Source organism: Heterocephalus glaber, unplaced genomic scaffold (assembly GCF_053883595.1).
Source record: "Heterocephalus glaber isolate CG9 unplaced genomic scaffold, H.glaber_assembly_v1.0 deba00000071, whole genome shotgun sequence".
Classification (NCBI taxonomy): domain Eukaryota; kingdom Metazoa; phylum Chordata; class Mammalia; order Rodentia; family Bathyergidae; genus Heterocephalus; species Heterocephalus glaber.
The window spans coordinates 9,620,760-9,692,848 of NW_028258137.1; the positions used below are offsets into that span (position 1 = coordinate 9,620,760).

Genomic DNA, 72,089 nt, shown 5'->3' on the forward strand with positions numbered 1-72,089 from the left:
CAAGTCTAGGTCCCAGCACAAGGCCAGCCAGGTGGGTCGGCTACAGTGTGGGCCTCAGGACCCAGGCTCAGCTACATTTCTTCAGAATACTTTCCGATACTTTGGCCTCAGCTTTCATGACAACAGATTTCAAAATCTTTAGTATTCTAGCACTTCTCCGCATTCGATGGGCTTCACTTTGGTAACAGTCAACTCGAACTACATTTACCAATTTCAGAAAATGCCCTGATCAAGACTACACCAGGAGGACCTCAGTCTTTGTCCTTTAAACACTAGTATTCTATCAGTGTTTAAAAAAATGTGCATTGGCTTCTACCTAAAATGTTCCCCCCAAAATTCATGTGTTCAGAGCGAATCTTATACAAAATGACTGGATTGGGAGGGATGTATCATGGGTTAATCGAATGATGGAGATTATAATTCGGTGGCATTACTAGAAAGTGATAGAAATAAGCACGACCTTGAGGATATAACTAGCCCCAAACCCTTCCTCTCTGATTCATCCCCCTTTCTCTGTTTCCTGGTTGCCATGACAGGAACAGATTTCCTTTCCTTTGCCACACCCTTCTTCCATGATGCTTCTGCCTCACCACAGGCTTCCAGGCAATGGAGTTGGACCATGGACTGAAACCTCTGAAACCATAAGCCAAATTAAACCTCTCCTCCTCAAAGCTATTTTTCATACTTGATCACAGTGGTGAAAAGCTGACTAATATAAAGCGGTAATAAACATTCTTATGCAACATCATCTAAACACTCCGCATCCCTTTCACAAAAACATCTGCTAAATTTTTGCACATTGACACTGGTCTTTTAGCACAATGTAAATTATTCATATTTATCTGTGACTGTTTGTTCTGCCCTGTCTTCGGAGTTCAGACACATTAGTCTTCCTCTCTCCAACAGCTGAAGGCTGTGGTTTCTGTTGAAGATCCTTGAGTGCAGAGAAATGGTGGCTTTGGTGCATGCCCTCCTTGGTCACAACTATGTTGAGGGCACTAATCTATTTTAAATATTCCTTTCCAAAAACTTACAATTACCTTTAGAAAGAAATGCAAAATAAATAGGGATATAAGACAAATATACTTTCTAGAAAAAAATATAGTTGTTTGCCCAAGGCTTTATTTAAAGGGGGATATTCAAAGCTTAGAGATGTGTTTCAGGCATTTCAAACTAAAGTAAGGGTTTTATTTCAGTATGTTAAAAATCTTGAAAGGGGCATAACACTCTCCCTGCGTGATTCATTGGTATTAAATTAGCCACCTGGGCTGCATAGTCGCAAGAGACACTCAAGAAACACTGATCTAAGCCACTGATAAGAAAATTCCATTTTGACAGATATGTTTAGGATTCATAGGTAGAGTCCAGGCTGAACGCACAGAAGTTATCATTCCTAACAAATCAGACTTCAGAATTCCCTCAGTGAGGAAGGGAAGGAAACAGATACTTTATTTCGCCCAACAACTTTACTGGCATGATTATCTTAATTTCTGACTTACAGTTGAGATCACTGGAGATTGGACAGGAAAATAATTTGTCCTGGGATGCAGTTTTGAATGTGAGGACCCCAGACTTGGACCTGAAAATTCTGTCTCCAAAGCCTCTTTTAATTTTTAATTCACCCACAAGAATAGCTGTGAAAATGTGGAAACATCTAGATGCTCTTCTGTGATAGTTCAGGGCTGCTCAAGCCTAAACATCAGAATCACCTGTTGGGTCTGTTAAACTCAGATCTCTGGGCTCCACCCACAGAACATCTCCAGCAGTAGGGCTGAGGTAGGACCCAGCTATTTGCATTTCTGATAATTTCCCAGGTGAGACTGATCTTGCTAGCCCAGAGAGCCCAAACTTAGCCAACAGAACTGTACTTATTATTTCTGGATAAGTGGTTGCATGCCAAGTGCTCATCACTGGCCAGTAAATTTTAAAATAAATGTCCTCAGACCTGGGCCCTGTCCTTGACTGATTGAATCATGCTTTCTGAAGACAACTCTGAGCATCCTGAGTTACTTTCTCATGCCTGGGACAAAATACTGGCATTCACAAGTTAAAAGAGGACAGGTTTACTTTACCTCAACTTGCAGAGGTTTTAGCCCATAGTTGGCTGGCTCCAAGGCAGAACAGCAGCAACAGTCCACAGCAGAGCAGGCAAGAAGGCAGCAAAGCAGCAGGGGGAGCTGCCCTTGGCCTTTTATCTTATTCAGGCCACAAGCCTATTGGTTGGTACCACCCACAGCCAGGGCGGGCCTTCTATTATCCACACCAGAACCATGCTAAATCAATTAGTGGACTGACTTAGTTACTACACACTCTCAATCCATATCCCCACACCTGAGATTCAGCCAACTTTGAAAAGCCCCACCCATGAGCACATGAGGCTTTGGGGGGACATCTATGTTAGACCCAGTGAGAAAGAACCAACCAGAGACTGATATGAAATCCACACAGGAGTTTATTACCGACCGGGGACCTGAGCCGAGCACTGGACTCGAGCCCCAACTGGGCGGAGACAAACATGTTTTATACACCGTTGAGGCCAGCAGTTTCTAGGCCCCCCTATGGGATAGAACTAGCAAAGCAAGCGAAAGGTACAGAAGCGGAAAGTCCTGCCAGGAGAACATCTGTAAAACAATAGTTGATTAATTGTTGTTTCTAAAGAGACTTTCTAAGGGGAGGAGGTTTCTAAGCTTCCTCCTTCTAAGTTCATCTAAAGAGCAGGCAGGTGGGTCGTTCAGCAGCAATATGGAGTCTGTCTTGCTAACTAGGGTCCTTCAATCTAGACACAAGTCATAACAGCAACACTGTTTTCATTGAGCTGTGGTTGATTCTGGTGCACAGGCTGCCCTAAGATCTGTGGCTTGTGGCAAATATACAGGTGTTGCAATGCTTGCAGTCAGGAACACAATTGTGTTTTGGATGGTTGCGACCCTTTCTGCAGGCAAATGACTCCACTCTGATGTTTCTCTACTTTGGTCTTGGGGTTTCCGTGTAGGGTAGCTATTAATTCTCCCCACCCAATAGGACAGGAGGTCATGGATGTTTACAGCATGCCTGATGTGTGTGGCCTAACATCTATGTATCTGACCCATAACCAGCCTTTGGCTGTCTGACTTGTGTCCAGTTTATTCCTACCAAGGAGTTAGCCACTCTTTAGGAGAAGCCTGACTGGAAAAGAGGTTCCAGTGTGTCTGTCACAGGAGACAGGAGGTGAGGCCAAACTAAGTGAAGTTGGGGTGCTGACAAGAAGTCCATTCAGGAGGCAGCAGGAAGCTCAACCAGCAAGTGGGGAACACAGGAAAGAGGGCTTGTGATACTATGCCTGGATGGAGGGTCAGGGGCCTATTCCCTTGGCTTTCTCAGAGGGCTGTGAACTGGCAAAAGAAATCACATGCAAAGGGGGGAACTTACACATGTGGCTGTGGTGTTTACTATCAGGTTAATTAACGTACAGTCAGCCGCTGGGTTTTTGGATCAGTGGGATGAAGAACAACTGGGCTATATTGCAAGCAATCATGCAGGGAGGGAAAGTTTTAACTAGGCCAAAGGTGACAGGGTACCACTGGTTTCAATTTACTTGGGGCCTAAAAATGGGTGCCTAGAAATCGTGAACACTGATATGTCACTTGCCTCTTCCCATATGGGAGAAAATAAAAAGAGGCATAGAAACATGTAGTGACTTACCTAAGGTTGTAAGGGCAAAGCGCATACAAATTAGAAGTATAAGGCTTCATTTCCCCTGTTGAAAATAAACTACCCCAACTCCTGACATTTTTTTTAAGGAGCCATGAGAAGGATTTACTAGAGGTAGACACAGGATGCACTCCAGTGGAGTGAGGGTGTTCAGAAAAAGAGGAACCACCTGACTTATTCTTAGGACATCTACCTTCTGTCAATTGGAAATGACAGCAATTAGCTTATTAAAAACCTGATACGACTCTTGCCACCTTCACCACACAGGATTGTCTTTCTCAATGACCCAGGAGCCACCTCTTTGAAATGCAACCTCCAGGAAGATTACACTATATCCCAGTGTGTGATCTGTGTGTGCGCGCGCATGCACGCGTCCCACCTCCAGCAGGTGCCTTGCACCAAACTGCCAACTGCCACGTGACTTTGCTTTGGATAAGGCAAATTAACGCAAACGGTCACGCAGATTTAGGAGGAACTGTGTGTTTGACCAATGGGTGCCAGGCCCACTTACTTGAGGGCTGGTTATTAATAGAGACTGGACGACATCACATCGGTTTGACCATGAGAGGGCGCTATTTCTTCCCGACTTTGCAATCTTTACAGTTTGCCTGTGATAAGCATTCCATTCTGGTTTAATGTTTATTCAACAATAAAACTGCCTGCTTTATGTTTCACTTTTTGTGGAGATGTTTTATGAGTGATATTTTCTTTCAGTTTATTTCTCCATCAAGGTCACACAGGGAGGCAGGACTAAGTCACAAGAAAGAACCATTGGATTCTAGGCCTGGTCCTTCCTACTAGCATACTGCTCTGTCTGCTGTCATTCACTGAGAATGTCTCTTCTCCCTCCAGTGAGTCTACAAGCTCCGTGATGGCAGGACTGCGACCCATACATTTCCTGTCACTTTTTCAATGACCACCAAAGTGCCAAGAGCATGGCCAATACTTCACAAATGCATGTGGAACTGCTGAACTTGGAAAACAGCCAAGTGGATTTCGACCTGAATTCATGCTGTGGTTTGGACATGGTCTGAGTGACTCCCAAGGTTTCACATGTTGATGTTTAATCCCCACTCAAGGCAGTGAGAAGATGGAAACTTAATCCAAGGATAGCTGGGTGGGGCCTTTGGGAAGTGATTAGGACTAAAATTACAAGGATGAAGTCTCCACGACTGAATCCTGGCGACCTCATAAGAAGGGACGGGACACAGAGATGTGCTGTGTCTCTGGCCATGTGATGTCCTGTGTCACTTCAGGACTCTGACCACAAGGTTATTGTGGGATGTGGCCCCTCAACTTTGAACTTCCAGAAACCTTCTTTTCTTCATAAAGTTACTCAAGCTTGGGTAACACAAACTACCAGATTCACTAACAAGCTGGCAGTGTGGGTGGGGAAGGAGGCCTGTATGCAATGGGGAAGAAGGTGGCACATCTGGAAGGACTCTGGAAACTCATTAGTTCTTCCGTGGTTTTTGTTTCTCAACGTGTTAGGACGGAGACAGGGACGGACGAACACCACACACACACACACACACCACCATCACCACCACCACCAGCAGCAGCAAAACCTATCCGCTGTTTACTGTGTCAATTTCCTGGGATGATGACATATGAAAATTCTACGTAATGACCGTACTTACGGTGTGCCCGAAAGTATACAGAACTTTCCACCTGTGGTCAATTAATCCCCACAATGACCTTCATTTCACAGATGAAGGAACTGAGGCACAGAGAAGCAATTTGCCCGATGCTGCACAGCTGGCAGGCAGAGCTGGGACTGCGTTTGACAGCGTCCTGGTGACGGGTGCCAAGGCCTGCCTGGACGCCTTATCCTCCAGCTGCAGGACCTCAGGGCGTCCCGCTGGCTCTCTCTGCTCTACCCTGTCCAGGAACTGCCCCTCCGCAGGCTCCTCTCGGTTTTCATAGCTGCTTTCCTTGTAGCTCAATTCTGAGATGTTTAACAGACCAGCGGTGAGTGCAGAAGCCCCCAGGAGACCCAGGCGGTGGGCGCCCGGCGGAGGACTAGCAGGGCAAAGGCCCTGAGGGGTCACTGGGCGCGGAGTGCTTGAGGCCTGTGGACGGGCAGCTTGGCAGCTGGGAGCCCACAGGAGGGCGAGTGCAGGCGGGCGACGCCCCGCCAAAGGGCCTAGCATCGCGCAGGTTAGGCGGGTTCAGCTGAGCCCCGCCCGCCCCGAGAGTCGCGGCACACACGCAGCCGAGCCCGAGGACAGTCTGAGACCTCGGCCTTTATCTCTGCAAGGGTCGGGGCCGCCTCAGCCTGCGGCTCCAGGTCTCCCCCCGCGTCCTGGGCCTGCGGGAAGCGGGAGTGTGGCTGCGGGCCGCGGCGCTCCCCCGGACCCCTCCGCTTCTGCCCTGGGTCTGTCCTCGCCCCTCGCCTCCGTCCCCCGACTCCCACCTCTCTGCGGACCCCGAGCTCTGAGGCGCTCGGGCCGGGTCCCTCCGAGCTCTGGAGCTCCGCCTTCAGTCTGCGGAGGAGAGGGGAGGGGAAGCCACCGAGGCAGACCCAGGCCGGGCACCCCAAGAGGCGGCAGCAGGGCCAGGGGAGCGGGTAGCCTCACCCACCAGTCACCACTGGGTCGCCCCCAACCTCCGCCGCCAGGCGCAGCCGCCGCTCCACCTCCTGCAGCCGCGCGCGCACCAGGGTCCCTGCAGGCGGTCGGGCAGTCAGGGCGCCGGCATCGGAGGCCCCGCCCCGCGCCGCCCCGCCCCGCGCGGCTGCTCACCCTCCGCCCGCAGCTGCTCCTGGCTGCGCTGCAGGGCGCGGATCTCGCGGGTCAGTCGCAGCTCCAGCACCTGCGAGAACAGAGGAGGCTTGCTGCCCGCCTGACAATCCTTACCTTCTTTAGGTCACTCATTCACTCAACTGTCAGCTCGGTGCGCCGGCTCTGCTGTGGCTGGAGACCCTTTAACCAGTCGCTCCTCCGAACTTCGCTTCTGCGCACGCTCCGCTTCCCACCTTCCGCTCCCCTGCTGGCTGCTCCGCGCGGGTGCCGAGCCCTTTGGCTGGGGCCCTGGCGTGCACCTTCACTTCTGCCTGGAGCACCTGCACCCGCCCCCACCTGTCCTCGGCGGTCACCTGCGCCGCCGCCCTCCCCGAGAGGACACGCCCTGCCTTGTTTCCTGGCGAGTCTGGCAGCCTCCCCTGCCAGCTCGGGGTAGAAGACCGGCCTGGGGTTCTGGGCCGCCTCGCCCTGCCCGGGGGAACGGAGGCTCTCGGAGTTTCCACTAGCCGCTGCCAGACGACTTCTCCAGGCCGGCAGGAGGAAGCAGGCTCTGCCCTGCTACTGCCACATGGGCCAGCAACGCGGGGCAGCAGCGGGGAGAGGGCAGACGGAAGGTGCGAGGAAAACAGGAGTAAAGACTGCGGGCGGGGCGCTGGGGGTCAGCGGAGACAGAGCCAGGAGAGCAGGGACTTGGTTGAGGGCGATGGCAGGGGCTCACATGGAACTCCCAGACGTCCTTGTGCTGGGCCACCAGGTCCTCCAGCTGCTCGTCCTCGTCCAACCTGGGTGCCGACAGCAGGAATGACAGCTCACAGGCCACAGGGACGCCCACCCGCGCCACACCAGCTCTGGGGGCCTCAGGCACAGCTCGGGCCTTCAGTTCCGGCCGCCAGGGAGATGATGCCTGGATAGAGAAATGCTGAGCTGGGGGATAATGGAAGAAATGGAGAGATCATGAGAGGGTTACTGGACGGACAGGCAGCTGTGTGGAGGGATGGGCGGTGAAGAAATGAATGGCTAGATTCATAAATGAAAGGGAGGATGGAGAAAGGATGGGTGCATGGTCGGGTGCTGGAGATGTGGCGACTTGACTGGGGGCCTGGTTGGGGATGCACGGACAGGTGAGGTAACGGAGAGGTGAGCGGGTGTGTACCTAAAGTGAGCACACAGAAACGAACGAATGGATGGCAGAGGCTGGGCGGCCAACAGGGAAAGACTTAGAGTAACACCAGTGGGTGGAATTTATTTCATAAACAAGTCATCTACAAGTGACTCACCGCTGAGTTCATCTTAACACCACCACCTAAAAACACGACGGGGGAGTCTGGCCTGGATGCTGCTCTATGGACAGGCAAATGAGTGTGTGTCTGAGATCCGGGGCACTAGCTCTCCTTCCTCCCCGGAGCCTGGAGGAGGAGTGCGGACTTGGGCAGGACTCTCACCTCGCAGCCTCACTCTCTGCGCCTTGGCTGTGCTGCCGGAGGATCATCAGCGCCTGCCTCTGTGGAGAGAGGAATCCACTGGCCCTGCTGGGTGTGAGCGCCTGGAGAGAGGGGCTCCGGCCCTGTGGGGCTTCCGTGTGCACTGAAGCGAGGGGGCCACAGGGAGCAGCAGGGAGCAGCCCAGCCGGTTCCAGAGGGCCTCCCCTGGCTTCTCTGCAGAGCAGAGCGGGCGCTGGAGGGGCAGGGGTGGAATAAGGGAGACACAGCCAGCCGTGGGTGGATACCTTGCTTTTTGCTCAAGACCTCTAGGTGCACTTCCTCTCCATGCACTGGAAAACACAATGACACCTTTAGCCTTGGGTCACATCCACGTTCTCACTGCAACTTCCTGCAAAAGGCAAACTCTCGGGGGCCCAGAGGAGGCACCACCCCGTACCATCCCTTTGAGGGATCATCCTGACTTAGCTTCTCCCCTTCTGTGCCCACTGTCCCCGTAAGGGACCCAAAAGAATGTATGAGTTTACACTCAGGGAAGAAAAGACAACAGAAATATCAAGTTAGGCAGGAATAAAGGCTCTGAAAGTGACATCAAGCAGTAGAATGATAGTACAGAGACATGGAACCCTCAGGGCAGGCCTTCCAGGGCTGTGTGAACTGAGAGCTGAAGGATGATACAATGTAGCAAGTGGTCCTCTAGATTATGTGGGCTCAGAGCATTGCAGAAAGGAAACAGTCCGTGCAAAGGCCCTGAGGCAGGTGCAAAACTATCAGTAGGGATCAAGGGATCTGGGTGTGTCTTCCAGCCCCACTTACAGGAGTCTAGTTCCCTATTCAGGGCCTCCCAGAGAGCCTGGGCATCTCCCAGTTCCTGGCCAGATTTCTTCTTTGCTGAGCCAAGGAAGGAAAGAAGACACTCTGTGAGCGCAACTTCGCTCTTCTCCCACAAACTGTAACGCACACATCCTCAAACAGCCTCCCGGGGGACTGGATTTTATAAAGGAGAGGCATTCAAAGTGTAGGCCCTTCCTGCTGGCCCCAGCTGACCCCAGCTGGCCCAAGTTTACCTTGCTGCAGCTCGTTTACCCGGTGAATCAGGTCCCCGATCTGTGGCTCCAGAGTTCCCTCTGAAGAAAGAAGAGAGAGATAGAGAGAGAGAAAGAAAGTAAAGAGGAAGGAAGGCAGGCAGGCAGGCCGGCCGGCCGGGCACTGGGGGGCGCTCTGCGGCTGTGGATCCCTGGCCTTTACCCCGCGCCCGCGGGGCGTCCAGATCCAGCAGGGGCCTTCGCAGGGCTGGTAGGGGCGATGTGTATGGAACAGGGAGACGAGAAGCCAGCTGAGTGGCCCTAGCTGCTGTGAAGGGAAATACTGTGAAGCGAGGTGTGGGAGGCTAACAGGCGAGAGAAGCTTTGCTTCCTGAGATAAGGAAGGATTCCGAACCAAGCCAGGGGAGCAGGTCCGGCAGCCTGGGGTGGAGGGAGGAGTGGGACCCGCACAGGCAGAGGGAGCTGAGGCGCGTGTCCGGGAAGCGGGGAGGGCTGGTGTGGCAGGAGTCCGGTGCGGGCGCAGAGGATTCGGGAAGCAGAAAAGGAGGCGACTCTGAGCCTCAGGGCCCCGCAGAGGCCCACAGAGAGAAGTGCGCGGTGGAGGCCAGGGCGGGCCTCCCACCAACCCGACCCTGCTGAAGGCGACGCGGTGCCGCCTCCCACCTCTGTCAGCACAGACCGGCCTTGGTCTCCAGTGAGGAACGGGGGAAACGCTGCTTCCCTGGTGTAGGTGGCCGCTTGCAAGTTCGCCGTTGAGGAAGCAAGTCTTCCAGTTTCTTCAAAAATCTGCCCTGACGTGTGGAGATGAAAACCAGAATTAAGAGGATCAGATAAGAGTGAGGAAAGGCCTAGGGCCATTGGGGCAGGGAGAAGGGAAGTCTCTGTGGGCTCTGCAGTCAGCCCTGGGCAGGAACGGAAGCTGAGCTGAGGGCCAAATTTCCAGCCAGAGCAGGATCCAGCTCCTCTTTCCTCGAGGTTCCGGGTGTGTGAATCAGGACCTCTAAGGGTCAGCTGCTCAGTGAGGAGTCAAAAGAAACCTCAGATCTCACCTGGATAAAACGTGGTGAGGAACAGATACACTTTGGCAACTGCCTCTGTTCAAGATCATTATGAAATTCCCACAAAATGCAGTAGGGTAGACAGGTTTCATTAAAATCATTACTGCCCATGATGTCCAAATTCTGATGGATTAGTGGATCTAGGAAAGGGTGATTCCTGGCTGCAAACATTAAAAAAAAAATGACAACTGGATGTTACTAGGCTTCAGATAGAAGAACATAACCCTGTTATGCAGGGTTTTCCAAAAAGGTACACAAAAAACAGATTAAAAAAAAAACAAAACCCGCCTTCCCTATCAATGGGAATGAATACTCCTTATCTGATCCTGATTCAAACAGATGGACTTTTTATCCTATACACTTCAATAATTTTTAACATGAGCCTTTGCTATTTTTAAAATTCAAACAACAGAAACACAGGAAAATATTTGCATGTTAAATACATCTTAAATTCTTTAAAGCAAGGATAACAAGTCAAATTCCAGTGGCCTGTGCCTCTCCAAGGAAAATTAGGCAGTGAGGAATGACACCTCAAAAGCTGAAAGAGCAGGGAGGGATGGAAGGGTACGGACAGAAAGATGAGTGAAGATGTGTTATGTGTGTGTACCAACTCCCAGTGGTAAATGTAGTCGTGCACTGCAAACGTGCACTAATAAAAAGTAAACAAACATACAGCAGCTACAGAGTGGCTGCAGAAATGCTTATCCATCATGGGTACACTGAAAAGTCTGTCACCCTCAGACTGGAAGCTCCCTCCCCCACTTCCCTCCTCGGAGATCACTGTTACAAGCTATCTAATTCATATACAAGCGTATGTTCCATTTTCTATGTAAATGGTGCCATGCCACAGATGATGTCTCACATCTTGAGCTCTTCATTTGCAGTGTGTACTGCCGCGTGGTGTTTTCCTGCAGGGGTACACCATTACTCAAGAGCAGTCTCCTACTTTTGAAAACTTAGGTTCTTTCCCTCCTTTTGCTGTCACAAACAATCCCACTATGATCATCTGTATTCATTTTCTCCTTTGCTATACCAAAGTACCACAGATGGAGTCCTCTGTGAGTGTGTCACCACACGCCTTTCTCTTGAGAAGGTCCATCTTTCTTTCTCCTTATTGAAGGACACCAATCTGAATTATGGCCCACCATAACCCAGAATCATTTCAAGTTCCTGTATCTGCAAAGACCTTATTTTCAAATAAGGTTACTTTGAGGTCCTAGTGGACAGATATTTGGGAGCATGATTTTACCTAGTTCACCATCCTTGTACATTCTTCTTTGTGCTTAGGTCAGTCTACCTACCCACACTCACCTGGGATGCCGCCTAGGCTACCTGCTGCATCAGTGTGTCTATTATCAAACTTGGTTGATATCATGAAACTGTCTTCTGCCCTTTTCAGGCCCACACAGGAACATTCTCATATCTTATTAGCCAAGTTATATCTTTAATCCTTTTCATTTTCTGCCAATCTGATAGGCAGAAAATACTGTCTGATTCCAAACTTTCCGTTAGTAAATACCAAATTATCCTCATGTCTTCTGGATCAGAAATTCCAATCCCAGGAAAGCACCTTAAAGGAGTTGTTATGGATGGTGAGCTGCTCGTTGTTTCATGATTTGCAATCTTAAAATATGGAAGCAACCTGAAGATATCTCAGGGGATTATTTACAGCACATTTGGAGGATGAAATTCTTTACAGCCACTTAAAGTATATAGTGCATTATTCTCAACCCGAGCTTATTAAATTTTGTTGAAATGTCCAGTGACATCTTCTTTACATTTTTTGCCTGGCCTAAAGTCTTTCATAAATTAGTATTCATTAGTTAAAATTTGCATTTTAATTTTCTACTGACCTAAATTATAAACAAATATAGAAGATGGAACTGAAAATAGAAATCTGTCACCAACAGCCCCTTCTCCAAGTCAGTCCCCTTCCAGAACCACTGCCAGTTTGCTGACAACATTCAAATCTTGCCATATCATCACCTGCCTTTTAATTCTTACTTTCTTACCTAAGTCACATTCAAGAATTTTACATACTACCAAAATATGTGAATTTAAAAATAAAAATTTCTCTTCTCTCCTTGGTCCTCAATCTTGCTGCTCAGATATAATCACCAATAACAGGTCAGGGTGTTTCCTCTTGAGACACTTCAATTATGAAGATATTTTTAGTGTTTGGAAGTGCAATGAAAAGCACTTTAGTAAGTACATGGAAAGGTGTTGGTGATTTAATATTTTATGAAATTTTTTAAAGGCATATAAAGGACATAGGAAGGGACACCATGCTGAACTCCAAAGTGCTCATGACTCAGATCTGACAATTGTTAATATTCATTCATATTTATTTCAGTTATTTTTATTATTGTGTTGAAGCATCTTAAAGCAGGACTCAGGCTTCTTGACATTTCATTTCTAGTTACTTCATCGAGTCTCAGTTCCTTAAGGAGATTTTCTACAATGACCCCAACCCTACCCAATAAGATTAATAATCAGCATGTAATGTTACCCAACACTTAGAATGTATGTAATTTCCCCCATCTTTTACAGCTGGCTTTCGCAATGGTTTCTGCAAAACTCCACCTGTATTTTTCCTCTACTTCTTTGCTAGAATTAGTCTACAATAAAGCCAAGAGCTAGAGATAAGTACATCTTTCAAATAATCTAACATCTTGATAAAAAATTTAGTTTCCATGTTCCAATAGAAAACAGTCTCCAGAGTCCCCCTTTAAACATTTTATTCTGAAATAATTTCAAATGTACACATAAGTTGTATAAATAGGTCATAGCACTTCCTCTTGACCTTATATCAGATTCCCCTCCATTGCTCCTTAATATTCTAATGTATATTTCTTATGTACAGAGGGAATCTGCAAAGTAACTGCAGTATAACCACGAAACTCTGAATATTAATACTGATCTAATATTAATACATGATCCTCAGATCCTAAATTTCCCCCTTCACCCTTATACTTTAAAATTATAGTACTAATTTTTTTCTAAAAAATTTTTGCATTCTTTCTACATTTTAAAAAAATTACATACTATCTAAATATTTTCAAAAGAAAAATACATCACACGAATGGCTCCACCTGGGTATCACCTCTAAAATTTGAGTCCCTTGTCTAATAGGCTGTTAATGTCCAGATATTTTTGTTTAACACACAAAAGGCTAGGCATACTTCACAATCTCTCTTTTTAATTCTAGTCTCAACTGGCTCTCATGATTTTTTTTTTTTCTTGGAGCTCTTTCGGTGTCAATAAATAATCTTTTTTTTTTTTTTTTTGGTACTGGGGATTGAACTCAGGACCTTGCAATTGTGACGTAGGCGACAGCACCACTAAGATAAATTCCCCAGCCCTCCTTTTTTTTTTTCTTTTTTTTGAGACAGTTTCTAGCTATGTAGTTCAGGCTGACCTTGAACTCACTATGTATCCCAGGCTGGCCTTGAACTCATGGGGATCCTCCTGCCTCAACCTCCTAAGTGCTGGGATCATAGGTGTGTGATCTTAAATGATCTTAATGATCTTAAATAAAAATCACTTGTATCTGCCTCTCAAAAAGAAACTCCACCCCACAGGCACTCCAGTGTGCATGGACATACACAGATTTAGCCAGTACTATGATTACTGCTTGTACGTGGCCTTCATTAACACGCTAATTACCACTCCCAGTCCACGCAACTATGTACTTCCCTACAATTACTCAGCATGGTGCCTGCAGATATGGAAAGCATTTTAGATGCTACAAATATTCTTCCACATTGCCCCCAGCAAAGCCTTTACTGGTAAGTTCTGGTGAGGCCCGAGAAGGTAAGCATTGCCACAGTCTCAGGGCTAGATGTCATCTCTTTGTTATAAAGCAAATGTGATGGGTTAGAAATGCTAATTCGATGTTTTCCAATATTCTCCATGGCTGAAGATAATCATAAATTCAATTTTGAGGAATTTGAAAGGTGGTGATAATTTTTCTTTTAAATCACAGTGGCAGGTATATTATATACTTAATGGGATAAATTTGTATCCGTCTTATTTCTATCCTTTTTTTTAAAAGTTGGCATTCAACATGCGGCTCTTAGATAATACTGTTTGTTATTTCATTATGCACACATCAGAAATTACTGACCACCATCTGTGTGCCAAGTAGGCATTGCTTTAGGTGCTGGGGAGACAGCAGTAAAGTCTTTGTTCTCATGGAGTTCACACCCTAGGACAGGTAATGGATGAATAATTATTTTGATGTCTGCACAGGGTTTGACAAGATGTAATCTAAGGTGTTTATTATTATACTGATTCAAAGAGTGTGCAGGCAAGGGAGACATAAATGGAGGGCAGGAATTTAAGCATCTGTTGAATCGAGTGGCAGGTACATGAGTATTCCTCATGCTATTTTCACTACTTGGCTGTATGTTGAAAATCTCTAAAAAATACAAATTGCTAGAGGCATACTAGTGGATATTACCTTGGGGGATCCCTCCCATTTAGTGGGTCTACAATTTCCAAGTTTCTAGGTTGAATTACCACCATCACCATCCCAGCCCCAGTGCACTAGGGAGCTGTCATCATCAAACAAGTCAAATTTGAGAACAGTTGCCTGAAAGGAAAGCCATGCTCGATGAAGAATCCATGTAGTGTGATCTAGGCCAGGTGTGAAACAGATATTGGGAAATTAGCTAATTTTCTTAGGTCTGCCAGCCGCAAGGGGATTTTTTTTTTTTTTTTAAAAACACCTTGGTCTGTTTCATTTGAAGAGATGCATATGAACTATTTATTGTTTACTTAAAAGTAGTTGAACAGTATAGTCAATAAAATTGACAAAAGTTAACCTAGGTGATGAGAATGTGCATGTTATTTATTTCCACTTTGTGGAACAGTTAAAAGTTTCTTTCAATAATAAAAGGCTTAAAATTTTACTTCTTTTTCAAAAAGCTACTACTATCATCATTTAGTTATTGCAGTGGTCGAATCCTCCCTCCCTTCTGTCCCTAGAGGGTAAGAGGCTGCCCACTGGCCCTCACTACCTTCACCCTTCTCCATGGCTTCTGATGGCTCCTCCGTCAAACGCTCCAGGTTCCCCGCCATTTTCCAAGGCGAATCTTGCTCTTCTGCCGTGGACGCCGATGATGGGTTAAAACAAAAAAAAAACCCATGCGCATGCGTGCTGAACAGTTTCACGGCATTAGCTCACCAGGCACGGGAACTGGGTATCTACTGAGCACGCGCAGAACGTTCGCGCACTCTCCCCACCCTAATGGGCAGCACGCATGCGTATAACCACGAGGCTATAACTGGTTTTAGACAAACAAGGGCAGTACTGGGGTACTGGGCAGTTGGGTGTGAGGTTGTGCACACATTTTGTTGCAGGTTGCCAGAGTCTGAGACAAATGTGCATATGATGTGTAGTTGTACATGAATTTGAATCCCTTTCCGTTTGCAAATCTTCATTAGAGAGCCCATGCGCGAGTTACCTTTGTTTCCTGGATAAGTAAGATAAGCTTTAGAAGCTAATTACACCTCCTTTCTTAGCCACTGTGTGAGACCTTAGGTACTGTGTATCTTGTGTTACACAGGTGGATACTGAAGCCACCTCCTCATTAATACTAGAAACAGCCAACATGAACAGGGCTCATTTTTTTTGGGCAGCGCTCAGATAAAGGGCAAAGGAATATTTTTGTGGGGCTTAGTTTTAGAGCTTTTATGTACAGGATTTTTTGTTTGCCAAATACCCTAGGGTGGTTATGGGCACGGGCTGACCCTGCATCCCCAATTCTAGAGCAGCTGTGGGTCACTCCTGAGACCTGCCAGCCCTGCACATACAGGGCTCAGTCCAGTGAGAAAGAGACTTCTGAAGCAGTTTAGAGGGTAAAGCCCGATGAAGGACCATCATCCATGGTAAGGAGGTGAGACAGAGGGAGAAGAGAAGGACACAAGGGGACTAGAGGGGCACATTGCGTCCCTGGCTGCTACCACCCACCTCCCATTTGTGGGCAGCTCTCGTTTCTTGCCTAGGTGCTCAGGGAGACAGGTGCCAGCCACAGACAGATTCCCACCACATTTCCAGGGTGGAGACAGAAGGCAAAAGTCAAGGTGGTCACTCCCAGCAGTCTGAGCTCTACCATTTAGAGGCCAGTGAACAAGCCATTGTGGGGAGCCTGGTCTGCAGAGGTGGCTGGGGGTGTAGAGTACTTGGGTGGGCAACGGATGAAGAGTCGGTCCTCCTCTTTCTTCACCCAGCGCAGGAGTTTGGTCACTACCAAGATGGCTCCTGCTTTGGTCACCAGAGGGCTGAGGCAGGTATAGAGCTCGAATTTGGAGGTCACCTAGGTGTTAAGGAAAAGACAGAGTCAGGACAGAGCTGACCACGGACCATCCTGTCCACCCCAACCCAACCCTAAGTTTGCCTCCTACAGCTTGGAAGATGTACCTGGCTGCAGTGCCCACCTGGTGCTGCTTCAACACTAGGCAAGACGATATTTTTGGGTCACTGATGGGCCAAGGGTTCTCCATTGGGCCTAGAGGATGGCTGAACCCACTGGCTTTAACTGGTGAGATAGGCTGTGGCTTCTCTTGGGCGCTCAGTTTATCTGAGGACTGGCGATAATAATAATAACACTAATACTTAATGTTCAGTAAGTGATCACAGTGGTGTCTCAGTTCACAAACTTAATTCTTTCCATGATTCTAGATGGAAACTCAATTGGATGAGAACCGAGTCAAATTTCTCCATAAGGTCAACAATGAACGTAACCACTGAATTTGATTCGGTTCTCATCCAATTGAGTTTGCGACCAGAATTGTGGCAAGAATTGAAGTTCATGAACTGAGGCACCGCTGTATTGTATAAAAGGCCCTGTTCTGAGTTCCACACGACTACTTTCAGCATTCATAGTGTGGGCATAATATAAAAAAGAACTCAATTTAATCCTTGCTCCAACCTGAGGGACGTGACTCCACCCTGTTCACAAGTCATTTTCTGTCCTACTTTCCATTGCTCTCTCTTTGGCTCCCTCTGTCCTTTCCTTGCTGTTCCTTAAGCACAGCCTGGCTTGGCTCCACCTCCCTACATCTGCAGAGTCCTTTTCTCCTGCGAGGTGTACTCTTCTTCTTCCAGACACCCACAGGGCTCACTACCTCTCTCCATTTAGAGGCTATCTCAGGAAGGCCTCCACTGACCACTTGGTTCCCAATCCTGGGCCAACTGCATTTTGGTTATTAAACGCCAGTCTCCACAAAAAAGCACAAAGACTCCTTGGAAAAATGGCTGAATACAGCACAACATGGAGAAAGTCAAGTAAGTAGCATTTACAAAATGACGGGACATGGCAGGTACACAGTGACCAGCCTGGCTAAAAGGCTCCTGCTGGCTCCATCGGAGACAACTGCAGAACCAAAATAAACACTAGAAAAACACTTTAGCCCACTGAACTAAAGAAAATCCTACAATACCATTACTTGCATAAAATTAAAACTTCAACAAGTAAGAGGAAGGAAGAGATCTTCCTTATGCTAGAGTCTTAAACAATAAATGCAGGAAGAATGGAGATGGAGATGGAGACAGAAAACATACCATCGGGCAAACACCAGACTAGTAACTACTCTAAGTTAAAATCAATGGATATTAAAATCAGTGGGTGAAAGCAGGATGATGAACAGGACACTGATTGATGTCATAACTACAGGTACTTTAAGTGAGCAAGGTTGACACCGTCAACAATGGGACAGACTAACATCATGTGCCTTGATACGGGCAGAGAAAGGCTCACGTCACTTCTGTGAGATTCTTGCCCCAAACGCGTGACGGCAATTTAATCATGATAGAACATCAAAAAGACAAAAACAAGGGGCATTCTACAAGCTAATCCACTTTCTTCAAAAGTGCCAAAGCCATGAGACAAAAAAAAAAAAACAACCCAACAACCCCCCCCCAACAAAACAACAGAAACTGGTGAACTATTCCAGAATAAGAGCAGAAAAACAATATATCAATTTATCATGTGATCTAGGACTGGTTTCTGGACTAGTCAAGGGACATATGTGGGATAACTGGTAAAACCCGAATGAAGGTTATGAGCTAAATGTTACTGAACCAGTTTATAACTTCCTGATTTTGGTAAGTTAATGTGGTTTTGTAAGATGTTAACTTTTGGAGAAACTAGGTGAAGGGATTCTTTAAGGGAAGTCTGTGTACTGTTTTTGCAAGTTTTAGGTCTAAAATTACTTTAAAATTAAAATTTAAAATGATGTAAAAAAATCCTCAGCCTGGAGCAAGTCCTGACATAGAACCGATATGCAATAAATTATTTAGTAAATTTGTCACAGAGCCCGGGAGAGGTGCCATTGCTGATGAGGTCATCTTGATCAGCCTCTTTCTATAGCTGACCTTAATAGACCCACAGGAAGTGAGTCCGGGACCCAGGGAAGGACACCCCCAGAGAGGGCACACGAGGGACCAGGCCTGTAGCATTCACGGAGAACTGGAGACTCATGGAATCAAAACTGCACTGGTGGGAAACAGGGAATTGGCAGGCAGTGATGGCTGTTAATGATGTCTCTTGAAAGTTAAAGACACCACACTGGATGCTAATGGAGGAAAAGCAAGCAGGACAGGTGTCATGTCAGCAATGAATCCTTATGGGGTTCAAAGATGCATATGTAATGGTAGGGATAGAGCTGCAGGCAACTGGACAGAGTAGCCAGGCATGGCCCAGGCAAGGCCCAGGCAAGGGCTTGGTGTGCTTGATAAAAGCTGCTGCGATTGGAGGGGCTACATTTAGGGAAAGGAGGCTTGAGGGGGGAACTCATTCACTCCCAGCCCTATTTGACTCACCCAGGCTAGCAGCGTTTCCTTCTCAGCCACGTGGTAGATGAGACGCAGGGGTCTGGAGGTGCTGTGCAGGCGAGCATGCAGGCGGTGGTACAGGTCTGACAGCCGCTGCCGCTCCTCCTCTCTGCTGTACGGTGCCTCTGGCTCGGGGCTGCCATGAAGAAGGAAGGTGGAGGTCAGGGTTAGTCAAGGGCCTACTCAGCGGGCCCATCTCTCTGTCTAGGGATTTTAATTAAGTGTCAGAACTGAGCCTTTCCTATTAAACCTGAGGCTGTGTAGTGACTACAACCAAGCTTTCCCCCATCAAACTATGGGAATTCCTAAGCATGGCCCTTCCCTCCACTAAAATAGTGACTTCTCAGGTCGGTGGTTGAGCCTTTGTCATCAGAGATCCATTCTATTTGTTCTTTTGAGAACATGGCTGGGTATCTCTTCTAAGTCACAGCCCCAAGATGCTGACCTTCCTGGTTACAAAAGCCTTCCTACTGGGGTAACTGCCCACAGGGTCTGGGCCCACCTGGTGAACTGGGGCAGCTGGCGGTGATGGTCAGGGATGTCCAGTGGCTTATAGAGGAAGTGCCGGAGGCCAGGTGCCCCCACAGCCTGCACGCTGTAGGCAGGGGTACTGGCTGCCTGTGCACTGGAGTTGGCTGCCTCCCCCAGGGCACGCAGGGCACCGAGAGTGCGCATCCCGTCTTCTACCAGGCGGCGGCAGGCGGCCATGGCGTGAAAGGCTTCGCGGTGGGTGCCAAGCAGCAGCAGGCAGACAGGCATAGAGTCCAGGCGGGCCACGTAGGCGTAGAAGAAACCATCAGGGTTGAAGCGGGGCAGGCACACGGGTGCCCATGCCTCACCCGCTGCGAAGGCTGGCGCTCCCACCCAGTCGAGCAGCAGCTGCAGGTCAGCTGGGTCCAGCCGGCACTCGGCCAGCACGTTCCGCTCCTGGGCTGCTGTTATCAGTCGGCCGCCCACTGCCAGCACGGACAGGGCCAAGCCGGGTGCCGTGCAGCGCCGCAGCAATGTGCCCAGTGCCTCCCGCAGGGGACGGGCAAGTGGCACGCAGCGCACGGCGCCCAGGAGCAGGGCTCCGGGGTCTCGCTCCACGCTGTCCAGAAGCCGGTCCAGTGTGCGCTCGGAGCCAGCCAGCAGGCGGCGGAGGTCGTAGTTCTGCTTGTGTGCGAAGATGCGGGCCACGCTTGCGCGTGTCAGTGTGCTCACAATCTGCGCGTGCACGGCTAGTAGCTCCTCTCGGAGCTGGGCTGCTGATTGAGGAGTCCGAGACACAGCCACCAGCAGCAGGGGGCCCTGCTGTAGGAACACCAGCTTGTGGTCCTCTGGAGGAGGGCAGGGTAGAGACGGATCAGGAGTGACCTGACACACACACCACACGTGGCCCAAACCACTGCACCTCTGGCACCGGGACAAGGCCAAGGCCAAACTGGGTGAGTGTGGACACTGGAGATTCACCATGGATGATGGCGGGGACAGTGAGAGGGAGCAAGGACTGACACCCAGCCAGGACACCCAGCTCAGCGCAGGCCTCCACAGCCACGCTCTCAGACGCCAAGGGAGCATCCAGCTAGTTACTCAGACCCCACTCACTCGGACCCCAGCGGGCCCCCGGCACAGTCCCCGTCCCGTCCCGTTTCCCACCCCTCTGCTCACCGGCATAGATGGCGCGGATGGTGTCCCCTGCACTCTGCACGAAGGACACGAGGGCTGTCATCACACCCATGGTAGCCGACAGCGCCTCCACACTACCGTACCGGGAGTAGATGGGCTTGCCAGCCTCGCTCAGCACGAATACGTGCTTCCGTTGACTGCGCCAGTCCTCCTCACTGGGGTCCCCACCCTGGCCCCCGGAGCCACTCTCAGGGCCATGGATGGGACTACTATCCGAGGCTGCAGAGCTCCAGGGTTCACAGGTGCATAACGGGTCCTCCGACGGGGGCAGTGGTGACAGGTGGCTGGGTGGCTCATCCTCGGCCTTGGATCCTAGAAGGGAGCCCCTGGTGGGTCAGCTGCCTATAGACCCCCACTAACTACTTGGAGTTCCCAAGGACCCACCAAATCCTTACCAGCCTCCCAACAACCCTTGCATGCTGACAGACCTGAGTATCGCCCTGCTGCAGTAACCAGTGACTCCCAGTGACCAATGATTGGGACCTCACAAATGGTATCTACTAAGTTCCCATGATCCTCCTAAAACCCAAAGAATCCAGTTCGATTTTACTGTCACTGACTGCATCCTCTGCATCCCTATTTGTCAGTTTTCCTTTCAACATCAGCCATTTCTAAGTCTTCAAAGCATCCCATTGCCTCTGAATAACCATTAATATCTTCAGTGACCCATTATTTATTCTGCTAATATCCACTCTCCCCTTCATGAGCACCATTAACATCCACTGATATCTGATCTCCCCACCCTCTGACTCCCCAACCTTTTATTCTCATGGATGCCTACTGATCTCTAATGACTCCTACTGACTCTCCTGGTCAACTACTGATATTTTGAATGATGTTCTTTAATTCATCAATTCTCTCAAGGACTGCCATTAATATCCACTAACAAGCAGGTTCGTGGAGGCAGGAGGCTTACAAGTTCGAGTCTAGGGCCGGCAACTTAGTGAGACCTTGTCTCAAAATAAAAAATACAAAATACACAAAGTGGAGGGAGGGGGCTGGGGATGTAGTGCAGCGAGAAGGGTGAAGGTTCTGGATTCAGTGTCTCATATTGGGGAAAAGAAAGCCATGAACACCCAGCTGTTCAGGACTCTCCTAACCCCCTATCCACTTCCTCTATTTACTTCCACTAAGACACTAACTCTGCACCCAACGACCCCACAATAACATCACTAAATCACTAATGTGTGTCTTTAAGGACTCTCAATGGCTGCCCTGACCCACAAATTAGTTTACTCTAAGAATGACCCTACAATAATATAAATATTGAGTGCCCACCAACCCTCACTGATCCCCTTTCCCATCACAATGACTTTACACCCTAGTTTCCACATCCACTCTTTTCCACTCCACTGATGGCCACCATTAACCTCCCTTAACACAGGACTTTTCATGACTTCCTCCGCTGTTCCCCATAACCCTTATTAACACTCACTAAAACCCACCACTTTAGTGACACCTACTGCCTCCCTGACACACCCAATTATTCCTACCAAGGTCTACTGTTTCAGCCAAAGACATTCGTTATCCATTTGCTGCTATGCCTCTAATTTTCCCATAAAATTTCAGGGACCTCATTTGCTCTCAATGGCATTCACTGACACCCCACATCTCCAAATACCAACTACCCCCTCCTAATGACTTCCAGGAATTCCCAAGGCTGAAAGATCCCACCCATTTATTCTCAGTGATGCTGGCTGACATTCCCCAGTGACCCTATTAACATCCACTAACTCTAAAATGACTAATAAGCAGTGTTTTCCAATGACTTCCACTGATTCCTCAGTAACACCTTTACACATCCGCTATCTGGTGTTACCTCTCCCCCAATACACCGAGCACCTGGTTCTCCAAATCTCACAGACCCTCTTCCCCCACTGGTCACCATTAACATACACTAACATTTGGTTCCTTAACGGCCTCCCCCTCAGCAGCCCTCTATTGAGTCAATGATGTAGGCACTGCGTGCTTACTGGTCCCCACTGATCTCCTTTCCCATCTCAATGATTTTATACCCCACTCCCCCGAAACACTAACTTCTAAATAGTTCCTTCTTTGACCCTATTCATGTTCATTAATCTCAATACCCAAAACCCTCAATAACCCTCTCTGACACCAACTGGATGGACTTTTTGATTCGTCAGTCACTAATGGTCAGTCACCAAATACATTCTGGTTTGCCCAGAACTGAAAGGTTTCTGAGGATAAAGGTCTTCCAGTGCTAAAATGAATATATTCCTGGACAAACAGGCATGGTCCCTCTCCATACCTTTGATGCCTCAAAAAAAGATGTAACTACCCAGGACCACAAAACTGCACTGGGTGAACATCAGCTGATAAACTACTGACTTCCTTTTCATTTCTCAATGATTTAAACTATACCAGTGAGTCTACTATTACCGCCTACTGGTTCAAGATGGTTCAAGATACTTTCCTGAGTCCTCAAAGACTCTTCACTGATCTTCCATTGATCCTGTCTCTCCCTTACCCAACATGACCTCCGGCATGCCAGGATTCCTTGCAAGACCCTAGTGAGGGCAGCGTATACCTGTTTCCTCCGGGTCCGCGTCTCCAGGATCTGGCGGGCCCGATGGAACGCCACTATCCTCAGTCTCCTCACTAGGGAACTGGGTGCCCTCCAAGTCCTGCGCGCCCCCGGGGGCTGGGGCAGCAGCGTCTCCGCCGGCCTCCATCTGCACATCCCTGGGGGTAGGGGAATGGAGGGTGACAGGCAGCAAAAGAAACTTCTCAGAAGCCTTTACAGAGCCAGGCCCCCTGGACACATTCCCCGTGCTCGTTTCTCCCACGGCTTTCCAGGGGAAGAGACATTCAAAATCATGTCCAAACACTTTCCGCAGACAGAGGCTCTCTATTGGCTCGAAAAAGCAAAGATACATAAACACCGGTTTAACCCCTGTATCTCAAAGGGTCCGACTCCCGGGGCGAGGCAGCATCCTATTTCCGGGTGCCGCCGCGGTGCGGCCACACTTCCGGAAACGACGCATCCAAGACACTTCCGGTTATGCAGCTTCAGTCGCTCCCCGCGGCGCCCCACTCCCGCCGCCTACCGGTGTTCCGTCACCGTTAAGATGGAGCACGCCTCTCCCGGATCTACTTCGTTTCAAATTGGGAACCCAGTGAACCGGTTCTGTCCGCTCCTACGGAACCGGCTAGAGCGCAGAAGTCGGGCGAGAGCGGCCCACGTCTCCTACTGACGGCTGCCGGCGTGAGGGGGCACGGCTCGCGCTCAGCCAATCCTGGCGCAGAGGGGGCGGGCTTTTCTTCCTCTAGCCCAATCCGGAGGAGTCTCCCTTTTTTCTCCCGCCCAGTCCAAGTCGTACCAGGACAAGTACTGGCACTGGCTGGTGTTCGCACCCGCTCAACCCTTGGCTGAAGTCTCCCCGGACCCAGCGAAGGCTCGAGCCTCTTCCTCTCCTCACTGGAGGACTTTTACAGCTTAGCCCGTAATGAATACTCGCGCCAGTCCAATAAACGTGCTCCCCCACAACTGAGGCAACTTCATTCTTTATCCGCTAAGAAAGGCAAGGATGGAGTAAGGTTTGGTGGGGTGGAGCGGATGGTTGACGGGCAGTGGCCGAGTCCAATCGGAGTGCCGCGCGCAGTCTGGTCAGCCTATGGGACTCGGATCCTAAAGTAAGAGGCGGGTCTCTTGGAAGTGGGAATTATTCGTGGGTCTACTTGATCAGCCAAAGGGCTCGGCGGCCCTCGAGAAACGGAAGCTTGAACCCGGGACATCTTTGTGGCACCTGAGAATGGAGTTGGCGAAAGCAGCATGAACAGTGTTCATCAAGAGGAGCCACTTAGTTACCCTCGGTCTGTGGGCGGAGCCATGCAGATTAGGCTTCCAGGCCTCTCGGGGAGGGGTACGTTTGTGGGCGTGGCTTTGAGGGGTTTCTACGTCCTCGTTGGCTGACGACAGAGCCTCGCCGCCCTCTACGCGACACTATTGGCTGGCAGGACAGGGAACGTGCTCGACGGCCCCCGGCAAGGACCGGTCCCCTGGACAGTCTTCAGTGGCTTCGAAATACAGAGGAGGAACGCAGGGGCTGGGTCGCATCCTCCCATCTCGGGAAGCGTGGAGAGCGAGGGCTGCGAGGGACTCGTGCAACCAGCAGAAGGCGCTCCAAACTGACAGTTTGAGAACGAGGGCGAGCGCGGTGCCAACGCGCCTATCCTGGTCTCCGCGTCTCACCCTCCACCCCTGAGTCTCTCAGGCTCTGCCTTTGCGTGGCTCTTTGGGTCTGTGACTCTCCATCTGTTTTGCTCTACAAATCGCCCGTTCTTGGTCTCTGGCCTCTCCCTGGACAGTTGAGTGACACCCCACACCCAGCCCCACCAGGTGAAGCCCCAGAGGGCCTATCCTTGTGGAGCCCCAGCTCCATCACCGGGGGGCTAAATTCTGGGTAGGGCGCGGCTGGGGCAGCGGTGGAAGGGCTGCAGGCAACACCTGATGTTGGGCCGGCCAGACTAGCTCCTGGGCTGGGTGACCGGATGAGCTGTCACTCCCTGTGATGATAAGTCTGGGGTTGTGTCGGAGGCTTCCTGGACGCTATAGCATCTCAAGTGCCCCGGGCCATGGCTTCCCCACTGTGAAGCACTGACCCGAAGTTACATGCCTGGGGTGTGAGGATTGCTTGAACTGAAGCGAGTAAAGGTACTTAGCCTACTTAGAGCGATTGCTAAGTGGAAGCCTTTGGTACTAGGTATAATTGTTTTAATTATAATTAAGGCAATGAATACCAATTACTGATGTGACACTATATACCTTATTATATACAATAGGTAACAGATAAGTAATATATATATAACATAGAAGCAATATATAAATTTATGTATAATACAATATATTTACCTAATAAGTTTAGAAAAGCAATATATAATAAACATGTTAAGCATAAACTAACATAAGAAAATGCATACAATATAGAAAAATATGTAAATGCAAACAGTAAATAAAATGATTTTATAAGAAATGTATATAGCCAATATACTGTTAGTATTCTTTATAAAGTAAAAATTAATACATAATGAATTTTGAGTAATTATAAACTTTAAGCATTTACTAATTTATATAATTAAAATGTATATAAATATAGATACATAATAAAATATAAATATAATATATAAATATATAAATGCATATAAATACATAATAAAATAATACTCTGTATGTAACTCTTGGGTCTGTGAACTTAGGTTGGTGAAGAGCATCCCCTCTAAGTCCAGACAAACAGGGTATCTCAGTGCCCAGTGTTAACAGGGCCTATCAAACAGGTCACTGTAGCCTGGCTAGGGAAAGACGAGTTTCTCTGAGCCTGCCTTTCTTCATCAGTGTGGTAGGGATGTTAATAGTGGTGCCTACCTTGCTTGGATGTCCCTGGGAGATTAAGTGACCCAATTTTACACCTAAAATAGCACCTGGTACACAGTAGACCATGAAAATGTTACATTATTAAATATCATTAGGTCTCAGGACTATCATGATAATTCATATACATTACAACCTATATAAATATGTCACACTAAGTTATACATACTATAGATACTAAAATTATACTTCAACAACACAAGTATTGAGTGCTGGAAATGTGTTAAGGCACACAGCAGCGTCCCAGTCAGCCAGTTGGACCCTTAGGAAGCCAGGCGGGCAACCCCTGCGACAGAGAGACAGACCTCTGAACATACAAAGGCCCAGGCAGTCAGACAAACTATCCCCTAGACAGACAGACAGACAGACAGCACCACAGGGGCAGACAAGAGCCCTCCAGGCATCAAGCTGTCTGATGAAGACAGGTCTCAGTATCACGGAGACGAAGGAGGACAGGATCCAGATGCTGACCATAAATCATTAAGGAAACAAGTGATACAGTGGAGAGAATTCAAACTAATGACCAAATGCTTCTCCTTTCTGTGACCAGCGTGTTGTTATGTTGTAGGCTTTAGATTATGCATTGGAAGGTCCACTTGCATTTTTCGCATTTATTTAATATCGATCCTGTGTCTCAACACAACTACACTGCAAGTAGGCTCATTTTTAAAATTTTTCTGACTCACTCTGTATACTAAAATGATTGCTTTTTTTCAGGGAAAATAGCAGATTTAAGAACATCAACAACACAATCTCTTACTGAAACAGTGCAAAATGTGTTTTGAATTCACACCTTGCATGTGCCATCTATTATAAAGTGCCTCAGCAGGGTCTGGGCAGTGCCTAGCAATTAAACTCATTATTTCTGAGTGAAACCTTTGCTTATTCCCAGTAGGAGTGATAAAGATGAAGCCAGCTCACGTAAGCAGAGTTCACATTTTGCTACCATGGAGTTTTAAAAGATTTTCATCCGTGAATTTTGTGACAATACTAAATGGTAAAAATACAATCACTGGAGTCTCAGGAGAGATGAATTGTGAGAACACAAAATATAGTTAAAGAAACAATGGCCCACATTTTTCAAATTGATGAAAATTATAAGCACAGTTTTGAAGAACTCAACAAAATCCATTCAGGATAAAAATCAAAACCTCACTATAGAATATCACAAGTAAATTGCTGAAAACAAGGAGAAATGGCAAAGTATTGTAAAAGAAAATAATATATGTTACATGCACAAAGATATGAGTTAAAGCAGATTTATGGAAAAACTATTCAATCAGGAAACCATGGGAAATTATTTTGCTTACAAAGAAATTAAAAATATGTTAAATTTACATTTCATACTTTAAGATTATCGTTCAAAATGAAGGCAACATGAAAAGTTTCAAAGAAAAGCAGAAAAATCACCAGCAGGCCTGCACACCAAGAAAAGTTAAAGACAATTCTTGAAAAATGGAAGTTAAATAAACATAGTTGGACAATTAATGTACAAAAATGAAGTATGCTAGAAGTGGTTAATATCTGGATAAGTGTTAAAAAATGTTTTTTCATTTTTAACTTTCTAAGAATATAACTAAATGCAAAAATAATATATCGTGTGTACAATATATTGTGGAAATGATATGAATGACAGCAACAGTACAAGGATGGAAGTCATAAATGACAGTATATTGTTGTAATGTTCTTATATTTTAATATATTGTAATATTTTTGAAGTTACACTGTGATAAAGAAACATTTGTTAACCATAAGAAAAAGAAAAGGATACACCTTAAAATGCCAAAAAAGTAATGAGCCAAGAGTTGAGATAAGGTGGAATAGTAAATATAAGCAATCCAAGAGAAAGATGAAAAAGAATAAAGAACAGCTGGGACAAACAGAGGACTAATGGCAGATGGTAAATGTTACTTCCATATTTATAGCTGAATTAAACATAAGCCAACAGTTCAATTAAAACACAGATTGTCAAACAGTAAATAACAGCAAGGCTCAACTACATGCTTACTAAAAGAAAGTCAATGTAAGTATCTGGTCTACGAAAAAGTAAATAAGGACCTTCTTAAATAAAAAAATAAACAGGTAATTTAAAAATACCAAAGATCTCAAACTGTGTGATGATTATGAAATCAGAGAGGCCATAGTAGCATCAGCAGATGGATGTCAAGACAAAGAATATTACAGTGAGCCATATTACAGTGATGGAAAGGTCAAGACCAAGTTTTCATCCAGAAGACATAATAATTCTAAAGTGTATGTCAAAATACAAAACTTCAAAGTACATGAATCCCAAGCTGACAGCATTGAAAGGAGAAACAGACAAATCCATAAAAACGGTTAGTGTTTCAACACTGCAGTAACTAATGGAATAGGAAGGGCAGAAAAAAGCTAAGGGTATAGAAGATGGAAACATCTTGGTAAAATTGATTTAACTGACATTTATAAACACATTCTGCCCAGTCATGGCACAGTATATTTTCTTTTCCAGGACATGTGGCCCATTTACAAGGTAGACCATATGCCAGAACACTAAACAAGTGTGAATACATTCTCAAAAGTTAAATCACAAGATTGTTCTTTGATTACAACAGAGTGAAAATAAATCTTTTGCAAAAGGGAAGAGGACTAAGAGATGCAGAGAGATGGGAGGGAGGGGAAAGAAAGGGATGTAAAAAGAATTAAAATGTGTTATGTTCATGTACTAATTCTTCCTAACGAATGTAATCATTATGTGCTGCAAAAATGTAGTAATAAAAATTAAAATAAAAAAGGAGTTGTCAACAAAAGGTATCTTGGAGTCCTCTAGATGTCAGAAATTAAGTCGATGTACTTCACATTAACATGTGAATCAAATAATAAATTCCATGGGATATTAGAAAATATCCTTAACTAAAAGTACAATAAAAATTTCGAGGGTGCAAAGTGGCGCTCGTAAGGAAATTTATGAGATTACACGCTTGTAAATGTATGAAGAAATGCTCATAATCAGTGGTCTGCTGTGAGTTTAAGAAGCTGGAAACTGTAAAGGAAAATTAAACTTGAAATAAGGAAATAAAGTGTGGAATTCAGTGAGACAGAAAACATAAAACCAAAAGAGGGAAAGTAAAAATATTTAATTTCCCCAAAGGTCAATATATTACTAAAATTTGTGCATAAATGATAAGACAGAGGGGAAACAAATTGTCCACAGCATAATTGAGTCACGTGACTAGAGAGCCTATAGATATTAAATTATAATGTGAAAAATTACCTTTGATTTTTTTTTTAAGTGAAGTATAGATAGTTACGTTTGTTCGACCGAATCTGAGGAACCTGAAATCTCAAATGACATCCTAGAGTTAGCAGTGACCCGCCAGGGCGATTCACAGATGAGGAAACTGGCTGAGGGAAGAAGTGATTGGCCGGAGGCCACCAGAGAACCAGGAACTAAACTGTTGGTCTTATAACAGCCGGTCCTAGACTTGTGCCTCCTGCCGTCAAACTCAGGCCTTTGCTACTGTTCTCACCTCAGGAGACCCGCTGAGGTTCCCACAGGAGGCAAAGGGGGCACTGCTTCTTTGCAGGCATAAATGTGGTTGTCTTTCAAATTTGACCAGTAGGTGGCGTAAAAATCCACGTCTCTTGAAAATGGAGACACCTGCTCCGATGATCCTTGAGCTCTGAGAACCTGGAGACTTCTGATGTCAGCTCATCTACCTGGCAAGCACCAGAATTAGGCATCCAGAATTGGGATTTCCTCACATCCCGCTGCTTATAAACGGCCCACTCACCTCACCTCCACGCCGCAAGTCCGAACCTGTCACACTCTCTAGACTCTCGTTTACCTCACACTTCTCTTTATGAGAATCCATTAGGAGAAAATAATATACTTTGGAAAGTATTTTTCAAAGAGCTCGAATGTGCTCTTTCATGTTTTCTACTAGAATTTTCTGCAAAGCAGCAGAGATAAGTTGACAATACAAAGTGATTTCTCAACTGTCTAGAGTGGTGTATGAAATAATTTTGCAAAAGGGAGAGTTCATCTGCCCCTGAAATTAATTTGGGGAAGGCAGCACTATACTTTTAGCAGTAATAAGAGGTGACATTTATTCAATACTGTGTGGTGGGTACTCTATTAAGTACTTTATATTCATGTTTAATTGTTTCAGTCAATTCTATGCTGCGGTAACAAAATACTATAATATTTATAATAAAAATAAATTTATTTTCTTATAATTCTGGAAATTAGTAAGTCCAAGATCAAGGGCTTGGCATTTGGTAAAGGCCTTCTCACTCCAGCACCCCATGCCAGGAAGCTGAGAGAGAAACAGAAGCATGCACTTGAGTTTTATGATGAGCCCGTTCCCTGCTCAGTCCAGAGGCAGAGCAAGCCAGTATGTTGAGGAATATGGGGTACATACTGTGTACCCCGTGGACTACTATTCAGCAATAAGACGATGGGATTCTCTCATTTGTTTCACAATGGATGAAACTGGAGGGCACTCACTATATTAAGTGAAATAAGCCATGTTCAGAAAGATAAATACCACGTGACTGAGTTGTTGTATAGAATCTAAAAAACATGGGTTTCGCAGAAGTTGAGAGTTGGTGGGTTTTCAGAGGGTGAGGAGAGTAAAGAAGGAGGACAGATTGGGGAGTCGCTGGTCAAGGATACCACCCTGCAGTCAGCAGGCATATGTTCTGGTATTCCGTTGCACAGTCCAGGACTATAATGCCTCATATGTTTCCAAAAAAAGCTAGAAGAAACTATTTTGAATGTTTTCATTCAAAGAAATGATGAGCATTTGAGGAAGTAGATATACTTACCCTGACTTGAACATTACACAATGTATACATGTCTCAAAACATTCATGATACCCCATATATATATTTTTTATGTCGTTTAAAAAATAAAACAAAAATATAATGCACCGACTCTTGCAATAATGAGCCTGGTTCATCTGTAATAGAATTAATCCACCCACGAGTGTGGAAGCTTTTAGGCCTGACCTCTTAATATAGTTACTACTGTTAAAATTTATGGGAATTACATTTCAACCTGAGGGCACAAACATTCAAATCACAGTATTGGTTTTCAGAATAATCCTATGAAAAGTTCTATATTAAATTTTTTAAACTGGGAAACACACTGATGAGAGAGAGTACAAGTAACTTGCTTAAGGTCATGTAATTAAAATGTTTATGTCTATTTATACTGTGTGCAATTAATAGTGTAGCGGTTGATGTTAGCAACCGTGAGAGTTTATGAGTTCAGATGAAACTGTTTGCTCCCTTGACCTCCTGACACATTCTAGAGCAGTGGAGGCAGTGGATGTGGCAGTCAGTTTTAGCTGTGTCCCTCTGAGTCAGAATGATACAAAGTTAATTAATTAATTAATTAATTAATGCTACAAAGTTAATTCTTATGGGAAGAAAGATTGCGGCAGGACCTAGGCTAATGGGAGCAGAGTATTTTGAATCAGGACTGCCCGGCTGTTCCAGGTTACAAGACCCTCTGTGGTGTGACAGATGCAGTGTCCACATCACATATCCAACTGCTATAAGGGACAGCTCGTGCCTATCCCTCATCTCCTCCCCAGGCAAGACACTGCTCCAGTTCTTCCCACCTGAGGGGCATCTCTGGTGGCGTATCCAGATGTTCAAGACCTTCATGCCACAGCTCAGCGCTCCTGGGACAGAGCCAGCTTTGTCCATGCCACAGTGCACTTCGTCAATCTTGTAGCTAGCACAGAGCTTCCTCCTGCTATTTCCTAAAACTCACTGTTGAGGGTAGAATTCTTGGTTGGAAGCAAGGAGAAATTAGCTCTAGCCAGTTTATTGAAGGTGCCTATGAAATCAGTTAAAATGAAACTCAGGACAGGCAGGGCAGGGAGGAGCCAGACTTCAAGGGGGATGAAATTGGGAACTAGACAGAGCCTGAGACTTTCTCTGCCACCTGCCTGTACTTCTCTGTATTCAACTCTGTGATTGCTTGTTCTCCTCCTCCTCCTCCGCCTCCCCCCTCCTCCTTTCTCTCTCTCTCTCTCTCTCTACACACACACACACACACACACACACAAGCACGCAATCTTTGTTTCTCAGTCCCTTGCTTTTTTTCTGTTTCAGAATAAAAAGCTCTCAAATTTTCATGTTCATGTTCAAGGTTCAGCCACACAGGAAAATCTGACTTACTGCTTTGGATTCTAAGTCCCTCAGCAAATATGTGGTGAGCTCAGTGCTGGGCCTCATCTCTCACCAATCATCAGTGGGAACAGCAGGATCTTGGGCTACAGACACAGCTTCCAGAATCCTGTCCCTACCAAGTGTGGGGGTGTTGCTTTAGGAAAGAGGCTGCAAATTGAGGGTGTACTTTGATGAAGCTGCAACAGAGAGAAGCTTCTCTTCCTAGTCTTGCTTTGAGCAGACCCAGCTCAGAACAGCAAGGGGTGGCAGGCAGTGTCTAAGGACCATCCAGTAACTGTTACACTTTTGTGGAGGATTTCCGTAAGACCTCATTCTTTCTGGGTCAGACAATACTACAGCTGGAAAGGGCTTGTATAGCTGTGATTTCCATTCTGTGGCTTATGAAAATGCTGCCTTTCTTTGTCATTCAGGATCAGCTCCTCCTTCAACCTACATGTCTCTCCTGTCCAAAGAACCTTTTGGCCCCATCCTTCCCTTTACATAGGAGTGGAAGGCCTAGGCCACCTCAGTCCAATCAGAGTATGGGAGAAGGGCACATGACGCTACATGAACCAATGTGAATCTTCCTTGAGACTTTTTCTACCTTAGAAATGAAAAGGACACCTCTCTTCAGTGGGGGGTTAGCAGATGTGAGCCTGGAGTTTTAAAAGCCCCCTGACCTGCCATATAAAGGGAGCCTGTGTGAGAAATAATGGCAGTCAAGCAACAGCAGAGCTGCTGTGAGGTGGACAAACAGACCAAAAGCCCGAAAGAGCCTGACCCTTTGGGTCAAGACAGCTCAGAAGCCATATTTTGCAATTATGAGAGTCCATAAATTCCTTTTGAATAGGCTACTTTGAGCCACTTTTCCATCATTTATGATCTAATACAATGGCTGTAACCCACAACAGGCTCTGAGCATCTCCACAGGGCCTATTCCCTTAGTAACAGATTATTTCATTTGTCAAGATCTTCAAAGAAGATAATCTAACTAATCAGCAGCAGACCTCCAGAACATAACTATGCATCACTCTGCAAAGCAGTTTTAGTGTCTGGTGCTACAAACAGTAACATTTGGTGTTACATCATTAAATAATTCATAGGTTTGGGCACATTATCTTTTTATTACCTGTTTTCTCTTAAGTGAAACATTTAGGAACAAGATCCTGACATAATTTTTGTAAGAAGAATTGCTTAACTTAGGGACCAATTCCACTAACATTTTTTCAAGCCTAATATTAGGCATTCCTGTAAAGCTAGATTAAAATATATTTATCTGCTTATCTACAAAATGTACTTATCTATGGTGACACTCATCACATCATATATTGTTTTACAGTCAATAATTTGTTCTTTTTAATAACAATAGTTAATAATTTGTTCTTTCTGTATTGTGTCCTACAAATTCCATATTAAGTTTCCACCACTTGCTTTTGGGTATGAATTTAACTATTAGAGTAGAATCAAAGCAGTTAGTGACTTGGAATATTATGCAAAGACCTTAATTTTTCATTGTCTGGGGCTTTAGAAGTTTTCATCTCGCTTTTCCTGTCATAATGGGACTGCTCTTGCTTACGTTAGATAAGGCCACTTCAGCACTTCCAATATAACCTGTTAATTTAAGAGACTTTCTAAGCTGGCTGTAATCCACATCCTCAGAATTGAGAAATGTCTGTGCCTTTTAGATAGAAATGTACCTCCACCTTTATTTTTCCCCTAAAAGCCCGCCATGCTCTTCTTTCAGGTACCATGTGTCTTTGAGAACACACAGTCTGCTTTACTTGAATTTAATGAACATTATCTCCAGCTGCTCAGGTGTGACAGTGTTATTTTGTCTCTATTTTTAGGGGTGCCTAAGAACCCCTTATAAGATATGCATTCAGTCTGAATTACTGATGTTCACTTGGGCAACAGGAAATCTGTACTACAGAGGGCACTAGCTCTCCTCATTTCTCTAAACAAGGGAGCAGTTAAAGCCTCAGGGAAAACTGACAAGTGGATGCCATGTGTTTGGACACAGCTCCTTGGCTTTCTTGGGCTTTCTTTTCTGCATGCCCTCAAGCATAGTGGGAGGCTGGCCACTGGCACTTGTCCACTTGCCTGAGAATTGCTGGCTGGGGCCCAAAGCTGAGAAAAAACAAGATGGGAGACCAAACCGCTAGGGTCAGACCCTAGACCTCCAGAGTAGTCTCTTGTTTCTGCTGGCTGTGTCATCGGTCCATTTTCACTCCCTGTCCTGCCTACATGAACAAAGATTACAAAGATGGCTTGGGTGTGCTGGGCTCTTTCCATTCTATTTCCCAAGAGTTCAGAAATGCTCCAACAGCCTTGTAAAGACTAGTGGGCTCATAGGGATTGGGAGTCTTCAGAAAGACTTATGAGCAATTCATGCCCTAGGAGGATGTCTTTTTATCCAGGCAAGCAACTTGAAGAGTGGAAAAGCCAACATGAGACATGTAGCAGAAAGGAAGGAAGATGAAATGTGGTGGAAACCCATCATTTTTAAGCATCATGTGTATGTCATACAGATAAACAGAAGGCTGCTGAGTGATAACTGGTCTTAGTCTTTTTGCAGGCTTTATCTGTAAAATTATTATTTTATTATTATAAAGTCATTATAAAGTCTCTTTCTCATATTATAAAATTAATTTCAAGCAGATTCTAGGTACAAATATGAAAGGTAATGTAATCATGATCTACAATAGTACAGGAAATATTTACATGATTTACTGGTTGACAGCAGTTTGACAGGACATGTGCACACATTCACACTTCATATGACATTATGCAGTGCCGGGTGTTTTATATAATTTAACTTTCTACTCACACAATCATGCCATTTCAGAACAACACCCTGATCCTGTATTTTGGGAAGTAGAAATTCATCGTATGACTGGCTACTTACTAACTTTGAAAATTCAGCTGGTATATGACAAGGTTGGCAAGCTGAAATTTTCAGGTCAAGATAGCCTAGGGGAGAGTTGGTATTAAAGTCTCAAGTTCAAAGTAGTCTGGAGGCAGAATTCCTTCTTTCTTGAGGGGACTTCAGTGGGTTGGATACAGCTTTCAATGGACTGAATGTGGCTCACTCATGTTCTACAGCATAATTTGCTTTAGTTAAAATCTATGATTTAAATATTAATTACATCAAACAATGCCTTAACAACAATATCTAGCCTGGTATTTGAGTAAAAATTGGCACCATAGCCCATGGCCAAGTTGACAGATAGAATTAAGCATCACAGTGGTCATGTGATCCTCAGGGACAGGGTTCTGTCATTTGTCACGTCACGACTTCAGGTCAAATTTGGAATCCAAGCTCTGCCCACAGTTTCAAAGTTATCTACCAGGTGGGGAGGTGGGGAAGCTCTGAAAGTCAAAGCTTGTCTACAGTTTTAACCCACACCAAAGCCATGGAGAAGGGATATATCACCTTGTTAATACAAGTGGGATATGTTACTGCAACTGGGATGCATTGCTTCAACACACACACACGCACGCACACGCACACTCGCATATACCGAGCAGGGTAAAGTTTAAGTCATTTCTACCCTCTGTCATTCACTATGAATTGACCAGCTGACAGAGAAACATGTAATCTCTGTCACATTTTCAGTAAATATCCTGTAACAGCTGAGGGTAAGCCTCCTAAGACAACCCAGGGGTCACATTTTAAGATTGTTTGTGTAAAGTTAGTGGTTCCTAGATGAAAAAAGAATTAGCCAAAAAATGATGGCAAATATATAATTACCATCATTTAACTTTGCTGCTTTATTTTAAATTAATGGTTATTTAGTCACATAATTCAGTATAACATGGTTATGAAGGAGTTAAATTTAAATACTATCCATTATATTACATATTTAAATAAATTTACTTTGAAAAGAAAAAAAGTTCAGGATATTTCTAAAATACACTTGTACATCATTGAAAAAACTGAGGGATCCTGGTCAGTTGAATATTAACAAAGGAAAGAGACAGGAATGAAGGTACACAGGAGTGGGACTGGGATCCAAGCTGGCAGCGTGAAGATACTAGAAAAATCTTATCTCCTAAATCAATAATAAAGCTGGGGAAAATTGACAAGACCAATCATTTTAAGTCTCTGGAAACTGACCCAATGCAATAGCTGAGAAACCCTTGTCAGGAGAAGGGAGTGCATTGTAGTGTAACAGCGGCTCCTAAGGCATTTTTCTTCAGGGCTGCTCCCGTTTGTTCCAGCTCTGTGGCATGGATCGTCTACCTGAATGTTCTGGGTGGGCTGTGGACACTGGATGCTTAGCTGCTCTGCTGGAGAGACTGATTTCTTGCAGAACATAGAAAAGTCTATGCCCAGGGGCAATTTAGAAAGCAATAGTGAGATCAGGAAAAGGCTCACACTATAGCCAGTCAGAGGTTGCAACGCCTATTAGATCAAACAACAAAAGGACAAAACAAAAAAACCCAAAAAACAAAAACAAAACAAAAAAACAAAACCACATGCTGCAAAGGAAATAGACTTTATAGAATTAGTCCAGGAAAAGCACTAAACAAACAAAAGACAAACCAATGAAACCAGCCCCAAATCCACTCATGTAGCAGGGAGAAGAGATTGCAAATTTAAGATAACATGGTATGTAAAATGCCAAATTTTGAATAATACATGACAACAAATGAGAAGAGGTGACTCATGAAGAAAAGAAAAAATGTATCAATGGGAATTCTTGTCGGGGGGGGGGGAGTGAGAAATTAAACTTCACAAGAATGGGATTCAAATAAGCTATTAAAGTATATTCAAAGAGCTAATGGAAATATTGTTTAACGAAATGAAGCACTGTGACAATGATTCATAAAATAGATAATATCAGGAGGTTTGCTTAAAATGTAAGAATCAAATCCAAACATTGTAGGTAAGAAGTACAATGACTAAATGGACAATTTTCTAGTGGGCTCAACTGTAGATGTGAGTTGCTAAAAGAAGAATCAGCAAGCCTGAAGGTAAACTAGCAGAGATGATCCAGTTGGAGAATGGAAAGAAAAAGTAGATAAATGAAGCTAAATTTTTGAACCAAGGGAGAAACACAAATGTATATCAACACAAATGTAATGCTATTAGTACTGAGTAATAGAAGAGGAGAGAGGAACAAAAGGGCAGAAGAACATTAAAGAAATCATGGATAAACATTTCTTGAACTGCCCAGAAATCCAATAAATTTAAATGAGTTACAATAAAACTGTCACCCTTGGACATATCTTGCAAACTGTTAAAAGTCAAATACAGAAATAAAATTTCAAAAGCAGCAAAAGACAATGCCTCATTGTCTATAAGTAAATCATAATAAATTCATCAGTTACTTATCATCAGAAACAGTAGAAGGCAGAAAACAACATAATGATACATTGTATTGGTCACCTTTCCACTGCTAGGATAAAATCCTGAGGCACACAATTTAAAGGGGGAAGAATTGATTTTGGCTCACAGTTTCAGAGTTTTCAGTGCATGGTCAGCTGGCTCCAAGACAGGAACTTTATGGCATGTTGGCATGGCAGAAGAAAGCTGTTCCCCTTATGGCAGCTGGAAGATGAGAGGCTGAGAGAAAAAGGGGTTAAGGCCAAGAATCCACCATCTAGGTCACGATCCAATGACACCTCCTCTAACCAGGCCCAGCCTCCTAATAGCACATTCAGCTTACGAACTCGCCAATGGATTAAGCCACTGAATAGTTTAGTGCCACCATAAGCTAATCACCTTCCAAATATTTTGAGGAGTCATTTTTGATCCAAAATATATTACACATTCAAAAGGATGGGGAAAAAATCATGTTAGCTGAGAATTACTTTTCTCAAATTGCAAAGGCAGTTCTATTATGGAAGGATAATCTTTTCAACAGATGGTGAGGTGTTAACTGGCTTATAAACAGCAACCAAAGAAAAAATAATAAACTGGACTTCGTCAAAATTTACACTTGTCAATACACATCATCAAAAAGGGAAAAATTAAATCACAGAATAGGAAAGAATATTTCAAATCACATGCTGATAAAATATTTATATCTCAACATAAAAGACGCTTTTAACTCAGCAATCAAGTGATAAATAATCAGTTTACAATGGACAAAACTCTTCAACAGATATTTCACTAAAGATAACATGTTTATGATCAGTAAACAAATGAAAGAATGCTCAACATTATCTGTCATTATTAGGGAAATGTAAATTAAATCCATAATGAGAAACCACTTCATACCCACTAGAATGGATATAATGGAGAAATTAATAACAAGTGGTGGTGTAGAGGTGGAGAAACTGAGAGCCTTGTATACTATGGGTGGGAAAGTAAAATGATGCAGTTACTTTACAAAATTATTTCACCAGTTCATCCAAAGAGTTAATACCAATTTTACCATATGACCCATCAATTTCATGTCTGGGTTATTTATCTAAGATAAATTCGAACATATGTTTACACAAATACTTGCATGTTACTGTATATAGCTGCATTACTCTTCATAGCCAAAATGTGGAAACACAAATGTTCATCAACTAAACAGACAGATTGTGGATCCATGTAATGGAATACTATCAGAAAGTATATAAGGCATTACGGGCTCATACGCTACAACATAGAATGGAATGCTCAGAAGTAGTAGGCTAACTGACACTTGTCACATGTACTATACCACCTACTTTATAACTCCAATTATTAAAGGAGAAATTGTGAGGACTTGTGGGAAAAGTTTTGGAATTGATGGCCTCAGTGATGAGGCTCTCTAGCTCCAGTATTATACTATGTGGGCAATCATAGGGTTATTCAGGATGATCACACTTCAGCATCAGTGATGAAACATGCAGGCTCAATTATAGGGACTGTATTAACAGGGACAGTAGATCATGGTGGCCGTGATGGTGGGATGTAAATTTCATTATGATGGTATATAAGTGAGGAGAAGACTCTGGTCAGTGAGACCTGTAGGTTGGCCAAGAGGCAAGTGCTCCATTAGCCTTCCTGTCAGGAAACCCAATGCTCTCTCCTCTGTGAAACCTCTCTGGAATCCTCCCAGGCTCACTAGTGTCTGATATTCAGTGAATTATGTGAGATTACAGTACTTTACACTCACAAGAATGACAAAGTGTGTCAGATGGGCTAGAGCAAAGCAAAGACCAGAAGGAAGGTAAGTCCATTGTGTTTACCGAGCTGTGACAAAAGAAATAATTTGAGGCATGACTATTTTCACCCCCAGTTCTCTCCCCTTCTCTATCCAGAAATAGTGCTAGACTTGGGGGAGCTTACTTTTTCTTCATATCCAGTGGTCTAGGGAGTGGATGCATGGCAAAAGTCCCATGATTCCCTGGACAAGAAGCGCAAAGGCTAGGCTACTGTTCTAGAATGGGTCTCCTTTCACAGTTCTGCCTGAGGCATTCTACATGCTCCCAAGTTCTGCTGGGCTCCTGAATTCCACTGGGAATATTTAATCACCTGCATTATTTTCATCTTTAGGATGTCTTCATAAGGGATTTACCGACTAATTATGGATTCACAAATTAATTGTCATTTTTTCTTGGTTTGCTTTCTACCAGTCACCAACTTTACCTACTCTTAGGCTGCATTTCTTTATATTTTTTTTGGGGGGGAGTATTTTTATAATTTAAATTTTTAAGAGCACTAATTGTTTTGGAATACTTTCAGATTTACAGAAAAGTTGTAAAGAGAGAGCAAATACCTTGTATTGAAGTGGAAAAAACAAAAGACAAAGCAGAGACCCACAGTTTCAAAGCTTGGCAGAGACTGACAGTCTCACAGCTGACAGGCTAAGGCCTGCCCCTCCTGCTAAATTCACAAAGGTCACTGTGCCCAGAAGATGAACTACTGAAACACAGCTGCCTGCCTCCCGATGTCTTACAGATAAACTGTAAAAGCAACATTACCGCCGCCTCCCTACCCTTTGTTAAGTTCTGCTTCTGTAAAATTCTGCTTGTTCCCCTGCCCTGCCTAAAGAGCAAGATAAAAATGAAAACAAACTTAGAAACGGGGCTCAGACTCTGGGAGGTGACTTCTGGTGGCCCCACTGGGGAATCTGCCTGGCTTTCTTTCCCTTCAGTTCTCTGGGTGCTGCTCTCTTCCTTGGTCTGCCTGCTTCCGAGTGCCATCTCAGTATAACCACGGTACGTACCTGTCGAAACTATGAAATTAACATTGGTGCAATACTCCTACCTAAAAGGTACATTTTATTTGGTCTTACGTTTTTCCACTTGTATCCTTTTCCTTTCCCTGATCAAATCCAGGATGACGGATTACACCGAGTCTTCATGTGCCATGCAGCCTTCTATAATATGCGACAACTCTCTGACTGTCTTAGTATTCTATTCTCAGGAGCTATAAAAATACACTGGGTGGCTTATAAGTATCAGAATTTATTTCTCATAATTCTGGAAGCAGAAGTGTAAGGTCAAGGTGCCAGGATATTCAATATCTGAGGAGGGCCCAGTTTCTCAGCGATAGGGCCTTCTGTGTCCTCACATTAGAAAGACAAGTGTGCTCTATAAGGGGAAAAGGACATTGGGGTACTAATTCCCTTCAGGATGTTTTCACCCTCATGCACGCATCTCCCCAGAGCTCCAACTCAAAATACCATCAGTGTGGGGCCATCATTCCAACATTCGAATACGGTGGGGGATTTGGAACTTAGAGCTGACTTTCCCAATTTTCCCAAACCTTAAGACTTCTGAGTTATACAGGTCAGGAATGTTATATAATGTCTCTTTCACAGTGTTGGTTTCTCTGATGTTATTTCTTAATTAGACTTAGGTTATGGGTTTTAGGAAGAACACCTCAGAGGTGATGGGCACATGCTGTCAGTACAAGTTATCTCTGCTCATATTGGTCTTGATCTCTTCAGTGTTTTCTATTATAAAATCATGATTTCCCCTTTTAGTATTCTATTCTGTGGAATATGGTTACATTTGCCCCATATTTAAGGTGAAAGAAATTAATTTCTACCCCTAGACAGCAGGAGTCTACATATGTTATTTGGAATTCTTCAGTATGGAAGATTTATTGTTTCTCTCTGTTCATTTATTTTTTCAACCTTTTAGAATATTGTTATAAACGAATGGATATTTATTCTTTGCTTTATAATCCAACACGATCACTGTATATCTTGCTATGAAAATTGTTTCAGCCTTGGTTATTGGAGACTCTTTTGATGGACTAGTAACCAGGATCTCCTTGTATTTTCCTGTCCTAGTCCTATTTTCAACCCTTTCTTCAATGGGCCCTGGTTTCTTTTAATGCATAATGATGCTTAGAAACTAGTAGTGTTTAGGTCAGGGCACTAAGTATACCCATTGTTACTGGAATGTCGATCCTTCTAGGTCTACTCAAGGTACAGAGCCAGAAAAACTCTCCATATAGTAATATTTATAAATATTTCTGTGTACATGTAGCTAGATATACATTCTAATAAGCATAAGTTCATGTTTCACGGATGGCTCTGAGGAATCTACCTCCACGGGACACAATGTAGTCTTTCTCCCTCTTGCTTACGCAGGAGGATTGAATGAGTTCTTCAGTGGCACCAAGACGCCTTGGAAGAGGGAATGAGAAAAGCGACTGACTCTGCCCTGATGAAGCTGAAGACTAGACATACAGCTCAGTGCAGCATTTGTGGCCTAAAATACCTGTGTGTTGTATGTAGGGGAAGAATTGTGTGGGGAACATGGTTATGGGCCCCAAGTCTGCAATGAATTCCAGCCCCGGGGCTCCCTGGACCTGGACCTTCTCAGACTAGTAGGAGAGACCAAGGTCTTGTGCCCATCCGGTTAAGCTGCCAGCCTTGGGGCGAAGGGTTAAGGACATAGCTATGTCCAAGAAGAAGCAGGAACAGCACTGCAAGACAATGGAGGACAATGATTGTAAGGACTAATTTCTCAGATCTTTGTGACATCTTTCATGTTCCAGGACCTTTCAGAGCCAGTGAAGTAAAATAAAGAATATTGGTATTCTCTTTGGGAATATTGTCTTCCCTTTGGGAAATGGGAAACTTTTTAGTACGTTGTTAATTTTAATTGACAGAGTCTAAAAACCATGACTAGTTTACTATGGTGGATCCTATTGTTCCCTCTTTGGGCTTTGAGGATAGCGATGATGAATCAATGATATGATTATGTAAATAGTATAATTGATATTAATAGTGCAATTAGGAATGAAGAGATACTTGTAAACACAGGGATAAATCAATTTTTAAATGGATATTGTACAGTTCAAAAGTGGTAAGCGCTCATTTATTAAGGCAACATTGATCATTGGTAATGTTTTAGTAATAGTAAACACTAACCACAGAGTAATGATAATAAATATAATAGAAATGCACAATGTATTGAGTCCTTACTTGCTTTCAGGTATTTCAGGTGTCTTCCATGGGTTAAATATTTAGTCTTGCTCATAACCCTGTGGACAGTTTCTGTAATTATCCACATGTCACAGTTGAAGAATCTGAGGCACAGTTCTTGGATGACCTACCCTGAGGTACAACAGCCATGAATTAATAAAATTTGGATTTTCACAGAAGCACCTAGGCTCCATCTAGTGAAACTTTATGTTTCTTATGGCAATTAAGAAATAATATTAGTTATCTACATTTTGCAATGTCGTATCAGTACAGACCGAGGAACTGAAAGGTCTCTTTCTAAATCCTTACCTGTGCCCCGGGCTCCCACCCGCCTCCCATTCCTCCCAGTCTCTGTTTCTTCCTGATTCTCTGCACTGTATCTGCACCATATACCCTGTGCTGTTACACCGCCAGATTGTTTATACGGAAGTTGATGAGTCTGGTAGGAAAGCAGAGTCCTTCACTATGGTGTCTTACTACTGTGGTGTGGTTATAGATGGGTGAAAATTCTGTTGCCTATGGAGGTTTAGTGGGGATCCCTGGGTATGAGCGCAGTGGGGATGCATATTTTGTTGTTTGGAGACCTGGATGGAAGCATGTATAAGTGGAATCTTGAATACCTACACATGAAGGGTCCGATGCATGCTCCTTCTGACCTCTCAGTCTCTGTGTATCCCAGAGCCTGGCCATGTCAGCAGGAAAATCCTCCCCATGTATACACACACAAGAAAACAGGACTCTTCACCCTGCTTGAAGGCATTTGTGGAAGGTATTTGAGGTCCAAAATGTCTTGGTTAAACCCTTCCTGCATTTACTTCTGCTCCACTTTCCTTGTATTTTCTATATAAACCAGGACACAGAGTAAATACTGTTTATACCAAGCTTTTCTCCCCCTGCTTTCTGTGCCCTTTGGAGAGAGTTCTTTATAGATACTGGTCACTGCCTAATTATATCCACAATGTGTGGTGATATTGTTCTTACTCTGTATTCAGGGAGTGCAGTTTACCAAGCCAAACACCTATCTGGACTCTGTAAACACTCATTTTGGAAAAAGTAAAATAAAACCTACAGATTCCTTACCTATCAACACTTACTTGTTTTGTGTACTTCTTAATCTGGGTTAGAATGAGAGCAGTACATGATTTGTCCAATTTGGTAGAGTGTGTTCTGAAGACACACAGATTTTTCCACAATTTTTAAAACAGTAATTGACAAATGTAGAAGGGCTCCAAAGATCACAGTAAGAATTTTTATCTTCATTTTAAAATAAAGCAAATATGAAAGAATCAATTTGTTCAGTCATTACATTAGTCTGCCCTCCATTACTATAACAAATGCCCGAGATAATTAACTTACAAAGAGAAAAGATTTTTTTGGGTCATGATTTTAGGGGTTCCAGTCCATGATCAGGTGGTCCTATTGTTTTTTGGGTGTCGGGTGGGGGTATCATGCGTCACATGGCAGTAGCAGGGAACATACGGTGGAGCAGAACAACTCTCCTCATGGCAAGGGAGGGAGGGAGGGAGAGAGAGAGAGAGAGAATGAATCAGGTTCTCATAATCCCCTACAGGAATAGCTTTTTGAGTCTGGCAAGATATCCAAGAGGGAAAAATCTCCAGGTAGTGAGTGGGTAGGAAATGAAGCTGCAGAGAATCTTAATGAGTCCCAGATTGTGAACACAACTCCCACCACATCCCCCTTATCCAAACTCATTTCTTCTGCACTTGGCCTTCTGTGTTAAGAATGAGCTTTCCTTCTGGACTAATCTCAGTTCATCACAATCCCCTGTAGACACTTTGAAGCTACAACTTATCATGTAAATTAATTTGTAGCTCTGCACTGTACCATAGTGTGGGGTTCACAGTGGTAAAACAGGGAGCAAAAGCCATTGAAGGAGTCAGTGGATGAGGTGGAAAACATACGTAGGGGCTCAGATAATTAACAGAGCTGTAGCCCAGAAAACAGGTGACACTGTGTTCCTAGAAACAGATATACCTTATGGTTATTGCTTTGATTCCCCAAAGTAGAACTGGGAGAGATATAAATGACAGGTGGCAGAGACACTATATTGGGTTTTATTTCCTTTGGTATAAGATTCATCTTAATGAGTGATACCAGATGGAAACTTCTTCAGTTGACCCCCTGGACAAGACAATAAAGCAATATCATAATTAATGATAACGGCAGAAGTTGTAGCCACTGTTAAGGTGCTGAGGGAAGAATGAGTTGGGGTCTTCGGTGCATTGGAATTTCATTTGCAAGCATGACCTTTGAACATATGGGCTGAAGGAAGGAGCCTGCTGCATCATGGTAAAGACAGACCCAGGTGTTGTGTGGTCAGACTTGGGTTTGACCAAACCAGGTGGTCATAACTTCAAGACATTTCAGCAAAAATTCATCAACAGAGGCAAGTGCTGATCTTGTGATTGATTATGAAAAGACTTATCGGGCAAAAATGATACATGAGCAAGTAGCCCAGAACCCTGTATCAATATACTGAGGCTTTTACTCCACTTAAACACTTTTATACAGGTGGTGATGTAAAACAAAAACAAAAACAAAGGCCCAAAGCAAACAAATCCAGGGCTGGCTAACAAATGGGTTTGCTGGATACACAGAAAGAGGTTGAAACTGATGATTGCTGCGGCACATTCCTAATGGAAGGTGAGCTTGAAAGAGAGGTGAGGGGGGAATCTGACACAGCACTCAAGGGGCTTTGGGTCACATTATTTCTCTGGAAAGAGAAGTCGCTTGCAGTTAGAAGGTGTATTAATGCTAGGCAGTGCATGTGAATGCTCTGGTCCATTTCAGTCTGGAGTTGATCACAGCCCTAGATGGTGTCACATGGAGCACGCAATCCATTGAATTGTATGAAGGAATAACATGATGGTTACCAATTTTATTAGGCTTTGTAAGGAAAAAAAGGACACACAATGAGATATATACACTTTAATTGCACAGTCTGATGCCTTTTTAATGAATAAATATGCCATGCAATGACATTTCCATTACAATATATAGACAACTGTGTAATTACTGCAATTTCTTTATACTCCTTTGGATCCAATTATTCAACAGTATCAATCCCAGGCAAAACTGACACCACTGCTATCTTTAGAGATCCATTTTGTTTATTTTAGAATTCCCTGGAAATAGATTCACACAGTACAATCCCTTTGTTGTTTGATGTCTTTCTTTCATCACAATACTTTTAAAAGTCATGTTTTCCATGTACTTGTTCATTCCCTTTATTGCTGAGTACTCAGTTATTGGCATCAATAAACCACAGAAAGCACAAAATAATTACTTCTGTGCACTGATGTCTTCACTGGTAAAAATCTATTATATGTGTAATGAAAAAATCCTAAATCTTGTACAATGTATTTCACAAAATGGCAGAAAAAAACAGAAGACTCTAACTTATTATTTTTAAACTTATGCATTATTTTTAAAGTATTTTCTTAGAGCAATATAAGCACAAATTACATTAGAATGTTATAGAAAGTCTAACAATGGAATCCAATGTATTTTTCCTATGTATTCTCACTGCTGTACTGCTCCTTGGGAGCAGCTGTTTTGTATATATTCGTATTTTTTATAATTATCTCCCAAATATACTCCTAAAAGTATATGATTTTTAGAAATTTTTACTAATTTTCTCTTTTAAAATTGAGGACTCACATTTTATACCCAATCCTCTATCTTCCCTACCTTTCATAATTAGTAGTCATTTTACTATTATAATCCTTTTATTAATAGCTATTCTAAGTGTACATAATTATAAAGACTTTATTTTCTGGTCCATCATACATGACTCAATTATTAATTTATAAAATAAGTATATTACTACCCCTTTTTCTAGGATTATTCCTTCCTGCTTTTTCTTTCCTGCTTTCCACCCAAGTTGCATTAAATTTTATAGTATTAGGTTGATAATATTTATATCCAGGTCATAATCAAATCCTGTATATTTTACCTGTACAGTCACATTAAAGTTGACAACCAACAAACTAGCTAAGCCTTTGTATACTTGTTTTTGAGGCCAGAATTACCCTGATATAAAATCCCGATGTGAATCATATTTTTGAAATTTTTCATACTTTATATTCTGTACTTCATTTTGCTTAGTCACTAGGAGTTTATCTCCAAATTTACTGATACTTCTATTGGTAGGGTCAAATCTGCCTCTTTTCAGTTTTTATTTTTTTTATTAGTACATGTTTGTCTGACATAATGATTACGTTCTTTGATGGGAGTTGGTACACATCTGTAATACATCTCAATTCTTTCTCATCCTGTTTCTTTCCCTTCCTTCTCTGTCCCTCCACGTCTTGATCCTTTTCCCATATGAGACAGATCTAATCTATCTTCCTACTTCCTATTATCTGTCTTTTATTTTGCCCTTTATTTATATTTTGGGTTTCTCATATGAGAGACACCATGTAATATTTAAGCTTGTGGGTCTTATTTATTTCACCTAACATAGTGATTGCAAGGTGCATCTATTTTCCTATTAATGACCCCAGTTTATTTTTCTTTATGGCAGAGCAGTGCTCCACTGTGTGTAAAAACCACATTTTCTTTAACTACTCATCTCCTGATGGACATATAAGTCTCTTCCAAGATTTAGCAATTATAAATTGTGGTGCTACAAACATTGGTATGCAGGGATCACTGTAATATGATGTCTTTAACTCTTTTGGGAAGATACCTAGAAGAGGAATAGATGAATCAAATGGAATTTCTAATTTAAGTTTTTTGAGGAATCGCCATACTGATTTCCATAGTGGTTGTACTAGTTTACATTCCCAGGAACAAAGTAGAAGGGTTTCTTTTGCCCTGCAGCCTTGCCAGCATTTCTTATCATTTGATTTCTTAATGATAGGCATTCTTTCAGGAGTAAGGTAGAATCCCAGTGTTGTTTTACCTTGTATTTCTCTAAAGCCCAAAGATGTTGATCATTTTTTTCATGTATTTACTGGCCATTTGTATTTCTTATGAGAACTGTCTGTTCATTTCAATTGCCTGTTTCTTGGCTGGATCTTTTATTTTGGGAGGTCTAATTTTTTTTGAGTTCTTTAGATATTCTAGTTATTAGTCCTTTGTCTGAAAAGTAGCTGGCAACGTTTTTCCATTCTGTAAGTTGTCTCTGTACTCTTTATTGTTTCCTCTGCTGTGCAGAAGCTTTTCCTTTGATATGATTGTATTTGCTGATTCTTGTACTATTTCTTGTCCCATTGCGGTTCTGTTAGGAAAGTCCTTGCCTATGCCTATGTTTTCAAGAGCTATACTTATTTTATCTTCCAGCAGATTAAATGACTTTGTTTTAACTTTTAGATCTTTGATCCATTTTGATTTTAACGTAGTGCATGGTGACTTATATGGGTCTAGATTCAGTCTTCTGCATGTGGACAGCCAATTTTCCCAGCACCATTTATTAAAGAGGGTATCTTTCCTCCAGTGTATGTTTTTGGCCCCTCTGTCAAAGATCAAATAGTTGAATGTGCCTAGGGTTGTTTCTGCATCCTCTCTTCTGCTCCATTGATCCACATGTCTATTTTTCTGCCAGTAGCTGTTTTTGTCACTGTTGCCTTGTAATATAACTTCAAGGCACTGGGATTGTGACACCTCCTGCTTTACTCTTATTACCTTTTCTATTCTGGGTCTCTTCTTGTTACATATGAAGTTTAGGATTGTTTTTTCTAGTTTTGTTTGGAATGCCATTGGCACTTGGATTGGGATTGCATTAAATCTGTATAACCGTTTGGGGAGTATGGCCATTTTGACTAAATCAACACAAAAATCTACTTTTAAAAATCATATCCAATATGCATTTTATTTCACATACTATATTTTTCATCTCTGGATGTTTTCTTTGGTTCTTTTGTGTGTCCTTCATTTCTTACCCCATCATTTTGATATTTTTGTCTACATTCATGATACCCTAAAATGTACTGATAGTAGTTTTCTGATTCCCCTGCCTGCCAACCCTATCATCTTTGTCACTTCTGAATCCCTCAGTAAATATTAATTTTACTCCTGTTTATGTCATATCTTCCTGTTGATTTAGTTTTTATTGTTTTATTTTTTCTTTAAGTGCCTTGTCATTTCAATATTGATAATAATATTAGATTTAAAGAAAATTTACACAAATATGGTTGAGAATTCCTATACAATTTTCACCCAGTTGCCTCTAATGAAAAGCTCTTGAATAATGATACAATTTGAAAAGCTCCTAAATTAGCCCTGGTGCATTACTCTCAGCTAAACTATGGAGATGATTTTAGTTTTGACAATTTTTCCACTATGCTTCTTTTCTGGACCAAGATCTAATCTAGGTACCATGTTGGGTCCATTTGTCACATTTCTTAGACACCTCTGATCTGTGCTAATCGTTTGGTCTTTCCTTCTTTCACAGGCTTTTTAAATTTTGAAGAGTACTGCTTAGATACATTGCAGAATGTATCATGATTTGGGTTTTGCCTACTGTTATCTCAGGAACAGACAAGGTTAAGGGTTTTTGTGATGAATATGGCAGAGGTGAGTTGACGTTTCTCACATCATCACTGTGACTTATTACTGGGGGTGGTAATGGGGACTCTTTGGATGAAATTGTGTCTGTCTGATTTCTGTACCATACAATCACTTTTCCCCCTTTGCATTCTTCATCCTTTGGAAGTGAATCACTAAGTCATTCCACACCCAAGGGGAGGGTAATTAAGTTTCATCCAATGGATGAATGAATATCTATAGATTATTCGGAATTCATTTACAGGAAGACTTGTCCCTTAAATATTTATGAAAATAAATTATTCATCTATATTAATATGAACAAAGAGATATTCATTATATCCCTTGATATATAACTCAGTACTTTTAGCATTTATGTTGTTGCTTAAATCGTCACAGCATTGCTCATTGGGAGAAATTTCAGTTTGGCTTCTGTGCCCATGGTCTATGGTGCTAGCTTTTTGAGATTGGAGAATGATATTTAAAAACCAATATTTGAGTCCTGGATACACTCATGGCTAAGTCCCATTTCACTTAGGCCCTTTTGACCAAAAGAGCTAGGAACTACATGTTAACTGTGGATACAAAAATACTTCTTAACATTTTTGTGTCTGTGTTCATATGTGTATGAACACATGTATTCATTTCTTTGGGTCTAATATAGAACTACAAAATCATTCTAGTTTTCTCCCTGTTTATCACTTCTTCCTCTGGCTTTGAAAAATTTGACTCCCAATGTATATAATTTATGTACTTATTTGTTCAGAACCACCATGCATAAAAACCAGTTTCAGGATTGATGATCCATATCTCTGAGAGAAGTAATAATCAGTCATATTTCTAAATATAAACCTTGAACTACTGAAAATTGATTAAGAGTAAAACATTTATCTAAACATTTATACCAAATTATTATACACTAAGGATAATATACAAGAGTTTCTCTTTTTTACAGTATAGGGATTGAACTCAGGAACTTCTCACTGAGCTACATCCATGACTCTTTTTAAATTTTTTTTGAGACAAGTTCTCATTAAGTTGGTAATTTACCCAGACTGGCCTTGAACTTTGATTCCCCTGCCTCAGCCTTCTAGAGTGGCGAGATTACAGGTGTGCACCACCATATCTTGCTAAGATTTGCTCTTAAGCTACCTTATTCATGTAAAGGCAGCAATAGGGATGAATTGAAACAGAATAGTTAAGAAATAAAACAACCACATCTCTCTAAATTATCTATCTATCTATTTATCTATCATCTATCTATCTATCCATCAGTTCATATTGACATCACTGACTGATCCAGGACTTATCCTAGCCATCCTCCTTGGTTATTTATGATGTCATTCCATGACAATCATAAATCTGCCTCCCATTACCTACATGTTTTAAACTTATTTAGTTAAACTTGCGTATTCATTTTCTATTGCTGCTATAATAAAATTATTAAGAATGTTGTGGATCTGCTTTATGTATTACAGGGTTCATTCCCTGAGTCAACAGGCTCCCTCTCATATTTTTCCTCTGTGTTCTGATCTCTGTCCCTAGCTTCTGCAGGTGCAGCTGAGAGATTCCAAGAGTCACATGCTCAATCTTGTCAAAGAACCCTCTGTGGGACAGACATCTGGACATCTCCCCCTCTGAGGTACAAATAAAGGTGCTCCTGCCATACTCTGGGCTTTCTCTGCAAGCAAATTTTCCTGACAGTGAATATCCCAATGTTAGCATCTTTTGCAAGTCTGAAATGCTGAGAATTTCCTAAATAACTACAACCTGGTTCCTTTGTTTCTTTATTCTTAACATTTCTTCCTTGGATCTTTCTTTTACACTGGCATTTACTGTAACTAACAAAAGAAAATAGGTTGTACTTTCAACACATGCTTAGATAAATATCTAAGTTATTCTTTTACAATTTTTACGGGGGACAATTCCGCTAAGCTTTCTGCTTCTAAATAACAAAGATACCTTTTTCAAACAGTTTTTAATAACATGCTTCTCATTTCCTTCTGAGCTTCATTGGCAACATCTTCAATATTCATGTTTACTGAACAGTCTTTATGATACTTTAGGCATCTTCTAAAATAATGTTTTCTCCACCATTCTCTTCACTTCCTTCTTAGTTCTCAAAGCAGAGTGAAAAGCATCCATATTTCTAATTAACACTTTCTTGCAATCTAACTTTTTCTGCAATGCTCCTTAATATTTTTTAACCTTGTGGTCATTGCTCAATTGTAAACTTTCCTTGATATATTTAGGAGTTTACAGAAGTAGCCCTCTCTTTCTATTACCACAAAAAATCTGTTGATTTTCTATTTCTGCTGTAACAATTATTACACAATAGTTTGAAGCAACACACGTATATTATCTTATACTTCTAGACTACAGAATTGAACTCATTGTATCAAAAGCCAGTTGCTAGCAGGGATGTGTTTCTTCAAGGAAACTTTAAGAACAATTCATGTCTTGGCATTTTCTAGCTTCTAGATATGGCTGACATATTTTGTATCATGATCTTGATCCCTGTTTTCAGAGCTAATAATCAAATCTCTCCTAACCTCTGTGGCAATGCTTCAATTATGACAACCCCCACCTGAGTCTTCAGCCTCGCTCTTTCACTTTTATGACACCTGTGCTTATCTTGAGCCCAACCAGACAATCAGAATCTCCTCATCTCAAGACCCTATAATTAATCATACCTGCAAAGATCTCTTGGTGTATGAGTTAATTTATTCACAGGCTCCTTCCAGGTATTAGAGTGTAGACAACTGTGGGAGCTATTATTCTGCTTATCACTCCTAGTGAAATGTAAAGTAGCTTAGAATTGTTAATCTTTACCCCTATAAGAAACAGATCTGCCAACTAGAATTTTGCACAATTCTTTTTGTCTTTAGCTTTATGGTGTGACTAGTCTAAACAATGGTTTCCAGAGTTACTTAGTTTAGCTCTGTTTTTCTTTACTGCCTTCAATGAGATTATGTCACACATTTGTTGAACGGTTAGAATCTCTCTCTCTCTCTCTCTCTCTTTTTTTTTAACCTGGGATAGAATTCGGGACCTTGTGCACTTACGAGGCAGGCAGTGGAACCACTGACAGTTAGTCTCTTGTCACAGACTACACTGCATTCCATCTTGTCATCCTCAGACATCAGTCTGTCTGCTTTCCTGTCTATCGTTTTGTATGGCAAACAGGGAAATTTGCTGTGTGCTGAACGTACATCTTATGGTTTTGACAAATGCACAGTCATGTCTCTAACACCTCTGTACCATACAGAGCAGTTCCATCACTGCAACAATCCCAAGCGGCCCTCTTTTAGTTATTCCCATCAATTCCTACAAACCTGAGTAATCGCTGACATTTTTATCCTTATAAAGTTAATGTTACGTGAATGTAATCATACTATATGTAACATTAAGCATTTGCCTTTTTTTACCTTAGAAAAATGCTTTCAAGATTCTACTATGCTCTTATATCAGTTAATGGCTAGTCTTTTTTTCCCGTACTGGGGATCGAACTCAGGACCTTGCACTTGTGAGGCAGGTGTGCCACTACTGAGCTAAATCCCCAGCCCCAGTCATTTATTTTTATTCACCTAATTGTAGATTATTGTAAGTAATTGTAGATTCACAGACTTTTTATGTTTATTTTTATTAGTAGATGTTTACAGTACAAAAATGACTACATTTATAATGGGAAGATGGTATGTGTACATAATACCTATAATTCTTTTTCATCCCCTTCCCTCCTATTCTGCCTTGTTCCTGCTATTGCTTGGCCCCCTTCCCATTTGCAAAAGGTCTATTTACATATTTTCTTTCAATTGTGTTTTTCATCCCCTTTCCCTCCCTTCTCTCCCTCCACCTCTTGTTGCCCTTCCTATTTGAAAATGATTTCCCTACTTCCTATTATTGATCTTTTCTTTCACTCTTTACTTATATTTTGAGCATCTAATATAAAAGAAATTATGAGATAGTTAAGCTTGTGTACCTGATTTATTTCATATAGTATTATGGTTTCAAGGCACATCCATGTACCTATGAATGCTTCTTATGTATCCTTCTTTAGGCAAAGTAAAAATCCATTGTGTATAAATACCACACTTTCTTTACCCATTCATCTGTTGATGGACATATAGGCCATTTCCAAGATTTAACTATTATAAATTGTGCTGCTATAAACATGGGTATGCATTTTCCACCATACTATGATGTCTTTTACTCTTTTGGGAAGATATCTAGATGGGGAATATCTGGGTCAAATGGAATTTCTAGTTTTAATTTTTAGAGGAATTTCCACACTGATTTCCATAGTGGTTGTACTAGTTTACCTTCCCACCAACAGTGTAGGAGGGTTCCTTTTTCCCTGCAGCCTCGCCAACATTTGTTATTACCTGATTTCTTGACGGTCATTCTTTCTGGAGTAAGATGGATAGACTCACTGGCCTTTATAAGAAATAACACAGAGAAATCTGTGTGTCTATTAGAACATGTTTTTCCAAATAGTAACACCTTACAATCCTACAGGATATTTGCAGTGACACAATTACATTGATAACAAATTTTAAAAATAAAATTAGCATATGATATAATTCCATCTCTATAGGATCTTTATTGCTTTTTCTTACTACACACACACTTCCTCTCTTTCTTACTTACCCTATTCTTATGGCAGGAAGTGAGTAACATGTTCCCCATTGGTGTATTTTCTTCATTTTATGAATATGACATGTCTAGTGATGGTAGCTGTGGGTTCAGTGCTGGGGGTCTCTGGATTCAGTCAGTGTTGAGGCACCTGTTGGTACAGTGATGTGACACATATGGTGAGCAAGGGGAAATGCATGTCAGAGATGAGTGTCTCTGAAATCTGTAATAGTAATACTTGTGTCTCCATGTGATGCATACAGTTAATCAGAAATGGGGAGGGTGCTCAGTGATAGGCTCAGTGGTAATTAAGTCATTTCCTTTTATTTTTTTCAATTATAGAGCAGTTACATTATAGAACAGTTCTACATGGTAGAACTGAACAGAAATAAAAGGCTACAAGGTAATAAGGAATAATACTAACAGTGGTTATTTTTTTAAATATTGAGTAGGACTAATAATTTTTTTCTTTTTTCTATATTATTAATGAAACACATATTGATTTTATAACTGGGAAAGGAAAATCAATATTTTTAAAATGCTGAAAGTTTTTGTTAGTATTTGTGACACTTCACAGAATGTCTTTTGTTGGCATTCTACAAATGATGTCATCCAGCATCCCAATACTTTGTTCTTATGAAGATAGTTTATATAACTTTTGACTTCTGTAATATGTGTCATTTCAGGAGGTATTTTCTGAGAAATCTGATGACCTTCTACTTAATATATAAAGGACTCTTAATTTTGTTGTCTCCCTTTTCAATGTACATAGTTATCAAGACTTGAAGTTCCATTTGCCGAGATTCAAATTTTCCTCAAAGTTTCTGAAATAATATTATGTGATGAAAATTTGTAAATACTTTCAGTAGATGGAATTTCCATTTTCATTTTTTCTACCTTGTAGAGGTGAACAGCTTTGTTTGTTCCCACATGCATTTGAATGAACCAACAGTTACTTTAGTATTTAGTGATGAACCATTCAGGGCACTACAATGAAGTTTTCTTTTTTCCAGCAACTTTTGCATTTTGAAAAAACAAAACGTCATGCTATCCATATCGCAGCCACAGGATATCCTCCTGCACCACAGATGCTATTTTCTCCATGGTTGTTCTCTTTCCAAAATCTTCCTTTGGTCCTAAGGTTGAAGGTTAACTCCAAAGTGTGTGTGTGTGTGTGTGTGTGTGTGTGTGTGTGTGTGTGTATGTTAGATCCATAATGTTCTCCCAAAGTCCCATGTCTTCAGAGGTAGGACCTTCAGGAGATTGGATCATAAGGGCTTTAACTTCATCAATGTGGCAATCCACTGATGAGATCATAATCTAATGGCATGATCAGGAGGTGACAGAAAGTAGGAAGTGGGACCTAGTCAACAGGAGTGGGCCATTGGGAGCCTTGAATACCTGTGGTGGGAAGGAAAAGGAGTGAGGATGATAGGTTTTCAAAGAAGTTTCTGGACTCCAGAAACCAGCTCGCATCAAAAGCTCATTGGAGAGACTTGTTTATTTTAGGAGGAGGCGTGAGAAGGAAAGAGTTCTTAGGTTTACCTAGTGATGTTGATTCTAAAGTCTTGCCTGGTGCTAGTCTGACTTTCTGGTTCCAATGTATCAGCAACCATGACTGGGAGGAGGAACAAATGTGTCAGGGAGCCCATAGGCTCTTTGAGTTAAGATTTACCTTGGGCTGGGGATTTAGCTCAGTGGTTCTGCTGCCTGTGTTGCAAGTGCAAGGTCCTGAGTACGATCCCACCCAGGTACCAAAAAAAAAAAAAAAAAAAAATTAAAAAGATTTACCTGTCCTAAAATCTCTTCCAAAGTTAAAGGTGAAGCTCAATTGTAGAGCACTTGCATAGCATGTATGAGGTCCTGAGTGTGAACCCCGGCACCATGGACACACACACACACACACACACACCTATAAAACAAACAAAAACATAAAATAAAGCACAAAGGCTAAAATAGCTCTTCTTCCTCTCCATTTCTGCACCTCAGAGTAGAGCTACATCCTTGGCAGAGACTTGCCAGGACTCACCAGTGTCTGACATGCAGTAAGCAGTCTGGGGTGAGAATTTTACAACTGCAAGCATGGCAAGCTATTGATAGAGGCAGGAAAAGAAGAAAGGCCAGCAGAATGAAGTTTCCATGCCAGGTGCTGGAATACACAGAGCATAAACTGAGGCATGATCATTTTCCAGCCTAGCTTACCCATCAGCTTTAGACACTAATGGGGCTAGGTTTGGGAATCCTCTCTGGGGCTCCCTTATGGCTATGAACCTGAGAGGGATGGGGTGGTCCAGCTTTCATGATCTTGTGGAGCACAGACAAGTTTGTATCCCATATTAAAAATGTTACACCTCTCTTAGTCTGAGCCAATGTGTGCCACAGCTTCTGTAGCACAACTGGCACCATGGAGCATGAATAGCCACCTGCATTTCATTTTCTGAATAGGGCATATTCACTATAATGGTTCACTTTGATTACTGGCTGTACTGGTCATTCAGAATCATTCTGTCATCTGCATTTCCTGTTCATCCTTCAGGCAAATCAACCAGGCAAAAGTGATCTGAGCATCCTATGCACTTGTCGCTTGGGATCCTTCTTCTCTGCGTGCTCACACAAGCATGATTAACTCTGCCCACTCATAGATAGTATACGGGCTGCACTGTGTTCCCCCTTGTCCTCCTCCCCCTGTTCACACATGAAATCCTCACCCTCAATGTGCCCCAGAATGCGACGGTGTCCGGAGATCGACTCTTTAAAGAGGTAACTAAGACAAAAATGAAGACTTCATCATGGGCCCTACTCCAATATGATTGGGGTCTTTATAAGAAGAAGAGATTAGAATTTAGTGCACATATCCATGAGAAAACACAGGAAAAGTAAAGCCACCAGGAAGCTAAGCTGGTAGCCTCTGAGTAGAAACCAGCCCCATGGACAACTTGCCTCTGGGCTTCCAGCCTCTAGAACTATGAGAAAGTAAGTTTCTGTTTTTTTAAGGCTACCCAATTTGTGGTACTTTGTTATGTCAGCCTTAAAGAAATGGTCAGCCTTAACAAAATGAACAGACTGTTTTGCTTTATTTTTAAAAATATTATTTGCATCCTGTGTACAATTTAAAGTTGCATTAGGATTTTGAGGGGGGAAATCACGTGTAATACCAAAGGCATAAAATGAAGTTCCTTTGGTCACCCTACTTCTATTCCACCCCTGTTTCTCTTCTCTGTCCCATCCCCACCACCTTTCACTTCCATCGTTTATCTTCCTGTTGCTCTTTTACTACTCAATATTGATACGCTTTAGATATTTCAACTAGTGTCTAATTTTTGGTGCACTGAAGCAACCACCTTCTGTTGCTTACTCTTGAAAAATAATAGAGAAACCCTTTATCATCTGTGGGAGGTATTTTCCAAGACCCTCAATGAATGCCTAAAACCATGGATAGTACCCAACCCTATTCATAGTATGTTTTCCTAGACATATATACTTATGATAAAGTCTAATTTACAAATTAAGCACAGTAAGAGTTGAAGAGAACTAATAATAAAATAGAGCAAATATATTATTATAATATAATATTGAGCAATTATATTCAGTATATCCTAATTTAATATATAATCCAATTTATTATAATATTGAATAATTATATTGCCATATATTAACATACTGTAATAAAGCCTTAGTGTAAGGGGCCATTATTAAGTAAAATAAGGGTTACTGGAACACAAGCACTGCGATACCATCTGTCTGATAACTGAGTTGGCTACTAAGTGACTAATGGGGAGGTAATGTATACCAAGTAGCTATGCTGGGCAAAAGATGATACATGCCTTGGACAGGACCAGCTCAGCAGGAGACTTGATCACACTACTTAAACTGCATGCAATGTAAAACTTATGAATTCTTTATTGCCAGAAATTTTCATTTAATAATTTCTCATGATGGTTGCTAGCAGGTCAGTGAAAATGGGGAAAGTGAAACTGTGAATAAGCAAGGACTACTGCACTGTAGTAGATAGGCTTGTGAGTGCATCAGTTTTGGTATTTAAAAATATGCCTTTAGAAGTGATTTCTGCAAGTAGCATAAGGTTAAGGATCATTTGTATTTCTTTTCCATGACTTGTCTGTATTTTGTGCTCTTTTTTCCCATAGGGTTGATGTATTTTTCCTCTGTTTTTAGAAAGTATATATTAAACATACTAACTCTCCAGGGTATGATGGCAAATACTTTTCTCATTTTTAACATAAGATACTTACTTTTCTTGAGCTAAAAAATGTTTAACACTGTATTTGCATTAGGTAGCTTTCTGACACTGTGACAAAATTCCTGAGATAAACAACTCAAGAGGAAGAAAGATTTATTTTGGCTCATGGATTCAGAGGGGTCAGTCCATGTTTGCTCATCCCTGTTGCTTTGGTGAGGCTGACCCTCATGGTAAGTTTTAATACCTGGTCTGTGTGAAAAGCTAGAAGAACACTATATTTATTCTTACCCTTGACAAGTCCATTCACCAGTGAAATTCTGGTAAAGGAGCATCTAAAACCAGGTGTCTTGATAAAGATCCAAAGATTCTGAGGCAAAAGCTTATCTACACTCCTTCCCTCTACAGGAAAACCTAAAGATTGCTATCAAGAGTGCTTTGGGTGGAGAACAATCACTGGTTTGGTTTTCTTTCACATCTTGCTTCTTCATTTCTCTTCTGGTTTCACCTGGAATATGTCCTTCATAAATAATTAGAACTCAAGGCTTCACTTCAGACCCTTCATCTGAAGAACCTCAGATATGTTACATTAATTAATTGTCTTTTGAGAATCTTTATGATTTACTATATATGTTTTAGAACTATTTAAATGTTTTTTTAAAAACTTGTATGCACATTTTATTGCTCAATAACTTTGAAAACAAATTTCAAACAGCACTATATTTTACTTCTAAATTTGTGTATCTCCTAAGAGTGAACAATTTTTTTACAGAGCAAAGAAACTTTTCATTGATTCAATAAGTTTGCTTAATGTATTATTGATTTTCAATGTTTTTGGTCCCAGTAATGGCTTTGTGACTAGGTTGTTTTTATTTTTATCTATCTATTTCAGGATCCAATAGGAATATACATTGCTTTTATTTAGTTGGTATGTTTTTTTAGACTTTTTTTTTTTTTTTACAAGAGATAGTTCTGTGGTTATTCTTTTTATTTATGTATGACCTGTAGCTTTTTGAAAAGTTCTATTTGGTTACTTTGCACAATATTCCTTCAGTTTCAGTTTGTCTGATATTTCCCATAATTGAATTCAGATAATGTAGTTTTGCCAAGAATATGAATAAATTAAAATTATATTTGGCTATTGGTCTGTTCTTGAAACATTTATGCCTATGTGTTTTATTTGTTTACTTATTTAATGATTGTAAATGGAGAATTTTCCTTCACTGCATATTATATTGTGTTATATTTATATGTATCCAGTGTATTGAGTTTTATAAGTTAATTCTGCAAATTGCTGCTTTACTAAATAGTATGTTGCTTGCAGTGATTTTTTCAATTATTCTTTTGGGGTTTCCACATTTATAATCATACTGTCTGTTTTACTTCACAGCATAGGTGCAGCTTTCTTACCATAACCCCTTTCAGGGTTGACATTCTGGGCTGGATGGCTGTGGGGATCTTGGGGCTCAGGTGCCCTCAGGACGTAGCTCCTGTTTTATGTAATTGACATGAAGCTTGCATCTAACCCTAGTCCAGGAAGTGACGCAAAAGTTCAATACCAGTATTGCTGCTGATGCTATAGACCAGACTCCCATTGCTAACACACAGACTATACATCCCTGACACATAAGACCCCACATCCTGAGCCTGTATGCCCCATTCACAGACCTGCATTCCACACTTCCAGCCCTTCAGTCTCCATTTCTCCATACCACATCTAAAGAACACAGTAACTGATTCCAGAGAGACCTTACTTCTAATCTACAGTCCTCTTCTCACTCAGCCCTGTTTTGCTGATCCACTGACTCCCACCACTAAACCCACATACTTACCACTGATTTACCATATGATTAGTGATGCTCCCTACAATGATTAATTATATTCCTCCAATTAATCAAAAGTCATTGTAACTTACCCCATAAATCCCCATTCTCTACTCCAAAGCGTCTCAGTCCCTGGCTATACATACGTTCCACAGTCTCACCCAGTGAGATGCATATCATTCTTTGCACAGGGAGCCTAAACACACAAGGCTCCAGGATGTCACCACACTTTTACATTATCAGTCTCTCAGACTTGCCACAATCAGATCATCAATCTAGTACTGACCCAGAATGTTCATTATGGATTCTGCAGAGTTTTTGCTACTGAGAGTACAGGAACAATATGAACATTCTGACAAATGTGTCTGTGGCATTTCCCCAGGAAACTATTAAATACAAAACAAAATGCAGAAATTAATAACTAAACAAATATAATTGAGGTAAGTTTTTCCTCTGAATTTTCTAGAATGCATGAGGAAAATGACAAGAATCTTTATTTTTTGCCACTTCTATTGAACACTGTACCACAGTAGTGCAATGAGGTAAATAATAAAAGCACCCCATTTGGAAAGGAAGAATTTAATGTACCTATCCACAGATGACATGATCTTGTACAAAGAAAATCTTAAAACATCTGAGAAGAAAAATAACCAAAACAACAACAGCACCAAAAACCCCACTAAAAATAAAAAGCAAATTCATCAATGTTATAGCATATGGGACCAATGTACAAAAAAATCGACTGCATTTTTATAAAATAGCAATAAAGAATCTGAAAATGAAATTCAGAAATACCAATAAAATAAAACATTGCTTAAGAATATATTTAAAAAGGAAGTAAAAGACTAAAACAGTGAAAACTATAAAACATAGCAAGAAAAATTAAAGAATATCTAATTAAATTAGATATTCTTGGAGACATTTTATGTTCCTGGACTAGAAGACTAAATCTTGTCAAATAATAAAAAACACATGGAAGAAATTTAAATGCATATCACCAAGTGAAAGGAGCCCACCCAAAAAGTCTGCATACTGCATGATTTAATTTATATGACATTTGAAAAAGGCAAAATTAAAGAAATAGTAAAAGGGTCAGTAGTTGACAGAGCCCATTAGGGAGTGGGAAATGAACAGGTGAAATATAGAGGATTTTTCCAGAATAGCAATAGTATTGTGTGTGATAGTAACATTGTAGACACATGACCTTTCACATTTACCAAAACCCATGGAATATGAAACACTAAGAATGGATGTAATGTAAACTATGGACTTTGAGTGAAGATTTATGACTATAAGCTCATGCAGTATTTTTTTAATGCAGCATGATAGTGGGCATTGGAGACAGCAATGGAGGATGTCATTCACATGTGGGAGCAGAGGTCCACGAAAAATACCTGTTTATTGCACTCAATTTTACAGTAAACTGAAAATTCCTCTTAAAAAAATCTAAACAATATCTATCACCTTACAACTCAAGAATAAGAAGAAAAACAGCCCATTGAAAATAGGTACAGTTTGATTTCATTTTACTAAAAATACATGCATGTGAGTAGCTCCCCAATGCAAAGATGTTAAACATCATCAAAGTTAGGAAAATTCATAAGGAGAAACCACTTCATTTCCACTAAAGAGACTACAGGTCAAGCACCTCTAGCCAACACTCCAAAATTCAAAATGCTCTGAAATTTGAAACTTTCTGAATGCTGACATGACACAAAAGTTTTGGGTTTTGGAGAATTTCAGATTTCAGATTCTCAGGTTAGGTATGCTGAAGTAGGCAAATATTCCAAAATCCCAAATACTTTTTTGAAATTTGAAAGACTGCTGGTCTCAGCCATTTTGGATAGGGTCTATTCAATCCGTACAACCAAACCGAAAGGAAATACCACACGTTGATGATGATGTGGTGAAGCAGGAACCTTCATAAGAGTGTTCTGCTGGTGAGAAAGTAAGCTATACAACCATTTTGGAAAATGGATCAGCGGCTTCTAAAATTTAAACACAAAGTTCCTACAGGATCCAGCAATTCCATGCCTATGTGTAGCTTTGTGAGAGAAATAGAAATGTATGCCCACAGAAAGGCTTGTATATGAATGCTCATAACAGCGTTATTTAACGTAGCCCAAATCTGGAAACTTTCCAAATGTACATCAACTGACATATTCTCGTAGCTTCTTGTAGTTGCTGTAACAAAGGACCACAACCTTTGTGGCTTTACCCAAACCTCTCAGGGCCCTGGAGGCTGGACATATGAGACTGACATGTCAGCAGCGGTGTATCCCTCTGCAGGAGAAGCTGGGCTTTGCCCATTCTGCCTGCTATCAGCACCAACATTCTGACACTTCCTGATTCGTAGCCACACCACTGTGCTCTACTGCTGCCTTCACGTCACCTTTCCTCTGTGTTTCTGGCTTTTCCCACTTAGCATTGTCCCCAAGATTGCTTGATAATGTGTAGAGTCCAGTCTCCCTCTGCTCTTCTTTCATAAAGATACCTCTGATGTCATTCGTGTCCCACCGAGGTGACTTAATCTAATGTCCTCATCCCAATTGCCCCTAATTAATCATATCTGCAAAGACTTGTCACTCAAATAAAAATAATATTAAAATACCCTTGGGTGGCCACTTCCACATAAATGGATATACTATAAAATGGAATTTTCTTTTGCAACTAATAGGAACAGATACAGGCTCCAACATGATTGAAAAAGAAGCCAGACTCAAAAGACGCATGATTCTGTTTACACGGAATCTCTGCAGTACTTAATTACATACAGAGCAGTTTTTCCTAGGATTATGGGAGGTGGAAATATTCTAAACCTGAGTAGGGTGATGGCTACATACTACTCATTATGAAATCATTTCATTTCAAATCAAATCATTGAATTTTATTTTATGCAAATTATAGTCGTTGCCTCAGCATCTGTTTGGAATCTAAGTAGGGCTTTTCCATGCCAGAAACAGGCCTCAGTCATCCTTGACACAGTTTCTAGTTCTTTGCTTCCTCCCAGTGCCTCTGTGTGGTGGCTACAGACATCCGCCCTATCCACATGCCTCCGGTGATCACCTCCCATGGGACAGCTGGACACAGCCTACCTGAACGGTCCTGCTGAGCCTCACTCCTTGCATGGATTGGGCAGATATGCTACAGTGACCACCTCCCATTTACTGCAGATTTGGTGTCTGCTTGCCTTAAATCTGCCAATTAAAATTCTCCTGCAGGAAATCTGCAAGCTCCAATATTCATTTCCTGTCCAATGTGGAAAGAGATACCATGTGTTCATTGTTTTCGATAATAAAGAACCAACCCAAGAAACAACATAGTTGGCCAAACTGCACACGGTCGCCTTGGCACAGATGCCCTGGTCAACAAATAACTCCATCTTTCTTTCCGTGTTTATGATAAACCATTAGCACAGGCCCTAATAATTGTTCCCTTCAAGGTTCAAAAACTCTGGGGCTCTCTTGCCTCACACACTCGTGAGACTGTAAATCAAAATCACACATCTCCAGTAAGGCTGCAGTCTGTGCAACCCCACAGTGCGTGGCCTTGCTAGGACCTCTACTCCCTTCATAGTTCATGAGACCCAATTCTATGCCTCATCCGCGATTCCACACCACTTCTCTTTCTTACAGAGTTCCTGCTAAAATACCAGGCCACCAGCGATTTGCCAGGATACAAGGCCACCGTTATCTCATTCTTCTGGATTAATCTAATTTGGCCAATGAAAATTCAGAAGGTATAAATTGCATAGTGGTGATGGGCAAGTTTGTCTGGCGTCGCAGGTCTCCAGATACCAGATGTGTTTCCCCGTGAAGGAAGCGAAGCCAGTCAGCACCATCGCTTTCCAAAAACGAAGGGAAGGAGGTTGCACAGAATCACTTCTAAGTCACTTGCTGCCACTTAAATAAGATTCTCCAGGCACAGAGAGGCATTCCTGTAATCCCAATTAATCAACAGACTGAAGCAGGAGGATCTCAAGTTCAAGGCCAGCCTGGGTAATTTAGGAAAACCCTGTCTTGAAATAAAAAAATAAAAAGTACCTGGGATTCAATGCTAGACCATCCCTGGGTTCAATCCCAGCACCACACACACACACACACACACACACACACACACACACACACACACACAGATTCAAATGGGCTTGCTAATGTTTCCCTATGCTTCCTTTCAGATGTCTAAGAAGTTCATTCCACCAGGCTTGAGTGTTATACCTCTTGCAAGTGGAAACAGTTATGAAAGAGGAACCAATGTCTACTCAGAGAGCCTGTTAGGAAAAGACTGATAAGGGTTTCTATGTCCCAGAAAGAGGGAAGAGGGCTCTTTTGATCATTCTCATGCAAATCCCTAATAGCTGACAGATATTTGGCCTAGGTTGTTGCATATTTCCTTTTCAAAATGCATAGGGAACAATCAGCTTAGGAGTTATGCTTTCCTTTTGAAGATGTTTTCCCTTAGATTTTAAACAATTACGGGTGCTAAACTTTTCCTCTTTAAATAGCTACTTTCTCAATGACTTTTCCTCTGGAAAATTGCTTTAGAGGTAAAGATAACAAAACAATTCAGTTGACTTCTGGATTTGTTTATCAGAGTGTCTCCAAGTCACCTCTGCCTTCATTGTGTTCCTGTTTGTCATCAAAACAGGAAGCACAAAACCGCACACCAGCTATTGGGTTCCAGCAGAGATGCATGTAATGGCCTCCCAACTCAAATGAAGAAGCTATAAAGTCCTAGTTAAGAGTCTTTTTTGTTTTCAGGCTTATTTTATTTTTAATGGACAAATACTAATTGCATATGTTTATGGAGTACAAGGGATATTTCAATACACATACACATTTTGGGTCAATCAAATAGGAGTAATCAGCACATCCATCACCTTAAGTATTTATCATTTCTTTGTGGAAAGAACATTTAAAGTCATCTCTTTTAGTTATTTTGAAATTGCAATATGTTATTATTAACAGCAAGGTATATCAGAGCACCAAAACTCAGGTGCCCTAACTGCAACTCTTTCTTTCTTTTTGTTGGTAGTACTGGGGATTGAACTCAGGACCTTCTCACTCAGCTACATCCCTAGACCATTTTATTTATTTTTCTTTATTTTGAGAGAATTTTGCTAAGTTTCCCAGATTGCACTCAAAATTGTGATCCTCTTGCCTCAACCTCCAGACTGCTAGGATTGCAAGGGTGCACCACTATGTTCAGCCTCTAACTGTCACTTTTTTTTTTTTTTGTACCGGGGATCGAACTTGGGTCCTTGTGCTTGCGCAGCAGGCAGCGAAACCACTGAACTAAATCCCCGGCCTGTAACTGCAACTTTTATTCATGAGACCATCCCTCCCTTTTTGTCATTTACTCTTCTCCCCTGTAATAGAAAACTACAGTAAATGTTTAAATTTTAAAAATGTACTACAGTAAAAAACATCATCACTAAATTCCCTTAAGAACCTCCCCCTTGCTTTGAACAAACTTACCCCATCATTCTGGCTGCTTCCCAAAGCAGTTCTGGAAGTCCTTTTTCCTGAGGGTCTTTAATTGGCCGTTGAGGCTGACTCCAGGTTCTGAATTGATTCAAAATGCATACTTTTCATGGTCACTTTGACTTTGGGGAAGAGCCAAAAGTTACATGGTACCAGAACCAGTGAACAGGTAGATGAGGATGCTGTCTTACTTACTTTTCCCATTGCTAGGCCAAAATACCTGACACCCACAAGTTAAAGGAGGAAAGGTTTAATTGAAGTTGGCTCACAGTTTATAGAGGTTTCAGTCCATAGTTGGCTGACTCCAAGGCAGGATGGCATGGCAGAGGGGTATGGTAGAGGAGAAATAGTCCATGGCAGAGGAGGCAGGAGCCAGCAGCAGAAGCAGCAGAAACAGCCTCAAAACAAGCCTTCCTTTCTCTTTTATCCCATGCAGGCTACAAGTCTTTTGGGTGGTGCCACCCACACCCAAGGTGGGCCTTGGGCTATGCTAATTCCAATCACTGGACTAATTTAGTACCACACACACTTAATCCCAATATCACACACCCTAGATCCAGCTAACTTCGAAAAGCCCTATGAGCACATGCAGCTTTGGGGGGACATCTAGATACAAGTCATAAGAGATACACTGTCTTATTTTCATGAGCCTGGCTTTCTGTTGGATGGCACTTGGCAGCAGCATTCACTGCATTTTTTATCACACTTCATAAAGACACTTATGAAAGAGGACTTCCAGAACTGCTTCAGAAAGTGGCAAGAATAATGGGATGAGTGTGTTTGAAGAGAGAGGGATTATTTTGAGGGGGATTAATGGCAATGTATTTTTATTATGTAATGTAATTGTATTATGTAGTATATTATGTAATGTATTATGTATTATATAATGTCAATGTATTATGTAATGGCAATGTATTTTATTATGATACATTTTATTTTATTTTTTGATACATTTTAAATTTAAACATTCATTATATATTTTAATCACCTCTTGTACATATTAAGATATCATCTTGGATTTCTATTCAATAAATGACTATTTCTATTAGCATGAGTATATGCATTTCTTATTTGTCAATTTTAGATAAATATAAAGATTTCTTTCACTTGATTATTGTATAGAATAAGAATAAAGGGAAAGGAGAGTTGTTAGAACCAGATAGAATGTTAAAGACTGTATGGTAGTCCTTCAGGTTAGGGTTTGAAAGGTTTTCAGCCAGGGATCTAGTGTGGAAAATGAAAAATTATATTTCAAATAAAATTTAACAAATAGATAAATGACTATGCATTATTAGTGTGATAAAACCCTTTCTAGTCTCCATCCAGGAATACCTGAACATTAGAAACAAGCAAATTGCTCATCGCTAATTTGCATTTCACTTATGAACTTTAGAATAAATGAACCAGTGATCCATACGGTCTCTACAAGGCAATTAAAAAGGAACAGCTTCCCGAAGAGGAAGGTGATGTCAGAAACATTGTACTTAACCACCTTATCACTGAGTTGTCCTAGAGAATAATAATTAGTTGCCTACATGTTATAATTTCTCCTTGACTTAGTTTTATTAATGAAGGAAGTATGAGCATGCTGGTTCGAACAAGATGTATAATCGGAGGGACTCCAGAATACCAGAGCTAGCAGGGACCAGCCAGTGTGATTCATTTTATAGATGTAAAAGCAATGTGGCCTGAGGCTACAAAGAACCAGCCCTAAGCTGCTATAAGCGTATTGTAGGCTTGTGGCTCCACGAAGACCAAGGCTTTGCTTTTATCTCCACCTCACAGGAGATTTTAGGGACACCCTCATGCAAAGTCCAAACTGAAGAAAATGCCTGGGAGTCCATAAGGTTCCTGTGCTGGGCTCAAGGTGTGGGACAGGACTTTCTTTGCACACATTGTGATTGTTGAACTCAAATGTGACCACTAGATGGCAGAAAAAATCCATGTACTGTACCTGATACGGCTGCACCTGCTCCAAAGATTTTGGAGATTGAGCAGCTCCAATGATACTATCTCATCTACCTGGTGAGCGTAGAGAGTTCCCGGGTCATTGTGATGGCAGCCCACCCTGACATAAATCCTCCCAATCCACACCTCTCTCAAGAGTCTTTACAGTTAATCTCATCTTTCTCTTTATTAAAACCCATTAGGAGGACATCATCTACCTTGAAAACTATTTTATAAAAGGCTCGAATGACAATTAGTTATTTCATGCATTTTACAATTTCATTATTTCATGTACTTCCAGTCTCCTGATAAAATTTTCTGTATTAGGGTAGAGATAATATGACAGCCAAAAGTGATGGATGTCTCCTGGTCAGAGTCGTGTATGAAATATTTTTGGACAAAGGAGAGTTCATCTCCTTCTGGAATCCTGTCAGTAGTGATAGGCAGGTACTTTTCCTTATAAGAAAGCTGATATTTGCTCAATATTTACCACATACCGGTCACTGTGTTAAATATTTTATATGGATAAGTTTATTAAGTTATCATAACAATCATGTGACATAATTCATATTGACTTTGTCTTATAGAGAGGTGCACAGAGGCCAAAGAGTTCAAGTAATTTGTCCAAGGTCATATAGTTGCAAAAATGTACATGGCTATTTTCTTTTTATTTATTTGTACTACATGGAATCAACAATGTCGTGCTTGATCTTAGCAACATTAGGGCTTTGTGAATTCAGATGAAAAGTAATTGCTTCTTTGACCTCATGACATTTGTGTTAAAATGATCTCCTTAGAGACCACAGGAAACAGTGGAAATAGAAAACCCGAGTATGGGTGATGCTAAGCTAATCTTAAAGGAAGGAATATTGTGACAGTAGCTAGGCTGACGGGAGCAGAGTACTTTGAACCAGAACTGCCTTGCAGACTCCCCAGTTATCTGACCCTCTATAGCAGTGATGGCAAACCTTTTAGAGCTTTCAATGACAGCAAATAGCTGGCTGTGGCACGTCTGCCATAGGTTCATCACCACTGTTCTATAGTATGGTGGACAGAGGGGCCACATCACCCACCCATTGCTGTGAGGGACCAGCTCATGCCTGTCCCCCAAATCCCCCAGGAAAGACTGACCAAATTTTCCCCATCTGAATATGCATCTCTGGTGGCATACCTTGATGTTCAAGAGCTTCCTGCCTCAGCTCAGATCCCCTGGGACAGAATGAGCTTGGTCCATGCCATGGTGTCAAGAGTCTTGCGCCTAGAAAAAGAGTCTCCTCTTCCCTTTTCTTAAAACTCACTATGGTGGGTCGAATTCATGGTTGAAGGTAGGAGAAACCATCTCAAGCCAGCTCAATGAAAAGGGGGCAATGAAGTCAGTTAAAATGTTCCTCAGGACAGGAAGAGAGAAGTCAACTGAACTTTGGGATGTGGGGCTGGAACTGGTAAATGGAAAGAGCCTGGGGACTCTCTTCCTGCTCTGTCCATCCACTTCCTCTCCTCTTCCCATGCATCTTCATTATTCCTGTTTCTCTGCTCTGAACACTTCCTGCTTCTAAATAAGAATCCAAGCCACCCACAGCTCTGAAATTGCCCATTTATATGTTGTGTCACAGGAGGAGGAAATCTGACTTGGTCAGTGTTGGTCCAATGCTCTGCAAGACCTTAATATTTCCTTGTCTCGGGCCATAGCATACCTCACAGACTTTTTGTTTGTTTTCCTGTCATAATGAGGCTGTTCTTGGTCACTTTCAGATAAGGCTGTACCAGCTCTGCTAATATAACATGTTAATTCCAAGGGGCTTTTCAAGTTAGCTGTAATTTACATTCTCAGAATGGGGAAAATCTGTGGCTTTTGAGATAGAAGAGTTCTTTTTCTGTCTTTCCCCCTCTTTTTCCTTTTAACTTTTCTTTCACTTTTCTCCCTAAAATAATGGAATGCTATTCTTCCAGGTGTCACGTAGCTCTTTGACGACACAGAGACTGCTTTAGTTGTTTTTAATGAATATTATCTCCAGCTGCTCAGCTGTGAGAACTTTTATTTTTTTATTTTTAGGAGCAGTGAAGGAAGTGGTCTCAAGGTCAGCGTGAGTCACCCACGCCCTCCGGGGCACTAGGGACTCCGTCCTGCAGGGGGCGCCAGCGCTCCTCGCCTCTCTCAGCTCTGGCGCAGGTGAAAGCCGCAGGTTAACATTGACAAGGGGATACCCTGGGCTTGGACTCAGACTCCCTGTCTTTATTGTCCTTTCTCCTTGCATATCTACCTGGTGAAATGGACGAGTGAGTGATCTGTAGCGTGTGTCCAGTTGCCTGGGGATTGATACACAGACCAAAAGCTGTGGAAGAGAAAGGTATCAAAGACCAAGCAACTGGAATCCAACCCTAAGCCTCCACAGCCTCTCTGCTCCAGGTATCCCATCCTCATGCCTTGACATATGTACATTAAAAGGAGATCAGAATGCAGGTTCAAGGCCCAACCTTTTTAGATTCCGTAAGACATATTCTGTGAATGATGGGAGCTGCAGGATATCACGTAGGTATTCTCTGCTTATACAGGAAACTTCTGTAATGGGAAAGAGAATTTGACACAAACTGCAGAACCTTCAGGGAGGGAGGGACAGAGTGCAGTGGCAACTTCTAATTTGGGGATGGAGGACATGACAGCGTCCTAAGGGTCAGGAAGAGTTTACTGATAAAGTGGTCTTGAGCATCCTTACTGGTTTTGCCTTATAAATATCAAGTTATTGTAAATCCCCTTTCTCATACTATATATGGAAAGCAATCCTAGGTGGACTGTATATCTGCAGATGAGATAAAAACAGTACCAGTTAAATGATTTAAAAAATATAATTTAGGAAACCATCTTCATGATGCGGTGGCTGAAAACTGCCTCTTCAACACGACATACCCACATTCACATACGCTGTGTAGATGCTACCAAGTGCCAGATGTTTTGCATAATTTAATTTTCTGCTCACAATCCTGTAAGAACAAGAATCTCTAGTTTTGAGTTCAGAAAATTACAATTTCATATCTGACTAGCCACCGACTTCACAGACCCCTTGGGTGCTTGAGGAGAGTACCACCTCCCGCAAAGGAAACCGAGGAGTCTGATGGGAACTCCCATCCGCGAGCTGTCATCTCAGCCCGAAAGTTGGGGACAACGCTGTTTGCAGTGAAAGCCAAGGATGTTTTAAAACGGAAGTGTTAGATACACTCAAGATAAAAGGAAAAGAATCTAATATTTATTAATGTCTATGATGCCAGAACGAGCTAGCTCATTTACATGAGTCACTTCATTCGATTCTAACAACAGTCCTATATGGCAAATATAATTATGCCCATTTTCATAATTGATGAAACTGATTGGTAAGCAGCCTACCCTAGGTCACAAAGCTAGCACCTGGGGGAGCCAAAATTGACATCTACATAGCAATCCTCACCTACAGTTCATGAAAGGAAAAGAGCAGAGGTTATTGGGCTAAACTTCTCAGAGTATCTGCTATCTGTGCAGTTCCCTCAGCAGGACATTCTCATCCTTCCTTGCATAGACCCAGGGGGCTTCCACATTCCTTATTTTCCAACTGCCAGGCAAGGGGTCATTTTCTGATTAAACCGAGAGACATGGATTGGGGCTGGATTCATTTTGCTTTGGAATTTTTACCCAGTGCTTTTTAATGGCTGCAGGACAATGGATCTCCCTACCCAGGCTCCCTCTCCTTTATACCCTGTAACATATATGATCCTTTGTGATTTCAGACACTCAGAGATTGCATACAACCTCCTGGCCCACCAGTATAGATGGAGAACTGTCTCATTAGGTTTTGTGCATATTGCTAAACATGGCTAAGGGGTGGAACTTGGAAAGGCAGTCTCTGCTTGATCTAACAGAGGAGTGATTGGTGCTTTTAGAAATGGATTTAGAGTATCATTTTTATCAGATTCATAGAACTGAAACAAATGGAAGATTGCACCGTGGGGCACAAATACAATGTGTATTTTACTATTTTAGGAAATATTTTTCTTTAATGCTCTCCATCCAAAGACAGTTCAGAGGTAATGAGAACAACACTGATGAAGATCATCTGTCTTACTCTTGACTCAAACTTTTATATTTTTTGCCTTTTCCTATTCCCCAAAAGACTATACAATATATACTTTTCTCCACTGCTGCCTCCCCCAGAAATAGATGTTAGACTCAGGGCAGGTAGCAGCCTGTTTTAGTTGTAAATTTTGAGACAAGATCTCACTGTCACTCAATTGCCCAATCTGGGCTTGAACCTGCAATCTCCCTGGCTCAGCCTCCCAGAGTGCTGGGATTACAGGCATGCACCACATCTGGCTCACATGATCTAGGCTTTGTTACACTACATTGGACTTTTACATTATACCTAGACTTAGCACAAGATTTACAGGAACTCTGCTGTGTACCCCTGTCATGTCATTGATAATCTCATATCATTGATGAGAAGACATGGAATCCCATCTGATTGACTGGTTATCCTGAGAGCTTTACACTTTACTGATTCAATTTTAACAAAATCTGAAAGATACTTTGTACAATGGTAACTAGGATTTTGGAAAGCTCCAAAGGAATATGATATTTTTCCTCTCTACCTTGGTGTAAAAGTTGTAAAGAAGTAATAATGTTTTTCAAATGTTCTGTTTTAGCTCAGTTGGTCATGATTTAGGATGTTTTTCTTTCTTTCCATATTATTTCCATCACCATTGACTTAAAATCCTCAAGAGACAGCTGAATAGCACAGTAGATGTAACTGAATAGTTAATTGAAAGCAGCTCCAATAATAGAGGAAATTGATAGCTACAGGTAACCCAGATATTGGGTCTTTTTCATTCCCAAAGGGAATGAAATATATTCATGTGCCTCATGAGGGTGCTTGGTCAACAATGGACCACATATACAACAGTGGTCTTGTAAGATTATAAAGGAGCTGAAAAATCCTATTGCCTAACAATGTCAAAGCCATTGTAGTGTCATAGCACAGTATCACTGGGTTTGTGGTAATGCTGGCATAAACAAACCTAGCATGCTGCTAGTCTTATAAAAGGATAGCTCATTCAGTTATGTAGAGTATG

The 72,089-nt window shown here is 42.1% G+C and overlaps 2 protein-coding genes across 3 annotated transcripts; both read right to left on the reverse strand.

Annotated features, from left to right (window-relative positions):
- Positions 1-2,434: 2,434 nt before the first annotated feature.
- Positions 2,435-15,059, reverse strand: Syce1l (synaptonemal complex central element protein 1 like). The gene is given in 10 exon segments (XM_087190187.1): positions 2,435-6,176; positions 6,274-6,357; positions 6,435-6,504; positions 7,153-7,216; positions 7,877-7,929; positions 7,931-8,205; positions 8,690-8,764; positions 8,941-9,695; positions 10,840-10,885; positions 14,999-15,059. Coding segments are annotated over 10 exon segments (1,488 nt in total). The 3' UTR covers positions 2,435-6,171.
- Positions 14,231-24,282, reverse strand: Mon1b (MON1 vesicular trafficking associated B). Of its 2 annotated transcripts, XM_004842820.3 has the most exons (6): positions 23,553-24,282; positions 23,033-23,187; positions 20,467-20,796; positions 19,319-20,135; positions 18,805-18,952; positions 14,231-16,297 (listed from the first exon to the last, which is right to left on the reverse strand). In XM_004842820.3, exons 2-6 carry the CDS (start codon positions 23,175-23,177, stop codon positions 16,097-16,099), a joined length of 1,641 nt encoding a protein of 546 aa, XP_004842877.2. In that variant the 5' UTR covers positions 23,178-23,187; positions 23,553-24,282; the 3' UTR covers positions 14,231-16,096. The 2 variants fall into 2 exon arrangements, with proteins under 2 accessions (XP_004842877.2, XP_004842876.2); XM_004842819.3 differs by having other exon boundaries at positions 23,033-24,280.
- Positions 24,283-72,089: the final 47,807 nt, after the last annotated feature.

Bases quoted from the DNA above. Each gene is read 5' to 3' on its own strand.
- Mon1b (XM_004842819.3), bottom strand. From the start codon at position 23,381: ATGTATCTTTGCTTTTTCGAGCCAATAGAGAGCCTCTGTCTGCGGAAA. The intron at 18,953-19,318 runs GTGGGCCCAGAC...TCTTCATGGCAG, and splicing joins CAGCTGCCCCAGTTCACCAG to CCCCGAGCCAGAGGCACCGT. The intron at 16,298-18,804 runs GTGAGTCAAATA...CTTAACACCTAG, and splicing joins AGGAAACGCTGCTAGCCTGG to GTGACCTCCAAATTCGAGCT.